The sequence below is a fragment of the Notothenia rossii genome (assembly GCF_949606895.1).
Source record: "Notothenia rossii genome assembly, chromosome: 7".
Taxonomy (NCBI): domain Eukaryota; kingdom Metazoa; phylum Chordata; class Actinopteri; order Perciformes; family Nototheniidae; genus Notothenia; species Notothenia rossii.
The window spans coordinates 41,989,486-42,061,574 of record NC_136905.1 but is presented as its reverse complement, the minus strand read 5'-3'; the positions used below and the strand labels follow the sequence as shown (position 1 = coordinate 42,061,574).

Sequence of the window (72,089 nt, the reverse complement as noted above, 5' to 3'; positions counted from 1 at the left end):
GAACGATTGTGATTGAAAAGCCTATAGGAGGCTGGTAAACATTGCAAAGAGGGATTCGTATTCCTTAATATTATTCATAAACTTAACCACGTTGTAGCCTGAGAAGGCTAAACCATATCAGGAATACATTTATTAACTGCATTATCTCATTTAGCTGTAGCTTCTATAAGCAAACCCTGCGGTCGTGGGTCGGCTGCTTTCCAGCGAGCCACAGCCCACACGCTGAATCTACCCAAAAAAAACACTGGATATATCTTATCTGCATTTATTCATTTATTTATTCATGTTTTATTCCTACATTTATTTATGCTTGTATCTATTTATACTTATGACATTTTCCGACCTCTATATAAGTGAGGGTCTGAGCTCTTTTAATTCCATCGTGTCACCAGCGGACCCGGGTACAGGAGGGGTAATATGGTTCTTGTTATACATCCATGGGTATTATGAGCGTTGTGGCTCAACGGTTCAAATGAATCGCTTCCCGAAGCAGTCACGTGGTATCGACAGGCAGCGAGGTTCGATTGTCATCGATGACGTCACTGGCCCAAAATGATACAAGCCTCGATACATGCTTCACAAAAAGACTGGGGATTACTCGACACACGCTCCGAAGCCTTGGCGCAATACGTAACATCACTACTAGCAGGTTCAGCGCACAGCAGGCTCGCCTCCTTTCCCTGCACCTCACCGCTAAAACAGGTAAGAAAAGAAAAGAAAGAAAAGAGAGAAAGGAAAGAAGGAGAAAAGAAGAAGAAAGAGAAAAGCAAAAGAAGAGAAGAACGAAGAAGAAGAGAGAGAAAGAGAAGAAGAAAAAGGAGAGAGGAAAAAAGAGAGAATATCGTTGCTAGTTGAGGGTTAAGGTGAGTTCCAGGCAGTGTCGGGTGTAACGCGTTACAGCATGGAGTTATGCAGTTTGGGTAACTACTACCTGTCACAATGCTCAGTAAGTACCGCAGTTTCAAGCTTCACACAGCCACGGATGCTGCCCATCCGTGGTTTTTGGGGGTTTCTTTCAGGGAGAAAGAGATGTTCATGTAAGATGATAGAAGACAGTCTAATCACCCAACCAGCACATCAGCATCTACGTCTCACCGTGGCGTTATTAAACTGCTAATTAAGCTAGTCCTATACCAGGGCTCGATAGTAACGGTTGCCATTGGCAACCATTTGGAAAATCTCAACCACTTCTTGGACTTTGGTTGCCAGTTTTTAACATAAGAAATAAGGACAGCAAAACGTGCACCCCAAAATAGATAAATGTTCATATTCGTTTTTAAGAGTGATATTTAATTGTTGTGACCAGTCGGAACCTCATACTTAAATTGCACGTGCATTGGCGTGATTACAGAGCCAGAAAGCGATGTATGTTTACTCGCGTGCGCGGTGCGCCGTGTGTTTGTTTTACAACAAAATGGTGAAGCAAAAATAAGTTGCTTGACTGTGATAAAAGTTCAGCCAACACCTCAACTTCTCCAATGAATGTTCAAATTGATTCAACTGATGGAGCGTAAGGTAAAACCCGAACGAAAAACAAAGAGGAATGTTTTCTATTCAATTCCGGTAAAAGTTCCTTCAAAATAAGAGTCCCGATCTTATTACTACAAAATAAAAGTGCAAAACGAAACTTTACCACAGAAAATGGTTGCATTAAATTATAATCACTCTATAAAAAGGTAACACATTTTAAATATAGTTAGACATATTAAAGGTAATTTACAGCATCAATAATTAATATCAAATGTTTAACTATGAATGGTTTTCATTTATTTAACATTAGAAATGTATTAGTCTGGCCAATCCAAGACTTCATGCTGAAGGGCCAATGGGTCTATGGTGGGGGTCAGCACAAAGGTCAAGAAAACCCACATTGAAAGGGAGACAACGGATGATCAAGAAACTGGTGACTTGCTCAATTCATTTGTGAGGGATCTATGAAGACAGGACAACAGCAGCACTACTGGTATTTTGTATACCAGCAATTGAGGGTGGACAAGTTTACTACCACTGAGGTTCAAATAAGTGCGTTAATTACTTATTGTAAAGCATTTGAACATTCCCGTGTCACATGTTCATTATTAAGTGGATGTATAACTGTATAGCATCTTAATTATTTAAAATATAAGGTATCAAAAAGGGCAACCGTATTTTCAGTTGGCAACCAAAAGCGGATGCCTGGTTGCCAGCCTGGCAACCACTTTTAAAAGTTAGTGTTGAGCCCTGCCTATAGCATGGGTCATGTCTCAGCATTTACCTAAGCAAATATTATTTCATTCTGCTCATATTGCACTCATATATTTGGTTCATGCTCACATGGCTTATGTTAAGCAGGGTATGATATTCATGCATCATTGTACTCAAGCTAACAGCCGCATTACATTGTCTACATCTCCCTCTTCGCCGGGCATCGGCTCGTGCCGGCTATCCAAGATCTCTCCAGTTTACCTCTGGTAAACATGCATATAACTGGTGGTGGTGTCTTAAGAGCATTTCAGGGCTCGTTCAGGATAGGTGCAGCAAACCTGCCGCAATCAAGGTAATTGTTCTTCTTCCCTAAAACAACCGCTTCTCATCCTACATTCGTCCGAACGCCAGTGCTGTGCTGGCTATCCAAAGGTCTCTCCAACCTTCAAATTGGTACGTATGCATATAACTGGTGGTGGTTCTTAGCATGTCAGCACGTATATTCGCCCCGCGGCTCATGTTTATCCTTGCATGTCTAACCCTGTACGTCCAGGTTGTAACCTTCGGGTCTGTATAAAATGTGTCCCTGCGACGTCAGGTTGCCCCGTACGTCCGGGATGCCCTGTACGTCCAGGATGCCCCGTTCGTCCGGGATGCCCCGTACGTCCGGGAAGCCCTGTATGTCCAGGACGCCCTGTAGGTCCAGGATGCCCCGTACGTCCGGGATGCCCTGTATGTCCGGGAAGCCCCGTATGTCCGGGACGCCCCGTATGTCCGGGATGCCCCGTACGTCCGGGATGCCCCGTACGTCCGGGAAGCCCTGTATGTCCAGGACGCCCTGTATGTCCAGGATGCCCTGTACGTCCAGGAAGCCCTGTACGTCCAGGGAGGATGCCTAGGAGGCATCAGTATGTCTAAATCCCCACATGTATTAACCTCTCATTTCATCCATAGATTTCCACTGCATCCCACAAGGTAAGATTTCATCACGTTCAGTACTTCATACTTTCACTTCTTTTGGGGGTTCATCGGAAACGGTTCTTCCCTTCCCGAATGACATCCTACAAAACCTGGGCCTAATCGCCAAACACCATTTCATTCACTTGTTATAAACTGTCATCATTATGTTTCATTTATATAATGTGACCCGATAATAAACATGTATTCCATACATCACGTCTCTCCTGATTGAAATGAAGCTCAGCGCAAGTTCAGGCAGGAAGACCTATCACTTTGTATTGCGCGTCATGGCAATACTCGCTCCCTTCACTAAATGATAGGGAGCGCCACTCCTCAGCTAACCTATCACTTCCCTCCGTTCACAAGCCTAATCATCGCACCTGTTAATCCCTCTATATATGCTCTCCCCTTTTCCATCAGCTGTCTTCCAGGTGTCAACGTGCAACCCTCCTCCACCCCTTCGCCTCCTGCTTCCAACTCAGGGCCAAGCCCAACCTTCTCCTTTCCAACCGGACCTAACCACTTATCACCACCACCAGTGTCTAGACCCGGGGGGGTTCATCGGAAACGGTTCTTCCCTTCCCGAATGACATCCTACAAAACCCGGGCCTAATCGCCAAACACCATTTCATTCACTTGTTATAAACTGTCATCATTATGTTTCATTTATATAATGTGACCCGATAATAAACATGTATTCCATACATCACGTCTCTCCTGATTGAATTGCAGTTAATCACATTTAACTCAGCATTGCATGACAGCATCACTTCACAACACAACAAAAGACGATCACAGTACAGTGTAATGTAAAATACAATTACTTTTTAAAAGCATTAGATTTATTAGGTCTCCCTTTTAAAAGATATCGTTGATCTCAATGGGATTTTTACCTGGATAAATGAAGGCTACAAACAAATTAGTAATTTAGAATGTTCCTCAGGAAATTCTAGTACTTACAGCCAACAGGAAGTGCCCAGGTTTCCACACAGGAATACAGATGACGTCTCTGATGGAAGCATCATTCTATAAAAAAGAAAAGTTTAAAACAAAACTTGAATAGTCCGGAAAAAATATATTTTCTGACGAAACCAGTAGAGCATGCAATACTTACAGGTAAAGTTGAGAGTGGGTTGCATAAAGCTGGGTGTCACCATGTTGGCACAACAAATTTATAAGAAGGAAAAGAGTGTGTTATACCTTTGATTGAGCAATTCTTTCGATAAGCTCAAAACAGGCGTTTCCTATCTGCAAAAGAGACGGAAAAAGGGTTGATTTTGTTAGCTTTAACTACATGAGCAATTAGCTGTCAACAAAATAACATAAACTGTTAACTCACGGACCACTATTGCGGTAAGCATGTTGTAACTTCCGGTTGTTGTTGTCATCTCCGGGTATCCCGTGTGCCTATTCTGTTGCTGATAGCTTATTATCTTAAACTTAATCGATCGTTTTAAAACTCTTGATCACGGCAACTGCCTGACGTTGTAATCACACGTTACTACAGCTTAAGCACTCACAACTCTTCTTCTCTTAGCGACAGTAACTCCACAGTTGCCTACACTCTTTTCGGGTTTGCTAACAGTAGCTACTTTAGCTTGATAGCTAGCCATGGCTCTTTCCCCACCCTCGGGTGCTATTTCCTGCTTTAACTGTCTCATGTTTGGTTACTTCCCTACCTCCTTTACTGGTACCGATCAAGCGGCAAACTCTGGGGAAGAGCCGGGACGCCAATGCGGAAGTGCCTCAAACTGCAGTTCATCTAGTGGCCAGTAGGAGCAGTCTGCAGAAGGGACCAATTTCCATAGACCCCAATGTTAAAATGCCCAACTTTAGAGCAGAATTAAACATGTTTACATCGTGGTTCAAAAAACCATATTCTCTGTAGAGTTAGATCCCCCCTTCATGAATATGGATTGGGGGGGTGAATTTTTTCTCAAGTCATCTGTTTAATTAATATTAAGCCTTAAAGCTTTTGCATAAATTAGGGCGTGGTCACTTTCATGGACATGTACATGCCTCACTGTCAGCTAACAGCAATTTGTCCACTCTGCTAGGCTACAACCATAGAGGCTACAACGTTAGTTAGTTGTAGTTACTGTACTTGACCCTTTAGCTTTAGCCGTGTTCGTGGTGATTGTGCCTTTTAGGGAATATTGTTACAAATACCAGACAATTAAAATGTTGTGCTGTGCGCTTGAATGTACTAACAGAACTTCCAAGAAGTCTAAAATGATAATATTATACATGTCCGGTTCGCAGGTGTTTGTGTGCTTGGTAGCTTAGCTTGTTACTTATTAGCCAGTTAAGGACATAACCCTTTATACTATATACATTTTAGTTTATGATTCAGCCTTGGGTAAGACTTTTATAGTCTATGGCTATGACGCCCATATTGTTAAACGGGAGCAAATGTTAATAGGGGACCCAATTATCCCAGTGGTGGCTGCCAGAGCTAACGGAGCCGCAGGGGGCTAGCTCCAGCCGGCGTCCCGGAGCTAGCCCCCTGCGGCTCCGTTAGGTCCGGGGCCGGGCGGTGGAGTCCGTCTTTTCTTAACGTGTGAATGACAACCATTAAGAATAACAAAACCTAGCTAATTCTCTTGCAGATTGTCTCATTTGATTATGAATGTAACGTTTATATAGGGGAACTACACTGTTAGCAGTAACTTGGTATGCACGTATTTCATGTTAGCTTAGCTTCTTAGCCTGACCTAGCTCTGTTTACTTCCAGTTCGGAGGCAGCAGGTCCCGCCTCGGCTCCGCCTCTTTGCCCTTATTTGGAGCAGGCGGGATTAGACTCTGACGTCGCTGTCAAGCCGTTAGTGGCCGACTCCGCCAACTAAGGGCTTCTCGGCAACTCTGCAGAATTCTATGGGTGACGTCACGGACACTACGTCCATTTATATATACAGTCTATGGTACCGATACATGCGTTAAATGTAGTATAGTTGTTAGGTTGGAGGCGGGAATCATAGCCATAGAAGCCCGGCTCCGCATCTTAGAAAGTAACTCAGCTACAGTAAAGCCCATGTTAGCCGGTGCGGACCGGCAAAAGGTAGCTCCTCTTAGCCGTCCCCCGGCAACTCCCGAGCAGCAGGGAGATTGGGTGACTGTTCAGAAGGGCATAACACGAAACCCGCAGGTCCCCACCAACCCGTTCACGTATCTAACAGATATTCCCCACTCAGCGAGATACCAGCTGAGAAGCCAACTCTGATTATTGGTAGCTTTATTATGAGACACGTGAATTTAGAGACCGAAGCCTCCACAGTCACATGCATTCCGGGGGCCAGAGCGGGCGGCGTTGAGGCGCATCTTAAACTGGAGGCTAAAAATAAACATAAATACAGTAGGATTGTTATTCACGTCGGTGGTAATGATGTTCGTTTACGCCAATCAGAATGCACCAAACTTAACTTGGCGTCGGTGTGTAGTTATGCTAAAACAATGTCGGACACCGTAATCTTCTCTGGTCCCCTCCCCAATCTGATCAATGAGGACATGTATAGCCGCATGTCATCATTTCAGCGCTGGTTGTCTTGGTGGTGCCCAGCAAACAATGTGGGCTTCGTAAATAATTGGACAGCCTTCTGGGGAAAACCTGGTCTGATTAAGAGAGACGGCATTCATCCTACTTTGGAAGGTGCAAATCTCATTTCGGCAAACATTTCAGGGCTTTGTGGACTTAATCCATGACAAACTGGAGTTGAGAGGAGGCAGAGTCGCAGTCTTACAAGCTTCTCTGCGCTCTCTCCTAGGCAGTCATCCATAGGAATCCTGAACCCAATAAAATACCTAATGTGTGTGTGTCTGCCCAAGGACAATTTAAGGTAAAACCTAATAGAGGTGTCATACATAATAACCTAATAAAAGTAAATGTAACAACTACTACAGTGCAACAAAACAGGAAGATTAAATGTGGTCTCTTAAACATAAGATCTCTAGCATCTAAAGCAATATTGTTAAATGATTTAATATCAGATTATAATATTGATATATGCTGTCTCACTGAAACTTGGTTGAGACATGAAGAATATGTCAGCATAAATGAGGCCACTCCACCCAGCCATATCAATACTCATATTGCCCGAGGCACGGGCCGAGGAGGTGGAGTTGCAACAATCTTTGACTCAGGTTTACTTATCAATGCTAAACAAAAATTAAATTATACCTCCTTTGAAAGCCTCGTTTTTAGTCTTACGCATCCGACCTGGAAAACTTTGCAGCCAATCTTATTTGTTACAGTGTACCGTGCACCAGGTCCTTATTCAGAATTCTTATCAGAATTCTCTGAGTTTTTATCAGCTTTGGTACTTAAAACAGATAAAGTACTTATCGTAGGTGACTTTAATATTCATGTTGACGATGATAAAAATAGCCTTACTGTTGCATTTAACTCTATATTAGATTTGGTTGGTTTCTGTCAGAGTGTAAATAAACCAACCCACTGCTATTCACACTCTCGACCTTGTTCGGACTTATGGTATTGAAATTGAGCAACTATTAGTCGAACCGCATAATCCTGCTTTATCCGACCATTTCTTAGTAACTTTTGAAGTACTGTTACTAGACTACAAAGCATTAGTCAAAAGCTCCTGCAGCAGAAACCTATCTGTTAGTGCTATAGCCACATTTAAGGAAGAGATTCCACCAATAATTAACTCGATAGCATGTCTGCATGTGAGGGAGGAAACTTATACAAAATGTACACCACCCCAAATTGATCATGTTGTTGATAGTGCTACAGATGCGCTGCGAATAAAATTAGACTCTGTTGCTCCTTTGAAAAAGAAGAAAATAAAACAACATAGATTAGCTCAATGGCATAATACCGAAACCTGCAAAAGTCGAGACAACTTGAAAGGATATGGCGTTCCACTAAACTTGAAGAATCTCGTTTAATTTGGCATATTACTGTCAATGAATATAAGAAAGCACTGCGTAAAGCGAGAGCAGCCTACTACTCTTCATTAATAGATGAGAATAAGAATAATGCAAGATTTATTTTCAGCACTGTAGCCAGGCTGACAGAGAGCCACAGCTCGATTGAGCCTTCTATTCCTATAGCACTCAGTATTATTGATTTTATGTGCTTTTTTAACGACAACATTGTTACTCTTAGAAACAAAATTAATGACCTCTTGCCTTTGACCAGTATAGTGTTATCAACAGCTCCCAGAAACGTTAGTTCTAATATTACAATAGATAGTAAACTAGAATGCTTTTCAGCCATAAACCTTGAACAATTAAATTCAATGATTCACTCTTCTGAACCATCAACGTGTACCTTAGACCCGATTCCAACTAAGCTGTTAAAATAAGTTTTTCCATTAATTAGCACTTCTTTATTAAATATTATGAATATGTCTTTATTATCAGGCTATGTTCCACAATCATTCAAAGTAGCAGTGATAAAACCGCTTCTTAAAAAGCACAACCTCGATCCAGAGGTTTTAGCCAACTATAGACCTATTTCTAATCTTCCGTTCCTCTCAAAAATGATTGAGAAAGCAGTCGCAAAACAGCTGTGTGATTACTTAAAAAACTATGATTTATTTGAAGATTTTCAGTCTGGCTTTAGAACACATCATAGCACAGAGACAGCTCTGGTTAAAGTCACAAATGACATTCTAATAGCCTCAGACAAGGGACTTGTCTCTATTCTTGTTTTGCTCGATCTCAGTGCTGCATTTGATACTATCGACCATGATATCCTATTGCAAAGACTAGAACACTTAGTTGGCATACAGGGAACTGCTTTAGGCTGGTTTAGGTCCTATCTATCTGAACGCTCTCAGTTTGTACGTGTCAACGATGAATCTTCCACGCAAACCAAAGTTAGCCATGGAGTGCCACAGGGCTCAGTGCTCGGACCTATTTTGTTCACATTATATATGCTTCCGTTAGGCAATATTATAAGGAATCATTCTGTAAACTTTCATTGTTATGCGGATGATACTCAACTATATTTATCAATCAAGCCTGATGAAATTAATCATCTAAATACAATTCAAGACTGCCTCAAGGACTTAAAAACGTGGATGACCTTAAACTTTTTGATGTTAAACACGACCAAAACTGAAGTTATTGTACTTGGCCCAAAGAATCTACGAAACAAATTATCTAAAGATATACTAACTATGGATGGCATTAATTTGGCCTCCAGTGAGACTGTAAGGAATCTTGCTGCTATATTTGATCAGGATTTATCCTTTAACGCCCACATAAAATCAATTTCAAGGACTGCCTAATTCCATCTACGTAACCTTGCAAAAATCAGGCATATCTTGCCTCAAAACGATGCAGAGAAACTAGTCCATGCATTTGTTACTTCAAGGCTGGATTATTGTAACTCCTTATTATCAGGGTGTACCAAGAAGTCAGTCAAGTCACTTCAGCTGACTCAAAATGCTGCAGCTTGTGTACTAACCAGAGTTAGGAAAAGGGACCACATTACTCCTGTTCTGGCTGCCTTACACTGGCTCCCTATAGAACACAGGATAGAATTTAAAATTCTTCTTCTCGCTTACAAAGCCCTTAATGGGCAGGCGCCATCTTACCTTAAATAACTCATGATACCCTACTGTCCTACTAGGGCATTGCGTTCCAAGAATGCAGGGTTGTTGGTTGTTCCTAGAGTCTCTAAAAGTACAATGGGAGCCAGAGCCTTTTCTTATCAAGCTCCACTTTTGTGGAATCAGCTTCCAGTTTGTGTTCGGACGGCAGACAGCCTATCTGTTTTTAAGAGTGCGCTTAAGACCTTCCTTTTTGATAAAGCTTATAGTTAGGGCTGATTAGATTCAGCCCCTAGTTTTGCTGATATAGGCTTAGTTTTGTCGGGGGACATCTTACTTCTTACTTCTCTCTGTCTATACCTGTGTACTCTCATGTTCCGATTAATCCAGCTTCCCCAAATGTCTTTCTTTTTAGTGTCTATATATACGCCGGGATCCGGAGTCATGGATTATCCTGCTGTCCTGTGTCATGGATCGCGAGTCCTGGATTTTGAGTCGTGGCTGTGGTCCTGGATCATAAGTCCTGGATGGATATCCTCGTGGATTCATCTTCCTATTATACCAAGCGACAAGCTCTGGGGAACAGCCGGGACGTCAATACGGAAGTGCAACACACTGCAGTCCATACATGGGCCGCTAGGGACTGACTGCAGAAAGGAGCAATTTCCATAGACCCCCATATTAAAATGCCCAACTTTACAGCAGAAAAAAACATGTTTCTACCCATGGATGCAATAAATATTATTATCGATATAGTTAGATTCCAGCTTCATGATTATGAATCTGTGAGTGAATTGTTTTCTAACACGACCCTTTTATTTATATTAGGTCTTAAAGTTTTTGCATAAATTAGGGCGTGGTCACATTGAGTGAGGGCTCTGTGAAGTGACTGCTGCTGTTAGCTTCTTGTCTCTCTGCTAGCTGCTCCGTGAACCGACAGGCACTCTGCCTGTTCAGCTCATCCAGGGAACACAATTTGCCCCCGGCCGTGTTTGTTTGTTCTTCATGCTTATATGTCGGACTATTGTGACTCGCTCTGCGGTTGAAACAGACGGTGCATGAATGTGGTTTTGCGATAAGTGAAATTCGAGTACTTATTTATGTGTTAATGATTTTAATCAGCTACGTAATCAATGTTAAGGCTTAGGTTAACGTGTAAGCGAGTGCTAGCTACTTCGGTGCTAACGATGCTAATAGTAGCCTCCAAGTTAAAATCATAGACTATATTTATAAAGGTTAAAACGAAATAGACAAGTGTTAAAGAGCATCTTGCAGGTTTTTATTTTTTCTACATTTATGCTTAAACTTGCTTGAAAATTACAATTAAAAAAGTGAATGCAGGATTTGATATGTTTTACGAGACATAAGGGCAGGAATTCAGAGGGAAAGGAGCAATTTTGAGCTCTGCTCTTAAAAACGGCTTTTTTTTAAGGTCATACGTCAAACGCGTCATATTACATCACACAGGGGACACATCTCCGCTCTCTGACCGTGGGTATAGTAGAGTTGCGTTGAGTAGAGCGGTTGTGTTTTAAGGAGCTGGTATTTTTCGGTAGTTTTACATTGTATTTCACCATTTGTAATCATGGTGCAGTATTGTGTTTGTGCAGGTTACACAAATATCAGCCTGTCAGGACATCGAGTCCACAGTAAAAAGGACCGGAGCTAGCGTTCGTTCCTGGGTGCGTTGTGCATCCACCTCCCTGCAGCACATACTCTCCTCAGCTGCTCTCTCTCTCTCCCCTCCGGTACACGGCACCGTAAGACATAATGTGGAGTTCTATTAGGTAACGCTGTGGTGGCTGTACTGCTCCAGCCGTCTCCTTTGTGTTTGTTTGTTTCCCCCTGTCTGTGTTGTTTGTGTGTGCGTGGTGGCTGTCACTCCTGGCTCCCGGCTCAACCTCCACTCACCTGCTGCACTCAGCTGTGCACCCTCCCCGACTACACACCTGCTTTCCATCAAGCCATTTACAACGGCATATCAACGGAGGCTCCACAACCTTTCTCCGCCAGATCGTCAAGTATCAGCCGTATCTCGCGTCTCTCCTCCGGTACACAGCACCGTAGTGTGGAGTTGCATTAGGTAACGCGAGATACGGCTGATACTTGCGCATTAGTTTCTGTTATGGATCAGTATCAACAGTCCTGCCAGTACCGTTACTATATTATCAATGCTACTTTAGTTATAGCCTGATATATGATAGCTAACTTTGCAATGTTGTGATGTGATGTTAGCTAACATTCTGTAGCTAACGCCGGTCACTCACCAAGATAGCTGCCCAGTTCTCCACTGGTTCTCCTCACACCACAGCTCAATTTCTCTCCGAAGGCTGTTATTTCTTCTAATCCTTGGCTGCTCTTGGTCTCTTGGACGCCTAGCAGGCTCATAATTATAAGGTTGCGGTCCGTCATATGCATTCGAATATTCATGTTCAACTTCTTCTGTGTCTTCTGTGTCGAAACTAGCATTGGGATCCATGTTTATTAATACGTTACACCGGCCGCTCTCCCCCTTTTGTCCCCCGTGTTACGTCACACGCGGGAGGTCACGTGCCGAGGCTTTTTAATGCGTAAGTGAACATTTCTTACAAAAACGACGCCAGATGTCACTGTAGTGTATATTTCTGTATATGTTTTTGAAAATCTAGTGTATACATAATTTTCCTACACATTTATTCACAGGTGTCTTTAACCTGGAAGTTGCTCTTTAAGCGTTAAGTGGGATAATACTGTTGAACAAACGGCTTCTGTTTGAGGTTGATAAAATAAGGTCATCCTTGGAACTTAGAGAGATTATTATTATGTAGGTAGGAACTGTAGGCATCGCTAAGGTTAATTTAAATTGGCTATGCTCAAGTATGTAGACAAGCTAATGTCGAAGTAGTGTATGTGAAATCAACCTCACAATAAGATGTGTGTATATTACAATTATTAATGTAATATTTCAAGATGATTACTTAGATACAGACAATATGGTTGGTTGAGCTGGAGTTCATTATTGAGCTTACACGTTAACATCTGAAGAACAAACCCAAACCTTGTTGTTTTTATGAATTGTATTACCAAATTGGTATCAAATAAACAGTAAGCATTGGTAACACAACTTCCAAAGTTACAGTAGAATAAAAAGGACCCTGACTCGGACAATACACAATCCAACATGTTCAACAGAAGATAATCAGTTATATTGTTTGTACACATGGTACTTTACATAATATATATGTTTGTTTAAGGTGTCCAGGTGATGCAGACAGGCTGGACCAGAGAGTGAGAGACAGAACTGGACTCCTCACAGCAGTGAACTTCAGCTCAGGTACAAAGACTCTTTTTTTCATACTGTACAAAGAATCAAGAAAGATATTGGTTTAAATAAATGAAGTATTGACTTTAATACACTGATATATATTCCATTAAACAATATTAAATACTAGATCACCTACATATCAGTGAAGTTGAGGGTTTTTTCCATGCAAAAAGTTACATTTAGATGTTAACAAGTAATGTGATTTTGTCAGCTTTCTAATTTAATGTATTGAAGGTAAAGATATTTAACACATAGTGAGAACTGCTACTATTTATTTCTCAATATTGTCTGTAAACACGTGGTAAAAGTTATTCTTTCAGTGAGACAACAGAGCAAGCTTCTACAGTAGCACTACGTTTTGATAACAGTTCAATATTATTTTGAGAATAACATATATTTCAATGTTGATGAACTTCATACTGTTCATTCATAATCTGATTGTCTTTGTAGCTCACATGTTGAAATAAACAAAAAACATTACAATTACAAAATAATTATATCTACAGCCCCTAAACACACAAACACACCGCTTTCATAAATAACACACTTGTTCTGCAATAATATGTTTTATGTTTCCTGTATTTTTTGTTAGGAAAGGACATGCCTGAAAGACACAACATTTTCTCCTTCTCTGAGGGTCAATAAAAACATCCAAGAGGAAAGTTAAAAAGTGATGCTATGAGATTTTAAGACCAGTACACTAAGAAACTACTTTTATTGTATAAACAGTCAGCTGATCGAATGCACCTATTTCCACATCTACACTCCATCCGCTGATTCTTTCTATTTGCCTCGCTTTATGAGCTTCACATCACTTGTGCCTTGTACCGCAGAGTTTGCAACGTCACAAATAAATGGGGCCAATCTTCAGTCTGATGTGAATGTGTAATCTAATATTCTCAGTAAGAATAATGCACAAAAGGAGTGCAAATAAAATGTATTGAAACGTGAACCAAAAGTTAATCAAACATGTTTTAAATAAAAAGCACATATGGAAAGAAGGTGTAAACCTATTAAATGTATAAGTAAACACATTTACTCAAATAACGTGACAGACTAGGCCTGTGCAGTTGGTATCAGCTTTGCCCAGCATGGGCTCCTCCATCAGGCCTGGACCTCCTCACAGAGGAAAGACCCTCAGTCCTCTCCAAACCAACAGACAGGACGTCCATCACACGGATGTTTCTCCCTGAAGTCTCTGCAGCTCTATGGACACCACGCTGTCTCAATCCGTCCACACTGAATATGAGAGGGGGAAAATGAAAATAATAAATGCTTTAGACAATAAGAAACATAAAGTTGACTGTTGAGTTGCTCAGTTCTTTTAGATTGTCAATACTATTACTGTATAACTAATATATCAGGTTAAGAGGCACATTCAAATAAAGAATGGTGTTTAAATACATGTTGTCTTTTGAATTGTTTGTCTAAAGTCAAGGATCTAGAACTGGTACTTAGTTTCAATGATACAGTCTGGTTATTATGCTGTTTGGAGGAGGCCTCACAGGTAATAACTACCTACCATGAAATGTACCTTAGCTTGACTTAAATGTATTAAACGTATAGTTAAGTGATATCAAAATATAAATAACTAATGTCATGCAAACATATTAATATTTGCTTGATTCCAGTGTTGAATTTAGCCCAATTGCATACAAACGTTAAGGGATTTTAAGATTCTGAAGTATTATGCTAAAAACTCATTGACTTAGATTAGTATTTTTAGTTTTGCTGAATAGTTTCATGTCCGTTTACCTTAGAAAGGTAAAATGCCACGGCAGTGTGTAGATGGGGAGCATGTTAGCTTAGCTTGGTAGCTTCAGCTAGCTCTGGAGCTTGCAGCTCGGTGGCAGCAGGTCCCGCCTCGGCTCCGCCTCTTTGTCCTTATTTGGAGCAGGCTGGAGTAGGCGGGAGTTGAACTCTGACGTCACTGTCGAGCCGTTAGTGGCCGACTCCGCCTACTAAGGGCTTCTCGGCAACTCTGCAGAATCCTATGGGTGACGTCACAGACCCTACGTCCATTTATATATACAGTCTATGTATTATACACACATACATTTCCAAAGATTTGGACTACCTATGTTGCAAATGTATTATCTTTTCAATTTACACACGGCATCTATTGCACGTCTGTCCGTCCTGGGAGAGGGATCCCTCCTCTGTTGCTCTCCCTGAGGTTTCTCCCATTTTCCCCTTTAAACTGTGGGGTTTTCTCCGGAAGTTTTTCCTTGTAAGATGTGAGGGTCTAAGGACAGAGGGTGTCGTATTGTCATACTGATATTCTTTACAAACTGTGAAGTCCACTGAGGCAAATGTAAGATTTGTGATATTGGGCTATATAAATAAACATTGATTGATTGATTGATTGATTGATTGATTGATTGATTGATTCCATTTAATTGGTTAAGCCAAGGGTCCAAAAGTCACCACGTGTCAGGCAACTATTTTCTGTTCTGGCAATCAACTCTGCCTCTGGCCTCTCGATATCCAAGACATTGGTGAGCTTATATTTTGTAAAGAAATAAAAAATAATCAAAATTATTTAAACATTCATAAATAACGGTATACTTCCCCAAGGCAATTCATGGGTGGCTGGGTTTCAAGATGAGAAACACAAACCTCTCAAGAATATCAGAGCTACATTTTTGCCTTCAAGAGACGTACTACATACCAGCTGCTCTTGGGCAGGATGAGTTTGCAGTTTCCATGATGCTTGGCATGTTCCTACTTTGTCACATTTGGTGATGTCTTCACAATGTGTTCCACATGAGACATCATCTATCAAGGAGAAATAAAGTGGGCAAAAGCATAGCTAAAACAATGTTATGTTGATTTGACAACCTAATACCTACCTTTGTTTGTATGAAGCCCTTGTTGCTGCACAGAGGTTCCAACTGCTGATAGTTTGAACTGTACAACCTTTTCAGTTTGTGGGTGTCCTGAAGATTTAGGAAATCATAAGTATTACTCACAAGCAATTTTTTTCCAATTACAGCTATAAAACCTAACACTTCTCTTCATATTTACCAAATACTGCTTGTCCAAAGTTGTCCAGAGTGAAATCCTGCAAAAAATGTGACTTATGCCCTCTCTGCAGCTGCTGTTCCAAAAGTTTTGCGTTTATGTTGTTGTTTTTCGGTGATGTATGATGTTTCTCATCAGAAAGATATGTGTTGAAGGTGCCATATTATTAAGGAAGTAGTTGTTTTTGCGCATACTTGAAAAAAGCTGCTCTGCAACCTGGCTATTTAACCAACCCTGAAGTTCTGGGACTAGGTTGATCCTCCTTAGCACTTTCTATGGATCTTTGGTGTTGCCCTCATGGAATTTATCATACAACACATAGTGGTTTGAGGAACCAGTGAGTGGATGTCCATCCTCATCAGGAGTTTTCAACATCTGAGTTATCCATGATAGAGAGACCTTTAGTTTGTTGTTCTGAGCAGCTGTGATGTTATCATGGGTTGATGTGGCCAGTTGATGTGGCTTGAAAGGTAGTGATGCTGGGAAACGGAGGTTTGCATGAGTTGCCAAACCTCGAGCAAAATCATAAATACTGGCATTTGGCAGATGTTTCCATGACAAAAGAAGATCTGTAAAATCTCTTCGAGACTCTGCCCTGAGGTTGAACTTCAAACTGTAGACCACACCATGAGGGCACAGAATCACTGACCACCCACCTTTGAAGGGAATGTGAAAAACAAAGTTATATAGTAAATGTGCAAATATCAAATCTCTAATTGTTTTTATGAACAATGTGTGACCCTTACAAGACGCTCCCCAGATTTTCTGGAATATCTTGTCATATCCATGTCTTGTCTTTATCTCCTCCCTTAGTCTATTGACAAGATCATCCCTTGATCCCTTTGAATCTAAATTGCAGGCCATGCACAGCTTGCGCACAGTCGAAACCTTTTGAAATACAGACAAGAGAATAGGTAGGACAACATGGCATTACACAAATCAAACAAACATACATAAAACAGTTGTTCCTTCTGCTTCTTAAGCTCATCCACAACACGATCCTCTGACACCATGCAGGCTTTGCAGTGCCACAGAGGATTGAAAGATGCATCTACAAAAAACAGGAACAAATGTTACAAAATGTATAGTACTAAAACTTAAATTAAAACAATACTTCATACGGCCAGTCTTTGCACCCTGTTTAAGTGTGAAAACAGCTTATTTCACTATACATTACATTCTACAGCTAACGGCCAGAAACTATAGAAACACTTTTAATCTGCATTATCTCTTCTTTTCAAAGACACCAGTGTCATTGCCAACCACAAATGCAGACCTACCCTTGCTAACCTCTTTACACAAACGTTTAATAAAGCCGAACTGACTAACACTTAGCTAACAACGTAAAAAGACTATATAAATATATATAATTCACATTACACAATTGCCTCTGCATTCGATTATTATTGGTTTTAGAAATAACGTAATTAATAACTAGCTGTGAAAGCAGTTAGCTATGAAAAATAATCGCAAGCAGACATCCAAGTGTACAACTATTGCACAATTTATTAAAGAAATTAGTTCAGTAATAAAAACACATGCTTGTACATCGGCACACACACACACACACACACACACACACACACACACACACACACACACACACACACACACACACACACACACACACACACACACACACACACACACACACACACACACACACACACACAAACACACGGATTGTCTCCATTTATCTCAGTTTCCCAGGACTCGGTAAAGGAGCGCATTAAATTGCCTTTCATCTGCATCAACTTTTTTTTTATTACCGCTGATGATAATGAGACGCATCAGAGAATAGCGGCATAGGTGGCCTATGATAAGCAAATGATATGCTCTGCAAGTATATATATATATTATATCGATAAATGTTGTTTTGTCTGCGAAACAATCAGCGCCGATTCTAGGGTCTATGGGGACCCTAGGCAAAAATTCACTGGGGGCCCCTCGAACCAGCTTTCATCACCATTGTGTTATAAATAATCTGACACCAAAAAAAAAATGGCTAAATGTAAACAGTTTTTTATTTAACAACTTCGCATTTTTGTTATGTGTAAAGTTAGTTATTAGTTAGTAATATGAATATAAAAGACATACAAAAACGAATAAATCACACATATAAATATAAAGAACAATTAAAACCAGAATAGTTTTCCTTTGTAAATCTACGTGAAGTTTTTTCAGTATTCTGCGGAAAGACTATATTTGTTTCTTGTATTGGTCCTCTTGTTACTAGTGCACACTTTTCCCTATCATTTAGGAAATTTGGCCATTGTGCAGGGTCGTCTGATGTGATCAAACCTTTTGTAGTCGTGGTAGTGCTGCTGGAGGTAGGGGTTGACGTGTCATCTTCATGATGAGAAGATGTTGCTGTCCCACTGGAGGCAGATGTTGACGCCCCACTGGAGGCAGATGTTGACGCCTCACTTGAGGCAGATGTTGACGCCCCACTGGAGGCAGATGTTGGCGCCCCACTGGAGGAAGATGTTGACGCCCCACTGGAGGTAGATATTGACGCCCCACTGGAGGTAGATGTTGACTGAACTGCTATGACCAAAAAAGAAACAGGGAATATCATGTTACAAGGAATTTTTGCAGTACGATGCACAGTATAATCAATTAAAAGTGGGATACTTAACTTACCGTCATCACCATTTGGAGGGAGCACCTTATCCTTTTCCGTTGCTGCTGCTGGTGCCAGAAACTTAAGAAAGGATCCTGAGAATAGATAATAAAGTGAAACTTATAGCAGTAACATGTCAACAATTCAAAATGCTTTCACTTTATTTAATTCAAATTCCTCATATTTAGCTTTCAAATGTTATTCTTGGGGATAGCTTCCACTATTTTTCATTGTTTACTATTTCAATTTCATTTGAAAGGGACAATGTAAGTGAACATGGTTCCAATACAGAGGATTGTGATGGAGCCTGCACTATGGCTACTAAGGTTGAAATATACAGTTTTCAGTATCATCATAAAACCACTAGGAGTACACTACAGAGAAGGAAAATACAATAAAATACACTCAACACATAGCACACTAACTTAACAATAAGTTACTTAGAGTACACTTGTCAAAATGTCTTGCATCTAAATTTCCTAATTTCACATTCATAGCTTGATAGTTAGCTCAGTCGGACACAGCTTCATCAGTTAATGTATTATCTTTTCAATTTACACACGGCATCTATTGCACGTCTGTCCGTCCTGGGAGAGGGATCCCTCCTCTGTTGCTCCCCCTGAGGTTTCTCCCATTTTCCCCTTTAAACTGTGGGTTTTCTCTGGAAGTTTTTCCTTGTACGATGTGAGGGTCTAAGGACAGAGGGTGTCGTATTGTCATACTGATATTCTGCAAAAACTGTGAAGTCCACTGAGACAAATGTAACATCTGTGATATTGGGCTATATAAATAAACATTGATTGATTGATTGATTGATTAACTAGCCTACAGAAAAAGTTAGCTGATTTCCCCCTCCAAATTACTCCATTAGTGGTGTCCCATAAACAACGGGTGAAACGTTAATGTAGAAATGGCAGAGACCATGTTTATTTCAGTAACAATGCCAAAAAGATTAATGAAGACATGTTAATACTGTAATTACTAGCTTTTACGTTCTTTCAGCCGGCTAGCTAAGCTAAGCTAACACGTCAACGACAACTGTAATTTCTAGCTTCTACGTTCTTTCAGCCAGCTAGCTAAGCTAAGCTAAGCTAAGCTAATAGGTCAACGGCGTTGTACCGACCCGGCTGCACACACTTGACTCGGTAATGCCACCGCCAGCAGAGCAGATACTGTTCTGCTAGGTTAACTCATGTCATGTTAAACGTCAAAGTAAACTAAATACATAATTTGATTCTAGTGGAAGTTATGTAATTCTAGTTGCTCCAACCCACAGTTAAGGTTAGACTAGCAACATTTAGTTATTTAGTATTTCATCGTTATCTACTCAAATGACTTGCTGTCTTGTTTTTTTCTCTGATCTTCATCTTTTTTCTTCTTCCTTTTTTCGCTTCCAGAAAGATAATTTCTCTTCATTTTTCAGTGCCTTTCCTTGGCCCTTTCTCATTTCTTTAACTCCCCTCCTCGACTCCCCTCCTCGACTCCTATCCTCAAGACTTAGTCCCGCCCACAGGAGACGCGAGCGGAGGAACCGAGGAGGGGAACCGAGGAGAGAGGAGGGGAAGCAGCAGGCGGTTAGAGAAATGAGCACTCCTCTCCTCTGAGCGGTCATTTTAAGGAGACGTCCATTAATGATGACAGGAGGCACAGCAGCCCTCTGTCTGATGGACATATGTGTTCATGACCACTTTTATATTTACTTTGATTCATTCACAGTGCGGTAATGAGACAATAACAGGCTACAGATGTGGACACACACACACACACACACACACACACACACACACACACACACACACACACACACACACACACACACACACACGTGTACACACACACACACACACAAACACACACACATATATATATATATATATATATATATATATGTATATATTTATGTACAATTTCAGAATCAAACAGAGCACTCTCATAATAACGTAACACTATCAGAGACTGGATATATCCCCCCCTCTCCCTTCTCTGGTCACTACAATGAGGAAAATAAATTACGGGCCAAAAGTTTTATTTACAAGTATTAAAAGTAAGCAGAGGACACCAAACCAACTGAGACCCGTCTGTCCGCTGCATCTACGCACACACTGTACCACACACCACTACACCACACACACGCACTTACAGCTCCTAAAACAAGCTACAGCTGTTGTGTATTTTATTATGTGAAGCACTTAATGATTTTAGAAAAATATCGACTCTTTGTTTGTAGATATCTACTAAACTACAGCAAATAAAGAGAGTAGGCCTGTTATACTGAGTGATATATATTATACACACTGCTCTGCTTTCTGCACGGACCTCACAGCTGTTCTCACTGGAAACATCGCGTCGCGATGAAAGCAGTTAATAAAATAATATCCAGGGGATGCATGCAGAGCTGTCATGGGCTGAGATAAGTCCGGCCGTGCGTCACCACTCTTTGAAACATCTCTGTTCCCGGAAATGCATCCACGAAGGAGCCGCGAAGGAGCCGTGGAGGACCCATCAGTGTATCCTCGGTTATAGCTCCTCCAGAGAGCCTCCTCGACGCTCGATCCTCGAAGCAGAGTCCTGCATCGGGTCGGGTGATTCGTGGGGTGGTATTTTTTCAAACGCTTTTTTTCGGGTTCGGTTCTGGGTAAAACAAAGATGATGCGGCTCGGGTCGCGGTGTTGCATAATAAATATATGAAAACAATAATCATTTAGTTTAATGTTTAAATCCTCAGACCTCTCCCCCGCGGGACCGCGCATAATCATAACCTCTGCAGCGCATCAATCTGCTTCTGAGCGCGCCACATTCAAAATGGCTGAGGTGAAGCTCTCTAGCGGAGAATAGAGCATTTTCAAAAACACTTCCTCAAGAGCGAAATCCAACGTCTGGGAGGCTTTTGGTGTAATCCTAGATGGAGAAAATAACCAACATCCCACGCTTTTTGAGACAAATATGCAACTGCGTGTGTTAATAATTGCACGTTTTCACTGCGGGTTCGGGTCGGGTTGCAGATCCTGTGCCGACAGGTCGGGTTGGGTTGCGGAACTAAATGGCAATATGTGCGGGTAGCGGGGCGGGTTCGGTATTGCACGTTGCGGGTGCGGGGTGGGAGCGGGTCTTGAAAATCAGACCCGTGCAGGACTCTGCCTCGAAGTGCATTTAGAGAAATGAGATCGGGTCACTACCGGAGGACCGAGGAGTCAAGGAGGGGGATTTGATGAAATGAGAAAGGGCCCTTGTCATCAGGAGGATTATTTTGTAAACAATCATGCACGTGACCGGAGTGAGCCTGGATAAGGTGGGGCCCCATTAGGGAGGTCTCCTACTGTCTGTCATTGCAAACGTTGTGCATTGCCCCACTCAATCAAATTCAGTTAATCTACAATAATGGGGCCCCCACTATTGTAGATGAAATGAATTTGATGAAGGCTTATGGCAATGTATGATGTCTGTTTAATTGTATTTTCTTATTTGTTGTTCTGAATTTGGTATTAAAAAATAAAAACGACAGTGTCCCTCGGGAGCCCCCTACTGGTCTGGGGCCCCAAGCAGTTGCCTGCCTTGCCTGTCCGCAAGTGGCGGCCCTGGAAACAATACATTTAGACTGCATTCATTGTTTTGGATAGTGCAAACAGGTCACGCACCTTACCTTACTGATTTGCAAAAAACAGCGCCATATAGATAGAAGAGTTACGACATCTCCGTTCACTCCAATGGACCAGTTTTTTTACAGCAATGGCGGATCGTGGAGCTCTCAATAGTTCCCCGGAAGTTAGCTTGCCGCTGACTTGCGGGGCTATCTGCGGCTAGCAGCGCAGCAGAGTTGCAGCATAATAAGCCGTTCGTATTGGACTTTTAAAGGTAAGAAGACGTTTAAAGATTTATATTGCGGATATTATCAGCACATCTGAGTCAAATTAACATGTAGATTTAGGGAACGTTTACAGATAATAGATTAGGCTAGGATTCCGGATAACGTTAGCAACACACATTAAACACGAACAGCCTATTAATCCGTTCCCTTAATGTTATTTCAACCCAACGTTGTGGAATTAGGGAAAAGGGGCTTCTTAACGTGCTTTTATCCGGGGTGGATGGAGTTAAATATTAGTTAAATATAACATTGGGGCGTGTGATTGTAGTGGGTGAAATGAGGATATCCATTTTAGATTTCAAGCTAGTATAATATAGTTCACATTACACAATAATAAGGTAGAGAGCTATTTGTGTGATACATTGCTATTGATATGGATTTAGAGTGCATATTTGAGACTTCCAAACAGTAAACAAAAACGTAACTTGGGTGAGTGTTTTTAGCAGAGCCATATGATGTCCTTGTGATTCTGTTGATTATTACCTGTCTGTATTATGTTGCAGCTCAACTGATTTTGGATTGATGTCAAAGAGAGAGTGAAAACACAAGGTAAGTTTCAAATAGGTCAGCAATTTCCCATCCTATAGGTTGCTAGATGTATCTAACCCTTTCTCCTGTCTCCCTCTCTCAGCAAAAGAACCCCAGGGGGATTCAATGGAGCCTGAAGAACTGCAATGAGACCCTCACCCTGAGTCTGAGTCTCAACTCCCAGAGTTTTGCAAGCCTCTCCCTGTTCCTTATTTTTGATTAAACAGTTGTTAAGCTTCCCAATGGTGTGGTCTTCGTTTTGTGAAAAATATGATTACCTCACATGTTGTTGTTGCTGTTAGTCTTTTGTGATGGTTAAATTGCTCCTGCTGACTTGAGCCAGCCATTCTTTCCTCCTCTCTGTGTCAGTGGGGAAACTTGACATGTGTACTCCTTTCTCTGAGCGCTTGGAGCATCCCCAGGCAGCACAGCAAACCATGGGGGAGACTATATGCCAGGACAACACAGAGGAAAAGGGACAGACAAACTGCATGATATGCTATTCAATGTTTATTGAATTCCATTTATTTACAATGGACGTTCCTAAAACAACACATTTAACATCAACATCATGCTGCGGCTGCTAGTTATTTGACTCAGTTGACAATCATTGATAGGCACCTGTGTCACGATTCTCATGTTATGTCACGTTTATAGTTTTGTAGGTTTGGGTGTTTTTGGTGTTTTCCATGTCATGTTTTCCTTTGGGTTATTGTCTGGTCCTTTTCCCTGTGTTTTTCCTCTTGTCTTTAGTTTCCCTGGTGTGTCTAATGGTCTGATTATGTTCACCTGGGCCCCTTTGTTTTCTCCTCCTTCCTCACCTGTGTCTTGTTGTGTGATTGAGTCTTGTGTGTATTTAAGTTCTGGGTTGTCTGTCTGTCTTGGTCGGATCGTCGTGTTCCCTGACTAGTTCTGCGGTGAGTGTTCTGTTTGTCATTGTATAGAGATATCATAGCCTTGAAATAAAAGGAAGTTTTCAGTTTATATCTGCATTTGGGTCCTGCTTGTTTCACAAACCGTGACAGTACAAACCGACCTGAAATATGGGCCCAGCAGATCCTTTCGAGCAGGAGATATTGGAGTTAACCGTTGCTTTGGCTGTCTGCTCTAGTCGATGGTTGGGAGCGTCCAGGGGTCAGCAGCGAGAGGCTGTTCGGGCTGAGGCACACCAGAGGACAATGGAGAAACCAGGTTTAGTTAAATTCTTACCTGGCTGGATTTTGGACTTCCTTTCAGTGTGTGATTCCCGGCCTGCTAGCCCCAGGCATGCTAGCTCCATGTCTCCCAATTCCCAACCTGGCACCATACGCCTTGGAGGGTTCCGTCTGAAGTCAACCCGTGCTTCTGCCCAAGTTCCTGCTCCTGTCCAGGAGTCATATTCTGGAACTCGTCTGGCTTATGGAGGTCCACGGAGTATTCAGGCGGCTGCTAAGAGGAGGAGTCGCAAGGCCAAGCTAGCAGCTCAAGCCCCAAGAGCCATGGTTCCGCTCCCAGAACCGGACCTTACAGCCATGTTTCCGGCTCCAGAACCGGACCTTACAGCCATGTTTCCGGCTCCAGAACCGGACCTTACAGCCATGGTCCCGGCTTCAGTGCCGGCTCCAGTAACCATGGTCCCGACTCCAGCTCCTCGTCACCTGCTGACTCACCGGCCGACTCCAGCTCCCCGTGTCCTGATGGCTGTCCGTCCGACGCCAGCTCCCCGTGTCTTGTCGGCATACCGGCCGACTCCAGCACCTCGTCTCCGGTTGGCTGTCCGTCCGACACCAGCGCCCCGTTTCCTGATGGCTGTCCGTCCGACGCCAGCTCCCCGTGTCTTGTCGGCATACCGGCCGACTCCAGCACCTCGTCTCCTGTTGGCTGTCCGTCCGATGCCAGCTCCCCGGGTTCTGTTGGCGAACCAACCCACTCAAGTGTCGTTGGAGGTCCCGCAGACTGCTCTTCTGCCGGGGGTCCTGCCAACCCCATGTCCTGTGCCGTTGGAGGTCCCGCAGACTATTCTTCTGCCGGGGGTCCTGCCAACCCCATGTCCTGTGCCGTTGGAGGTCCCGCAGACTACTCTTCTGCCGGGGGTCCTGCCAACCCCATGTCCTGAGCCGTTGGAGGTCCCGCAGACTACTCTTCTGCCGGGGGGTCTGCCAACTCCATGTCGTGTCCCGTTGGAGGTCCCGCCGACTGCTCTTCCGCTGGGGGTCCTGCCAACTCCATGTCCTGTCGCGTTGGGGATTCCGCCGACTGCTCTCCTGCCGGGGGTCCTGCCGGTCCTGTGTCCTCTTCCATGGGGGATCTTGCCGACACCGGCTCCTGACCGGCCTCCGGAGCTGTCTGGTCTTCACCCCTCCTCGGACTCTGCCTTGCCCCCTGGCCGTCCGCCCGAATTCCCCTTTTTGAACTCTGCCTTGCCCCCGGGCCGTCCGCCCGAGACCCGTCCTCCAGACCCCCTCCACCCACACTGCTGGATTTTTGTTTTTTTGGGACGTCTGGAATCCGTCCCTTGAGGGGGGGGTTATGTCACGATTCTCATGTTATGTCACGTTTATAGTTTTGTAGGTTTGGGTGTTTTTGCTGTTTTCCATGTCATGTTTTCCTTTGGGTTATTGTCTGGTCCTTTTCCCTGTGTTTTTCCTCTTGTCATTAGTTTCCCTAGTGTGTCTAATTGTCTGATTATGTTCACCAGGGCCCCTGTGTTTTCTCCTCCTTCCTCACCCTATTTAGGGGCAATGGATGTCCACTTGCGGGAGACGACAGACAGTGGTGCGGTTAGCCAAAGTGACAGACCTAATGTTAGACCTATTTACAGGCAATGGACGTCCACTCTCGGGAGAGAGACCTCCAGCATGTGTCCCTGAAATGGAGACTCTGTTTATTTCACTCATCCAGGACAGAGACCGGGGAAATCTCCTCTCTGTGGCCCCTCCAAGACCCCCAAAGGACGGACCACAGACCTCCAGCATGTGTCCCTGACATGGGCACCTCCATAACCTTGCACACCGTGAGTCCCCGGACTCCCGGACTTAAGCACTCCCCCACGGACTAAACCCAGATGTTCACACCCTACAGAACTTCATGCCCCTGGCCACCCTAAAGGGGGTGGATTTTGCGGTGCTTTACCGTCCGCACATCGGCATACATATTCGGCCTTATTCACGACACCACCACCCCTTCTTTGGAGGATATTCTCATGCTCCTGGTAACCCTTTAAATAGTCTGATACTGTCAGGGCTCATCAACGCACTTTACAAGCCAGTAATAATGTTTAAATGTTCGGGAAAAGTGTTTTTAAACAAATGGAAGAGAGTTGTAGCCTGTCATTTTGCAGGATATCATTTAACATTGAACATCCCCTGGAAATGCACAGAATATGTCCATTTCCAGGAGAGATTCCATGTTAAAGGATATCCTGCAAAATGACAGGCTATAACCCAGGAACAAGTGTTTGAAAGGCGGGGAAAAGTTGTTTAAAATAGTCGGAAAAGTGTTTTTAAACGTATGGAAGAGAGTTGTAGCCTGTCATTTTGCAGGATATAATTTAACATGGAACCTCTCCTGGAAATGCACAGAATATGTCCATTTCCAGGAGAGGTTACATGTTAAATTATATCCTGCAAAATGACAGGCTAAAACACCCAGGGATACGTGTTTGAAAGGCAGGGAAAAGTTGTTTAAAATAGTCTGATACGTCCAGGGCGCATCACCGCATTTTACAAGCCAGGGAAGGTGTCTTAATCATTGGTACACATTGTTTAAATAGTCTGATACCTGGCACTGTATTTGCCCCTGGGAACCTTCAAGGTTACACTAATGTTTTTTTATTTTTTTCATTTAATTATCACACCATTTTTACAAAAACAGTATACAAAATAAACATAATAACAACATGATTACAACATGATTAACAGGGGCCTGGGGGCCATATTAGCCGTCTAACTTGTACAGTGCACCGGGGAAAAAAGGTTGAGTCCACGGCCCCTTTCCCCTCATCAGGAGTATCAATCGGTCCTGAAGAAGAGGTATCGCTGCTCTCCGCCCCTGAGTCCTCTTCGGAGGTAGCTGACGGTGGTAGACCTCCTTCTGATGATGATGATGATGCTGCTGCAGCTGCTGCCGCCGCCCTGAACATGGAGCGGATCTTCAATGCCTCCTTTATTCCAGGCGTATTCGCGTAGAACCGGTCTGCAGTGCTTACGTCGTGGCACATAAACCTAGCCAGAATCGACCTGCTTTCTGGATCTTGGTGATGCTTGATATTGTCAGCCAGGGCAGTGCGCAAGATGGTGAAGGTGACGGCTGTTTCTAGTCCAGCATCAGCCCAAGCCCTCTTCAAGTGAGCGTTCAGGTTCTTGGAAGCCTGCTTCCCCGATGTGAAAAGGAAGAATTCACTCTGAGGACCCGACAAGCCCTCTTTTATCCCCATCCACCGCATGACCCAGCTAAACTCCTTTATTGTAAGCACCAGCTGTGCTTCACCAAATGTCTTGGCAGTCTTGTGATCCTGCACGTGGATGATGTAGCCCTCAGCAGTGCCCCTTCTGTCCGCCTCAAATACCTCCGTGTTGGTCATGTTTGCGTACACACCCGGACGGTGGCCATACAGGAGGCTCCAATGGAGGGTTAGATAGCCATATAGCAGGTACTGGGTGATTGAGGTCGGATTGCTAGCCATCAGGTCAAGGAGATCAGGGATGCGCTTCTCAGCGGCCGCCATGGCGGCGAGAAGCTCCGCCTGGCTCGGCAGACGATCCAGCTTGTCCCTCTTCACCTTAAACTGGTGGAGAGTGACAGACTTTTTCAAATCGTTAATGTTGGCTTTCACCTCTCTGATGATGTGGGTCATATCAGACTGGGTGAGCCTGCACCCCCGGAGCTTTGATGCAGACAAGTACCTCAGGAAATGGTTCACAGTCTTCAGGAACAACAGCGATGTTGTGACTGTCCGGCCCGACTCTGAAATATACTTGCTCCAGCCACGGACCCTCTTTGTGTCTTTTAGAAACAGCCAGTCTGACAGCCGGTCAACACCATGGGCCATGAATACTATGAAGTTCTTTATCCGGCTGACATTGGACATACAATTCTCTTTCCGTTTTACTGTCGGTGCGAGACCCTCACAATGACCTCTGTATGTCTGAATGTACGTCTCCATGCTTTTAGGCAACGTGATTTCACGCATGGTATTCCCCCGTCCCTTCCTAGTGGACCATTGATTTTGGGGAGAGGGCCAGTCCTTAGCCAGATTAGCTTTCAGCTTATTGGAGACAGACGCACGGGTCTTCTGGCATACAGGGGTCTCACTACAGGAGGCTTCTACGGACCGCATGACAGTCTTCATCGGGGTCTTGCTTCCGGAGGCTTCTGGGGACCGCATCACAGACTTGAGAGGGGTCTCACTCGCAGAGGCTTCTATGGACCGCATGACAGTCTTCACCGGGGTCTTGCTTCCGGAGGCTTCTGGGGACCGCATGACAGACTTGAGAGGGGTCTTGCTTCCGGAGGCTTCTGGGGACCGCATGACAGTCTTCACCGGGGTCTTGCTTCCGGAGGCTTCTGGGGACCGCATGACAGTCTTCACCGGGGTCTTGCTTCCGGAGGCTTTGTCGGACCGCATGACAGTCTTCACCGGGGTCTTGCTTCCGGAGGCTTCTGGGGACCGCATGACAGTCTTCACCGAGGTCTTGCTTCCGGAGGCTTTGTCGGACCGCATGACAGTCTTCACCGGGGTCTTGCTTCCGGAGGCTTCTGGGGACCGCATGACAGTCTTCACCGGGGTCTCACTACCGGAGGCTTTGTCTGACCGCATGACAGTCTTCACCGGGGTCTTGCTTCCGGAGGCTTCTGGGGACCGCATCACAGACTTGAGAGGGGTCTCACTCGCAGAGGCTTCTATGGACCGCATGACAGTCTTCACCGGGGTCTTGAGAGGGGTATTGCTGCCGGAGGCTACTGAGTTCATGTCGGGGGTACTTGGGATTGTTACGCCCTTAAATCGTATACATTCTTCGTCTTCCTCAAGCAGAGCAGCAGTGGCATTCTGCTTCCTGGGTTTTAGACCCTGTTTTAGCCTGGAGCGCAGGGTCTTCACCTCATCAATGAGGGCATCCTTCTGAGCCCTCAATGCCACATTGTCCAGCCTCACCTGCATGCAGTCCTCTTCGTCACACTCGGTATGTGGGGAGAAGGGTGGAGGGTGCACCGGGTATTCCTCCTCATTGTCTATATCCAATAATGTAGCCATTCCAATGATGGGATTAGTCTCTCGGAGGTCATGGAGCAACTGCATGGCCACACTATGCTTCAGCCTTGCCATGACCTGATGTGCCTCATCTCGGGAGAACTCAGGGTGGTCACGAGTTACATGACGGTGTAGTTTCTTCCCAGCATACGAACACCCTGTGATGGGACAGGGTTTGGTCCGAACATTTATTCTACAACTGGCCATTTTAAGAATGATGCCTCTTTCCTCCAGGTTCCGCACTGCATATTTGTGCTTAAGGTGCTTATTCAAAGCCAGATAGCGGAGACTGCACACCGGGCATTCGGTCAACATCCTTCCAAAAACACACACAATGAATTCTATTTAAATGGTTTTCTGTTTCTCCGTTTATATGCGTTAGCCAACTGGTGATTGCAACCATGGGTCCGATGCTTCAATGCAGGGAACACGGACCAAGGGGAGGACTTGGGTTACCACCTGGTTAAAATGGTCCCACCTCCGCACCAACGCGGGGCTGGTGATGGGTCCGATACATTGATTGTTTTTTGTTTCATGGTTCTGCCACGAGCTCACAAGACAGTTTTGGGTACAAAAACGTGGGGATAACAGTACCTCCGGGCGCTCCGTCCCGCTCCGGCTTTCGCCGCAGCGGGGGGAGGAGGCATTGAACCTCTCGCACCTGCCCCCGGAGGAGGCAGGGGAGTCAGGTACCCGGAGGCGCACTGTGGACGGCCAGGGCGAGACCGCCACACCGCACTGGAGTCAGAGTTCCGAGTTTTTCGAGCCAGGTCCCGGTGAAATGCAGTACGGAGCACCCGGCAGGAACCTCCAGCAGACCCCCCCCCCGCGCGGTTCCCTCGTCCCTCGGAAGAGGCGGAGAGGTGGGTGTTTTTCATCTGCTGGCGGACTGCCGGGGAGAACGTGCTGCTCGGGAGCCAGGCTCAGAGTTAGTGGCAGTGAGAGCCCGTGCACCTGCCTTTTACAGCAGGCACGCGCTGGTATCGGGGTGGGGAGAGAAGGTAGATGCAGAGGCTGCAGAAACAGCCAGAGCCTTCCCCTCTAACACACCCCTCATTTGGTTCATGAGCACTGGGCAGAGTCCCCTGTCAACTCTCCTTATATTCCTCCGGAGACCAGTTGGGACATGGCAGCATCCCAATTCGCCTGGTAGACCATATCGTTAAATGAGCTCAGTAATGTACTGCACAACATCACATGGGTAAAATGAACTATATAATGCAGTGCAAAATCACGTTTGGTTTATTTCCAAAAAGCCTGGAAAAAACATATCCATCATGTCCTGTAAAATATCATTCTTTGTTTATTTCCATCCTTCAGGCAAATACACATATCTTTGTCCGCTCCAGGATTACCCGTAGTTTGGATGAACCGACCGCCAAGCACCGGAAGCTGGACCCGGGGAGGAGGCCCTCCGATGGCGGGTCAAATTTGATGATACCGCAGCTGGCTGGACACTAGCCGTAGAAGAACACCTGGGCGGGACCAGGCATGTCCCTCTTTGCAGACAAGCATATATGCGCTCCCAGGAGCAGAGTCAAACCCGCAGTTTGGATGAACCGACCGCCAAGCACCGGAAGCTGGACCCGGGGAGGAGGCCCTCCGATGGCGGGTCAAATTTGATGATACCGCAGCTGGCTGGACACTAGCCGTAGAAGAACAGCTGGGCGGGACCAGGCATGTCCCTCTTTGCAGACAAGCATATATGCGCTCCCAGGAGCAGAGTCAAACCCACAGTTTGGATGAACCGACCGCCAGAGCACCGGCACGAAGCCGGGCCGGCGGAGGCCTTCCGATGGCGGGTCACGTTTGCCATTCGATCAATGTCTTTGCAGACAAGCATATATGTGGTTGTTACGCAGGATCAAACAGGTAGTTTGATGAAGTAGGGTCCTGTGCCCGGAGCAAGGCCAATTGCTGAATGCCGCAGCCGACTAAGGCCGCTATGCCACAGTGGAGGATGAGAGAAACAGGTGTTTGTCTTGCATTCCGTGGCGAAGTGGGGGGGTGGAACTTCCACCCCGCTACGGAACCCGTGGTGGGACCCCTGAGTCAGACGGTTCGTCTTGGAAACGCTTCATATCGGTCGGCCTAGGAGGTAAGAGACACGCAGAGTAACGGACACGCAGGGTTACCCCCACGCAGCCCACGCAACACGCTCCAGACTATGTGCATTGTGTCGGGGACCCTCCACAATGATAAGAACCATCATTTAAATGCAAAATCCACCGTTAAAAGTCACTTTTAGGGGCGAAAAACAGCCTCTGTCCACTTCGTTAACAAACTGATAGGCAAATGGACAAAAGTGTTATTAAAGCATTTGCGGGACCCCAGCGAGCTCCAGACTATGTGCATTGTGTCGGGGACCCTCCACAATGATAAGACCCATCATTTAAATGCAAAAACCACCATTAAAAGTCACTTTTAGGGGCGAAAAACAGCCTCTGTCCACTTCGTTAACAAACTGATAGGCAAATGGACAAAAGTGTGATTAAAGCATTTGCGGGACCCCAGCGAGCTCCAGACTATGTGCATTGTGTCGGGGACCCTCCACAATGATAAGACCCATCATTTAAATGCAAAAGCCACCATTAAAAGTCACTTTTAGGGGCAAAAAACAGCCTCTGTCCACTTCGTTAACAAACTGATAGGCAAATGGACAAAAGTGTGATTAAAGCATTTGCGGGACCCCAGCGAGCTCCACACCATGTGCATTGTGTCGGGGACCCTGGAGAATGATAAGACCCATCATTTAAATGCAAAAACCACCATTAAAAGTCACTTTTAGGGGCGAAAAACAGCCTCTGTCCACTTTGTTAACAAACTGATAGGCAAATGGACAAAAGTGTGATTAAAGCATTTGCGGGACCCCAGCGAGCTCCAGACTATGTGCATTGTGTCGGGGACCCTGGAGAATGATAAGACCCATCATTTAAATGCAAAAACCACCATTAAAAGTCAGTTTTAGGGGCAAAAAACAGCCTTTGTCCAATTCGTTAACAAACTGATAGGCAAATGGACAAAAGTGTGATTAAAGCCTATGCGGGACCCCCGCGAGCTCCAGACCATGTGCATTGTGTCGGGGACCCTCCACAATGATAAGACCCATCATTTAAATGCAAAAACCACCATTAAAAGTCACTTTTAGGGGCGAAAAACAGCCTCTGTCCACTTCGTTAACAAACTGATAGGCAAATGGACAAAAGTGTGATTAAAGCATTTGCGGGACCCCAGCGAGCTCCAGACTATGTGCATTGTGTCGGGGACCCTGGAGAATGATAAGACCCATCATTTAAATGCAAAACCCACCATTAAAAGTCACTTTTAGGGGGAAAAAACAGCCTCTGTCCAATTCGTTAACAAACTGATAGGCAAATGGACAAAAGTGTGAATAAAGCCTATGCGGGACCCCCGCGAGCTCCAGATATGTGCATTGTGTCGGGGACCCTCCACAATGATAAGACCCATCATTTAAATGCAAAACCCACCATTAAAAGTCACTTTTAGGGGCAAAAAACAGCCTCTGTCCACTTCGTTAACAAACTGATAGGCAAATGGACAAAAGTGTGATTAAAGCATATGCGGGACCCCAGCGAGCTCCAGACCATGTGCATTGTGTCGGGGACCCTGGAGAATGATAAGACCCATCATTTAAATGCAAAAACCACCATTAAAAGTCACTTTTAGGGGCAAAAAACAGCCTCTGTCCACTTCGTTAACAAACTGATAGGCAAATGGAGAAAAAGGGGGAACACGGCCCAGCCGCTGCTCCGCTGCTCCAGACTATGTGCATTGTGTCGGGGACCCTCCACAATGATAAGACCCATCATTTAAATGCAAAACCCACCATTAAAAGTCACTTTTAGGGGCAAAAAACAGCCTCTGTCAAATTCGTTAACAAACTGATAGGCAAATGGACAAAAGGGGGAACACGGCCCAGCCGCTGCTCCGCTGCTCCAGACTATGTGCATTGTGTCGGGGACCCTCCACAATGATAAGACCCATCATTTAAATGCAAAAACCACCATTAAAAGTCACTTTTAGGGGCAAAAAACAGCCTGTGTCCACTTCGTTAACAAACTGATAGGCAAATGGACAAAAGTGTGATTAAAGCATATGCGGGAACCCCGCGAGCTCCAGACTATGTGCATTGTGTCGGGGACCCTCCACAATGATAAGACCCATCATTTAAATGCAAAACCCACCATTAAAAGTCACTTTTAGGGGCAAAAAACAGCCTCTGTCCACTTCGTTAACAAACTGATAGGCAAATGGACAAAAGTGTGATTAAAGCATATGCGGGACCCCAGCGAGCTCCAGACCATGTGCATTGTGTCGGGGACCCTGGAGAATGATAAGACCCATCATTTAAATGCAAAACCCACCATTAAAAGTCACTTTTAGGGGCGAAAAACAGCCTCTGTCCACTTCGTTAACAAACTGATAGGCAAATGGACAAAAGTGTGATTAAAGCAATTTTCGGGACCCCAGCGAGCTCCAGACTATGTGCATTGTGTCGGGGACCCTCCACAATGTTAAGACCCATCATTTAAAAGCAAAAACCACCATTAAAAGTCACTTTTAGGGGCGAAAAACAGCCTCTGTCCACTTCGTTAACAAACTGATAGGCAAATGGACAAAAGTGGGATTAAAGCATACGGGACCCCCGCGAGCTCCAGACTATGTGCATTGTGTCGGGGACCCTCCACAGTGATAAGACCCATCATTTAAATGCAAAAACCACCATTAAAAGTCACTTTTAGGGGCGAAAAACAGCCTCTGTCCACTTCGTTAACAAACTGATAGGCAAATGGACAAAAGTGTGATTAAAGCATTTGCGGGACCCCAGCGAGCTCCAGACTATGTGCATTGTGTCGGGGACCCTCCACAATGATAAGACCCATCATTTAAATGCAAAAGCCACCATTAAAAGTCACTTTTAGGGGCAAAAAACAGCCTCTGTCCACTTCGTTAACAAACTGATAGGCAAATGGACAAAAGTGTGATTAAAGCATTTGCGGGACCCCAGCGAGCTCCAGACCATGTGCATTGTGTCGGGGACCCTGGAGAATGATAAGACCCATCATTTAAATGCAAAAACCACCATTAAAAGTCACTTTTAGTTGCGAAAAACAGCCTCTGTCCACTTCGTTAACAAACTGATAGGCAAATGGACAAAAGTGTGATTAAAGCATATAGGCAAATGGACAAAAGTGTGATTAAAGCATTTGCGGGACCCCAGCGAGCTCCAGACTATGTGCATTGTGTCGGGGACCCCCGTGAATGATAAGACCCATCATTTAAATGCAAAAACCCCCATTAAAAGTCACTTTTAGGGGGAAAAAACAGCCTCTGTCCACTTCGTTACACTGTAAAAAGAAAATAGTTGGATCAACTTAATTGAATTACTTCAATTGGTAACACATAAATTAATTAAGTTTATTCAAATAAAAATAGCAAGTTAGACTGACCCAATTATTTTAAGTCAGATCGAATTACTAATATGTTAGTTTTCAAATAAACAATTTGCATCAATCAAACTTAAAATGAATGCACAACAAATTAAAATGTCCTTGTTTTCCAACTAAATTTTCTGCTATATCCTAAAGTAAAATACTGCTTCCTTAGAACCCAATATTCTGCCTTGAGGTTAAGAATATTTTTATAGTAACCTTAATGTGAAATGTAAGTTTGCTCAACATAATAAAATATTTTTTTTACAATTAAAAATTTAAGTTGGCTTTCAAAAAAATATCACATTTTCACTGTTTGTGAATACTTTATTATATGAAAGTATAAAACGCAATATGCCGACATCTTCCAACACATTAAATGCATACAGTTTACTTTTTTCTTTAAACACATATGCACAACATGCATTACAGTTTAGACAACAAATGTAGATTTTAGACATTTTGAATTGCCTAACCATTCCTGTAACTGCATGCATTTTTGATGTAGCGGTCAACAAAGGTTGCTCATCCAGGATAGCTTAAAGGACAATTACATTTGAACAAATATGCATTTTAACAATCACAAGACTAATGCATAAAAAGTGCATAACAGTTTGGGCAAGCAAAATCTTTCCCATATAGAACCAGTTTTTACCAGCATAAGCTCGTAGACACAGTAGTAACAAAAAAAATATATAAAAATAAAATAAATAAAAGGCCTTTCTTCAGTTTCGGCAACCGTACAAAAGCGTTTGTAGCGTACTTCTGGCAGCCGCCAGTTTTTGAAAAAAGAAAATCCTGTAAGTTAGTTTCACAATATGACTTACAGGTCGTTTTTTTTACTTCAAAAAAAAAGAAATAAAAGTATAGATGAAAGGCACTAAATTTACGATTTAAAATCGGACACACAACAGTGTGCACAATTGATAACACTTGATAACACATTAACACCTCAGTAAGGTATTTGAGCTCTAAGCTCAACATTTCCCCAGAAAATGAAGGAAACATGTTTGGAGAAAAACTCCTGCACCTCCAAAAACCTGCAACAAAATCAAGTATATCTTGTGGTTTGAAGAATATTTGTCTCTCGATTGTCTCTTTAACCACACAAAGGCAAAAACACCCAAAGAGGCTTCAGTTTCAAGTCTTAACATTGTTCCTCCCTAGGCCATTTTTGGGTCCAGAAAGGGAATCAATTGTGATGCGTGTCATTACTGCGAGCTTTGAAGACTGCCATACAGATTTTGGACTTTGGGGGACATCTTGTGTTGATCAAGCTCCATGATGATTTTCTGGAGCACTTCGAAAGTAAAACGAAGGGGTTTGGGATAAGTTAGGTTAAGTGCATATAGCAAACCTAGAAGCAGGGCACAAGCTGAGGCAACTGAAGTCAGTCCATGCAACACCTTCACGCCCTCGCTGACGATGCCCATGTCTTCAGGTGGCTCCTGCGGTCCTTCCCCGTCCCTTCGAATGACAAACACTGCCACAGTGAGATGCTCCAGGTCCCTTTGAACGTCCTCTGGTCCAGAGTCCTAAAGTACATGACACAAAACATCACTGTCATCACTTTGTACTTTTATTCACGCCTCACATTAAAAAGACAACTGCAAAATCACATCGACTTCATTTCACTGAATAGTGCTATATGGATTGGAGCCTTTTAAAGGCTCAGCCACACATCTCATTATTGGCAAAGCCTGGTATCGTGAAAGGGTCAAAGTGTGTCTTGATGTTTTGCAGGACTCTAGACTAACCTTTTCACCAGTAGCTCTACGCAAGAATCACTACATATATTATAAATACAACATGTAGTCAATCCAACCAGGTTTCAGTAATTATAGTTGACAAAAATGTCTGTATGTTTTACAGGATTAATATGAGATGAGCAGACATGCAAATTGCTGTGGAAACTTACACGATATTCCTTGATCAGGTCATCTGCATCCTCGCCAAGGAAGAAGATGAGGGCTTTCAGGACACACTCCCTTCGAAGATGAATGTCCTCAGTCTAGGACAATAAAATCTTGATTAATTTAATCTTCAAAATCTCTGAAGACAGGTGTCCCTACTCCTAAAACTTAAAGGAATATTTTTAATTTTTAGCACTTTGCAAGGCAACAGAAACCTTCCCTTTAACTGTGCGTGCATTTTTAATGAAGTTAGGGGCATAGGTCGCTCATCCGGGTTATCTTGGCTCTAGCACTGGTAGCTATGGGGAACATGTAGCCTGCCTCCACTTACAGCAAGAAGATAAAACTAAACCAATCACCAAACACTTGTGCTCGTTTATTTACCACATTATGTTGCGCTCGTGATTTTTGGCACGTTGTCATTTTAGAACCACATACATACATACATACATACATACATACATACAGACATACATACATACATACATACATACATACCGGTAGGAAAGAGCACAGCGGGCATACACAAACTCACGCAGATGGGCTTTTCAGTTTGTAAACAAGATGTTGGTGACTATATGGAGCAGAAGAGAGATTGCTGCGTAGATACAGAACTGTATGGATTTGAACCACAGAGGAGAAACTACATGTTTTGGAAGGAGAGCGGGAGAGGAGAGGCTGGTTAACAGCCTGGGGACGAGGAGAGAGTCATTAGCGGTGTCGATGTGGGGCTTGTCCACCTGCCGACAGCAAACCAGTGCCTTTGAGTACACCGGGAGCTGCCATCAATTGGAAGGTTTGATATATCAGGCGAGAGGACAGTACAACAGATTGTGTTAAAACAATCTGTTTATCAATAATCTGTCACTCAACCGGCAGTTATTGAAACTTTCCCACGTATCCACTCAGTACATCAGCCTCAGCCTCTCTCCTCACCAGCTCCCCTTCCAAAACATCTAGGTGCTCCTCTGCTTATTCTGGTTCAAATCTATACAGTTCTGGATCTTCACAGCAACCTCTCTTCTGCTCCTTATAGTCACTGACGTCTTGTTTACATCCCATGCGGTTTCCTACCAGTATGCATTTGGTTATAAAATAACACGTGCCAGAAATAACGAGCATAACATAACTTGGTAAATAAACAGAAGCGTTTAGTGAGTCGTTTAGTTCATCTTCTTGCTGCCAGCGGAGGCACGCTATTGATCCCCTTAGCTACCGGCGCTGGAGCTAAGCTAACCCGGATGATGCATCTTTAATAGATAGGGGTACTGTGACACCCTCTAAGCAACCAAGGAAACTTGTTACTTTTGATGCTCTAGATGTACCTGGTCCAAAATGTCCATGATGTCAGCAGTCTTTCGGCGTGTTGCTCCACCTTTGGCACGGATGACTCTGATTAGCTGACTTGATTGGATGTCTAACTGGGCAAAGAACTTATCCTCAAGAGGAACAGCCATGAGCCTCAGGAACTCTGCATTGATCTAAAACAGATGACAATGAATAAATAAAAAGGACATGCAAATTACCTCACATACAATCTCAGTTTTAACAACGTAAACACTGAAGCCTGCATACACAACAGGCAAAATGTCAATGCAACGAAAAGTTTACTTGAATATGTAAATTCTGTCAATAAACTGTTCAATTTGTGTCATTTCAGTTCCATTGTTACCATACCTCTTTCTGATGGAACAGGGCAGGCCACCTGTCTTTAAAGTCTTCAATGCTGGGTTCTTGGTTGACCACCTCTTGTCGCCTGTAGGCAAACGTGCAAGCCATTTTGTTCGTGATTACCCTTTCATTGTTCCTCATCTTGACATCCGTCAGAAGTTCTATTCTCTCTTTTTCCATGCTGTCCTCAGTTTCTCCAGTAGGGAAGGATGGATAGAAGTTGGCTTCGGATCGTTTTGGCCTCTTCACCTTTTTAGCAGGGAAAGCATCTGACGTTGATTTCGATTTCAGGGAATTTACTGACAGCTCTGGACACCCCTGCACTTTGAGTTGAGTCCGGTAGTTCCCCATTTTGTACTTCAGTCGCTGTTTCCAGCCATAGCAGCCATTGAATGAGCCAGGCTCTTTTAAACAAGGGTGCTTTTTGATTAAGGCCTCTGCAACTGTGCAGAAATGTGCATCCTCCGGGTAGGCCTTATATTGGTAAATTTCTTCAACTACTCTATTCAAGATATCTGATTTCATTCTGGAGCTCAAGGTCAACAACTTGTTTCCAACCTGACACTCAGAATTACCTTTCACTAACTGCAACTCTGTGTCGTAGGAAAATTGAGGAATTGGAAATTCTTCTGGCCACTGCTTGGTTCGAGATGACAGAGACTCGGGGGATGAAAGCAGTATAGTATCGTTTGATGCCAGTGAGACACAGTCATCCGACTCGGGTGAAACAGAAGCAGAGGATGCAGTGGCACTGATCAAGGTTGTTTGCTGGATCACCTTGATTGTCCCCAAATTCTGAAGTTCAGCAGTAGAGTTCAGATTGAAAAAGTCATTGCCAAAATCTTGGTCCATGTACTGCAGTTTCAAGCTGCACTTTAATCCGAATGTACTCCTTATCGTGCCGATAAGGTCATCTAGTGACTCTGGTATGCCATTGGGAAGTGTCAGTTTTTCAATGTTGTTGTCCCCCAAAATCACTTTAAGTCTGGCAGTCGTGGAATGAGCCATGGCAGTCTGAAAAGAGAGCAAAAGCACAATAAGGTGAGGCAAATCACTTTAAAAAATACTTAACTATCCCTTAAGGGCAATCAATAAAAAAACAAAAAACACCCACATGCAGTTAAAAGGTTCTCATAATTCATGTCCTGTAATTTACCTTCTGTAAGTGGACCACCTTTGGCTTGTATTGAGAACAAAATAAAACAACATTACATGGAGAGAGCTCACCCTTTAAACATGGATATATCTTTTCAATGTGACAAGACGCATCCCTCCAATTTTGTAGTCCGCCAGTGGGTATGTATCATGTAGTTCTTGTGGCTCAATAAGTTCCACTTCCTCGACTGGGGATGGTTTGAGATCAAAAGCTCTATAGTGTTCAATATACCATCCAATGAGCTTCTTCACAATGAAGATCAACTTGTCCTGCAGTATCACCATTTGGATGATTTCACTAAACTCTGGCAGTCCTCCCAGTGAGCCTTGGATCAAGATCATTCCACACTTGTAGTTTAGTCCATCATATGTCACGCTTTTGGCCAAGCCCACTGTGTCCATATCTGAAGACTTCCGTCTCAGAGCATTTGAAATGTCCTTGTTAAGAACATCGATGTGTACAGTGGAAACATTTGTCACTTCCAATAGAGGTCTGGTAAAGCTACATGCATGCAAATGATGGGCAATCTGATACTGATGTCTCTCTGAAAGGGAAAGTAGCACGTTTTTGAAGCACCTGATATTCCTGGCAACTCTTTTAAAAAAGCTATGCTTTGCTTCAAAACGCATCGTCCATAGGGAAACTAGTGGACCAAATTGATGGATCAAGTATGGGTAATGTTCTAAGAAATGGTGTTTTGGTTTAAGGGGACAGTCTGGGAAAACCTCTTGGAATCTAATTCGGTGCTCAGAGATCTTAAAATCAAGATATGCAATGGAGTCCTGGGATTGAATGGGACTGACTACTAGATCCACAATGTCCTTCAGGTCTGTTAAGATCTGCCAAGCTGGTTCCTCACAGGGAACTCTCCGCCCAATCAACAAAGGCAAAAATCTGATTAGACTCCAGTTCTCATGCGCATTTCCCCCAACAGTTTTTCTGGACCCAAAACTGAGAGGCACAGGATGAGGTCGATTAGTTTTGTCAGCCCACTTAAAGTTGAAAGATGATATTGCATCATTTAATGTAGATAATGTGGTATACTTTTTTTTAATGAATACACTCAGGCAAAGTGCAAGTTCAAAAGGAACAATACCTTCGAAAAGATCATGCACGATATCGGGAGGAAACCCAGAGGTAACGTCAAAATAGGAGAGGTGCTTTGATAAAATACACTCTGATTTCACACCATAATAATTGGGCAACCCATTTTCCTCAATTGTTCTTAAATGATCGGCATGAATGTCTTTGGTTCTCAAAGGAAAGACGCCGCTTCTAACTTCTTGAGTCTGGATGTCTGCTTTTTCTGCAGTGCAAAATCTGCATACATATGACCCTGAGAAATTCTCAACAAATCCAGCAATACCGTGTGCCCCAAGGTTGTCAGCAACCACACACTGAACTGTGCCTTTTATTGTTCTGCCCAACTTTGACACAAATATCCCTTTCTGTTCCAAAATGACAAGATCGTTAAGAAAAGGTTCTAACACTTTATCATAGCCATAGCACTTCAGATCAGTACTTTTAATTAAAGCTGCCAAATAGATGGAGGACAAAGCAGAGTTACAGCCCGGTGGTAAATTGCCCAGAATCCAATACAAACCACAGATTTTATGCTTCCTTCTGGATGTACCAAGGGGATTACATATTTCAAAATCGTCAATATATAATATCAAGGAAAGGCTTTCCTGTTTAGACAAAAGTCCATTTTCTTTGAACAAGGCACCATCAAAGAAAGATCTGTATATCTGTGCACAAGTTCCCTGTGATTCTTTATCTAAAGTATTCAAATTAACAGCCTGATCTAAGATTGTCTGGCAGTCAAGAATTTGTACCAAAGACTTTAAAATTGAAATATATTGGAATGACTTTCCATTCTTTTGGTCTAGTATATATTCCACTGGTTCCACTACATTAAAGTGTCTCTTATAGTAAGCCTTTCGCCTCCAAGCACTGGAAAGTGGGCCTTTATCTCCAATTGCTTTTTTAACAGGGTTTCTATCACAGAGTGCACTGGCTAGTTTTTTAACCACTGACTGGTCAAACTGGCAACCATTATCTTGTAATACTTGGTTAATAGTCTTTTGAGTGATTGGCAGAGAAAGAGAACCAATCAAATAGTTAAACTCCTGCAGAAGTTCATCTACCGCAGCATTTGACACAAGAAAGATGTTTTCTAACTTAAGAAGGACTGACGCAAGTTTAAGCTCGATATCCTTCTCCAAGTTCTCAGAAACCCCATCGACAAAAGCAGAATCTAAATTGTCATTGCTCTCTATACGTTCCCCATCTGAAATATCACTGGCAAGACTGGCAAAGGATTCTGTAACAGAATTAATACCAGGCTTAAAGATATTCCCCGTCCCAGAATGTTTCCTGTATTTATGGCTTTTGAAGTTCTCATATATATTGGTTTTATATTCGCAGTCTTGGAACACGCATGTAACAGTCTCCTTATTTTTAAGATGATTAAAGATGTGTTGAAAAAATTCCCTCTCAGTGCAGAGTTGATTATGAACACAAATATGGCATGTGAACGTTGATGCAGCTTTGTTGATAGTTTGTTGGGCAGGGTGATTCCTTGATAAATGACTTAGTAGGGCATTCCAAGTCTTGAATCTACATGTACAATTTAAATAGGTACATGGATATGAATGGCCCCGTCCATAGTGCCTATGATTCAGTTTGTAATGCTTGAGCAGCTCAGATCTTCTTCTTAACACAATCCCACAGTCCTTGCATCTCCACATGAAGCGGAAAACTGAAAAAAAAACAAAGAAACTGGCTTTATTGGGAGTTCCTTTGTAGGTTGAATTTTTAAGGAGATAGTGGTGGTGGAGCCAATTGTTTAAACACAACAGTCTGTTAATGTAGCCAGCCCTCTCAGAATAAACCTTAAGGCAGTTTCTCACACCAGGGGCCTCATTTATAGAAGATGGCGCACGCCACTCTAAGCACTTTTGGATTTATAAAAAACAAACTTGACGGGAGAATGTGCAGTTCTCCACGGACACTGATCCAGGCGTACGCACAGAAATTACAAATGGTGACGAAAACGCGAGAAACTAAGTTTTTGTGTAAAATGTATACAAATATCACGTCATGTGTCAAACATAAGTTACTTTGCAAAAACGGATGAATCCATTCTTATGAATAAATAAAAACCCAATACATTTCACAGGGAATGACCAAAAAACAGGACTCAGCGATCATGAATACAAACATATCTTATTGCAAAAGAACAATTGAAATATGTTCTGAAATATTGAAACCATACCTGCATGTTATGGAATTTATTCTCATTAATATTAACATGAACAGCACATTACAAATTACGTTTACAATGATGCAGTTTTCGATGCCTCAGTCAGGCATATAGGTGTGCAGTTTCATATTTTTCACATATTGTGTTCATTTTTATGGCTTCATGTTCGTTTTATATGCGTCTTCAACGTGTACTTTTGTTCTAAAGCACGAACCGTTTTGAAAGTGGCTATACGTTCACAGTGTGTTCTGACAGCATTTGCCACGATCACCTTGAGTGATCATGGCAAATCCTGACCTTGCAGTCAGTGTAAACAAATACTAATTTGGGGTGTTTCACTGACAATTTATGGGCCTTACATGAAACTGCAAAGGTTGCGACACATTTAGAGTTGATTGTAATTTATGAAGTCAAACCAGCGTAGAGTGTCCACGTGTTATATAAATCTGAAATATATTGATGCACAAGAACTTTGGTGTTTCATCCGTATTCCACCTTTTGACTTGAATCATAAGCCCTTTTTTTAAATGAAGCCCCTGGAGTAGCCCCAGTTTCATTTTATAAATCACAATAAACTCGAAATGTGTAGCAGCCTTTGCAAACTTCATGCAACGGCCATAGTGCCCGTAAATAGTCATTGAAATGCTGCAAATTAATATTTATTCACACTGACTGCATAAAAGGTGATTGTTGTAAATGGTATGATAAATATGAAACTGCATTCCTATCTGACTGAGGCATCAAAGACAGCAACAGTGTAAATGTAGTTTGTAATAGCCTACCATTCACCTTAATATAATTGAGAATAAATGCCATAACATGCAGGTATTGTTTAAATATTACAGAACATATTTCAATGGTTATTTGGCAATAACATCTCTGTATTCACGATGCTGAATTGTTTTTTTTTAAAGATTGACGAACAGTGCCTTAAGGGATAGGTTTACAGTTATCAAGTCTGTCTTAAGGGAAATACACACATGCCCATTGGAAGCAATTTGTGGCCATTTGATTGTTTTTTCTGTCAGTACAGGTTGTAAAGTGCTCACTTTCCCAAATAAATTTAAATATAAATCAACTGTTAAAAACTTTATCTTAAGCTAAAGCAAGACTTCAACGGTCTGAATTCATCAAATCCAATGTGGATATCTTCAAAATTATTATTATTTTTTTATCTCTGAGGCTCAGTTTTCATTACAGTCAGTTCACATTCAGGCCTAGATAGGATTTCTTAAATAGTTTTTTCAGATTTAAGCTGCAATGGGTTACTAATTTGTGAGCATTAATACTACATTTTGCAAAACTATGAGTACATTAACAAAACACTGTCCTGTACACGCTGTCACATTAAAGCCAGAAAAAAATCACTGTCTTTAGCACTCTAATTCTGCAGTTTAACTTACCTTTGGGTAGTTTGATGAGTTGTGTCCAGGGCTGATGTAACCACCACCAATCAGGGAAAGAATCATGAAAAGCTAATTAAAAATGCATTAATATTAAGCAGTGTTTCCCACAGACCAGGTAGCAATGTGTGGTGGATTTGTTGGGGGGGGGGGGCGCGATTACCGGCTGGCGGAGTTGTTGGGGGGGGTGGGGGGGGACCATTTAATTTCGAAAATTAAATGGTCAGATATATACTGTTGTGTTAACATTTCATCGATTAAAAATGCGTTAGAACACGTCCATCTCGAAGACGAGTTCGTTCAGAATCAGCTGCTTATCGCAGGTCGACTGACTCGATCTCCTTCTCATACACTTACGTGTTTAATTTGCGTGTGTTTAGACAGATGGGCGCACACACACGCGCACCAAGCATCACCCGCATTCATTCATTCTTTTAAACACTTACTCACGGTAAAACTATTATATATATATATATATCATATATATATATATGGTATAACTAAAGTAAATTGCGCCGGGCAGAAGATAGGGCCCTTCTTCTGTTTGGCGCACATGGCTAATTAGCATACGCGCACAGGACTGTCGGAATGGGAACACGTCGGACTGGCAGCATTACGGGGGCGCGATTACGGGCTGGCGGAGTTACATTTTTTACATGCTCTGCTGCTATTCCTTTTAGGAAGCTGCTATTATTATATCTGCTGCTATTCCTTTTAGGAATTCCTTTTAGGAATAGCAGCAGAGCAGTGTTGTTTAATAAGCGCCGGACTCACCACTGTGCGTTCATGAGAACGACGTGCACCCTCTCTCATCGCCTGTGTCTCACTAAATACGTTAACGGAGACGGCAGTAAAACACCCAAACGTCGTAACAGAACTGCGAGCGCGCAGCACAGTTGCAAACACATGTACGCTTAAATGTATCCGTGCTAATGTGCAAATAAGCAGCTTAACCAGTACACAGTATGACATACGTTAACTTAAGACTACTTTCAGTAACGGTATTACACCACGAGAGCCCCGCGTGCAAATTACTTGCACAAGTTACTCACCTAGCATTTACTCTCACAGTCCGGTAGTGTCCTCTAGCAAAATGCTAAATGAAATGCCACATTACCTTTAGCACACCAGTGGTTTAAACATATGGCTAACACATTTCACAAAATCAGTTAAATGCATCGAACATGTTAAAGTTAGCATGACTTAACTAGCTGGTCCGGTTCAGTTAGTTAACTAAAGTTAACCCTTAAGACGTACATTTGACCCATACAGGCAGAACATTTGTTATCTGACAATTTAAATGTGTAAAACATGACTTTGTCTGCATTAAACTTACCGTTTTTCAGAGTGACCTTGACCGCATGGACGATGAGATTGACGAGGAGAAAAAATGGCAGCTTCAGCTAGAAAAATCTTGCTGGAAAAGACGTTGACGTTCAACGTCTACGTCATGACGTTAGACAGGAAAACCTAATTGAAGCGCTTGCATTTGCATAAGAATAGCAGGTCAATGTAGTAAAGCACAATTTGAAGTTGATATAATACACAAAAGTACAGTGCCGTCGCTAAAGCAGAAATCTGAATCAGATTTATTCAAAAAAGTGCTTTACTTCAACTTTTCCAAAATATACTTTTTAGAGTGTAACAAACTGATAGGCAAATGGACAAAAGTGTGATTAAAGCATTTGCGGGACCCCAGCGAGCTCCAGACCATGTGCATTGTGTCTGGGACCCTGGAGAATGATAAGACCCATCATTTAAATGCAAAAACCACCATTAAAAGTCACTTTTAGGGGCGAAAAACAGCCTCTGTCCACTTCGTTAACAAACTGATAGGCAAATGGACAAAAGTGTGATTAAAGCATTTGCGGGACCCCAGCGAGCTCCAGCCTATGTGCATTGTGTCGGGGACCCTGGAGAATGATAAGACCCATCATTTAAATGCAAAACCCACCATTAAAAGTCACTTTTAGGGGGAAAAAACAGCCTCTGTCCAATTCGTTAACAAACTGATAGGCAAATGGACAAAAGTGTGATTAAAGCATATGCGGGACCCCCGCGAGCTCCAGACTATGTGCATTGTGTCGGGGACCCTCCACAATGATAAGACCCATCATTTAAATGCAAAAACCACCATTAAAAGTCACTTTTAGGGGCGAAAAACAGCCTCTGTCCACTTCGTTAACAAACTGATAGGCAAATGGACAAAAGTGTGATTAAAGCATTTGCGGGACCCCAGCGAGCTCCAGACTATGTGCATTGTGTCGGGGACCCTCCACAATGATAAGACCCATCATTTAAATGCAAAAGCCACCATTAAAAGTCACTTTTAGGGGCAAAAAACAGCCTCTGTCCACTTCGTTAACAAACTGATAGGCAAATGGACAAAAGTGTGATTAAAGCATTTGCGGGACCACAGCGAGCTCCAGACCATGTGCATTGTGTCGGGGACCCTGGAGAATGATAAGACCCATCATTTAAATGCAAAAACCACCATTAAAAGTCACTTGTAGGGGCAAAAAACAGCCTCTGTCCACTTCGTTAACAAACTGATAGGCAAATGGAGAAAAAGGGGGAACACGGCCCCAGCCGCTGCTCCGCTGCTCCAGACTATGTGCATTGTGTCGGGGACCCTCCACAATGATAAGACCCATCATTTAAATGCAAAACCCACCATTAAAAGTCACTTTTAGGGGCAAAAAACAGCCTCTGTCCAATTCGTTAACAAACTGATAGGCAAATGGACAAAAGGGGGAACACGGCCCAGCCGCTGCTCCGCTGCTCCAGACTATGTGCATTGTGTCGGGGACCCTCCACAATGATAAGACCCATCATTTAAATGCAAAAACCACCATTAAAAGTCACTTTTAGGGGCAAAAAACAGCCTCTGTCCAATTCGTTAACAAACTGATAGGCAAATGGACAAAAGTGTGATTAAAGCATTTGCGGGACCCCCGCGAGCTCCAGACTATGTGCATTGTGTCGGGGACCCTCCACAATGATAAGACCCATCATTTAAATGCAAAAACCACCATTAAAAGTCACTTTTAGGGGCAAAAAACAGCCTCTGTCCAATTCGTTAACAAACTGATAGGCAAATGGACAAAAGTGTGATTAAAGCATTTGCGGGACCCCAGCGAGCTCCAGACTATGTGCATTGTGTCGGGGACCCTTCACAATGATAAGACCCATCATTTAAATGCAAAAAATACCATTAAAAGTCACTTTTAGGGGCGAAAAACAGCCTCTGTCCACTTCGTTAACAAACTGATAGGCAAATGGACAAAAGTGTGATTAAAGCATATGCGGGACCCCCGCGAGCTCCAGACTATGTGCATTGTGTCGGGGACCCTCCACAATGATAAGACCCATCATTTAAATGCAAAAACCACCGTTAAAAGTCACTTTTAGGGGGCGAAAAACAGCCTCTGTCCACTTCGTTAACAAACTGATAGGCAAATGGACAAAAGTGTGATTAAAGCATATGCGGGACCCCAGCGAGCTCCAGACTATGTGCATTGTGTCGGGGACCCCCGTGAATGATAAGACCCATCATTTAAATGCAAAAACCCCCATTAAAAGTCACTTTTAGGGGGAAAAAACAGCCTCTGTCCACTTCGTTAACAAACTGATAGGCAAATGGACAAAAGTGTGATTAAAGCATTTGCGGGACCCCAGCGAGCTCCAGACTATGTGCATTGTGTCGGGGACCCTGGAGAATGATAAGACCCATCATTTAAATGCAAAACCCACCATTAAAAGTCACTTTTAGGGGGAAAAAACAGCCTCTGTCCAATTCGTTAACAAACTGATAGGCAAATGGACAAAAGTGTGATTAAAGCATATGCGGGACCCCCGCGAGCTCCAGACTATGTGCATTGTGTCGGGGACCCTGGAGAATGATAAGACCCATCATTTAAATGCAAAAACCACCATTAAAAGTCACTTTTAGGGGCGAAAAACAGCCTCTGTCCACTTCGTTAACAAACTGATAGGCAAATGGACAAAAGTGTGATTAAAGCATTTGCGGGACCCCAGCGAGCTCCAGACCATGTGCATTGTGTCGGGGACCCTGGAGAATGATAAGGACCCATCATTTAAATGCAAAAACCACCATTAAAAGTCACTTGTAGGGGCAAAAAACAGCCTCTGTCCACTTCGTTAACAAACTGATAGGCAAATGGAGAAAAAGGGGGAACACGGCCCAGCCGCTGCTCCGCTGCTCCAGACTATGTGCATTGTGTCGGGGACCCTCCACAATGATAAGACCCATCATTTAAATGCAAAACCCACCATTAAAAGTCACTTTTAGGGGCAAAAAACAGCCTCTGTCCAATTCGTTAACAAACTGATAGGCAAATGGACAAAAGGGGGAACACGGCCCAGCCGCTGCTCCGCTGCTCCAGACTATGTGCATTGTGTCGGGGACCCTCCACAATGATAAGACCCATCATTTAAATGCAAAAACCACCATTAAAAGTCACTTTTAGGGGCAAAAAACAGCCTCTGTCCACTTCGTTAACAAACTGATAGGCAAATGGACAAAAGTGTGATTAAAGCATTTGCGGGACCCCAGCGAGCTCCAGACCATGTGCATTGTGTCGGGGACCCTGGAGAATGATAAGACCCATCATTTAAATGCAAAAACCACCATTAAAAGTCACTTGTAGGGGCAAAAAACAGCCTCTGTCCACTTCGTTAACAAACTGATAGGCAAATGGAGAAAAAGGGGGAACACGGCCCAGCCGCTGCTCCGCTGCTCCAGACTATGTGCATTGTGTCGGGGACCCTCCACAATGATAAGACCCATCATTTAAATGCAAAACCCACCATTAAAAGTCACTTTTAGGGGCAAAAAACAGCCTCTGTCCAATTCGTTAACAAACTGATAGGCAAATGGACAAAAGGGGGAACACGGCCCAGCCGCTGCTCCGCTGCTCCAGACTATGTGCATTGTGTCGGGGACCCTCCACAATGATAAGACCCATCATTTAAATGCAAAAAACACCATTAAAAGTCACTTTTAGGGGCAAAAAACAGCCTCTGTCCAATTCGTTAACAAACTGATAGGCAAATGGACAAAAGTGTGATTAAAGCATTTGCGGGACCCCAGCGAGCTCCAGACTATGTGCATTGTGTCGGGGACCCTTCACAATGATAAGACCCATCATTTAAATGCAAAAACCACCATTAAAAGTCACTTTTAGGGGCGAAAAACAGCCTCTGTCCACTTCGTTAACAAACTGATAGGCAAATGGACAAAAGTGTGATTAAAGCATATGCGGGACCCCCGCGAGCTCCAGACTATGTGCATTGTGTCGGGGACCCTCCACAATGATAAGACCCATCATTTAAATGCAAAACCCACCATTAAAAGTCACTTTTAGGGGCAAAAAACAGCCTCTGTCCACTTCGTTAACAAACTGATAGGCAAATGGACAAAAGTGTGATTAAAGCATTTGCGGGACCCCAGCGAGCTCCAGACCATGTGCATTGTGTCGGGGACCCTGGAGAATGATAAGACCCATCATTTAAATGCAAAAACCACCATTAAAAGTCACTTTTAGGGGCAAAAAACAGCCTCTGTCCACTTCGTTAACAAACTGATAGGCAAATGGAGAAAAAGGGGGAACACGGCCCAGCCGCTGCTCCGCTGCTCCAGGCTATGTGCATTGTGTCGGGGACCCTCCACAATGATAAGACCCATCATTTAAATGCAAAACCCACCATTAAAAGTCACTTTTAGGGGCAAAAAACAGCCTCTGTCAAATTCGTTAACAAACTGATAGGCAAATGGACAAAAGGGGGAACACGGCCCAGCCGCTGCTCCGCTGCTCCAGACTATGTGCATTGTGTCGGGGACCCTCCACAATGATAAGACCCATCATTTAAATGCAAAACCCACCATTAAAAGTCACTTTTAGGGGCAAAAAACAGCCTCTGTCCACTTCGTTAACAAACTGATAGGCAAATTGACAAAAGTGTGATTAAAGCATTTGCGGGACCCCAGCGAGCTCCAGACCATGTGCATTGTGTCGGGAACCTGGAGAATGATAAGACCCATCATTTAAATGCAAAAAACACCATTAAAAGTCACTTTTAGGGGCAAAAAACAGCCTCTGTCCACTTTGTTAACAAACTGATAGGCAAATGGACAAAAGTGTGATTAAAGCATATGCGGGACCCCAGCGAGCTCCAGACCATGTGCATTGTGTCGGGGACCCTGGAGAATGATAAGACCCATCATTTAAATGCAAAACCCACCATTAAAAGTCACTTTTAGGGGCAAAAAACAGCCTCTGTCCACTTCGTTAACAAACTGATAGGCAAATGGACAAAAGTGTGATTAAAGCATTTGCGGGACCCCAGCGAGCTCCAGACCATGTGCATTGTGTCGGGGACCCTGGAGAATGATAAGACCCATCATTTAAATGCAAAAACCACCATTAAAAGTCACTTTTAGGGGCAAAAAACAGCCTCTGTCCACTTCAAACTGATAGGCAAATGGAGAAAAAGGGGGAACACGGCCCAGCCGCTGCTCCGCTGCTCCAGACTATGTGCATTGTGTCGGGGACCCTCCACAATGATAAGACCCATCATTTAAATGCAAAACCCACCATTAAAAGTCACTTTTAGGGGCAAAAAACAGCCTCTGTCAAATTCGTTAACAAACTGATAGGCAAATGGACAAAAGGGGGAACACGGCCCAGCCGCTGCTCCGCTGCTCCAGTCTATGTGCATTGTGTCGGGGACCCTCCACAATGATAAGACCCATCATTAAATGCAAAACCCACCATTAAAAGTCACTTTTAGGGGCAAAAAACAGCCTCTGTCCACTTCGTTAACAAACTGATAGGCAAATTGACAAAAGTGTGATTAAAGCATTTGCGGGACCCCAGCGAGCTCCAGACCATGTGCATTGTGTCGGGGACCCTGGAGAATGATAAGACCCATCATTTAAATGCAAAAAACACCATTAAAAGTCACTTGTAGGGGCAAAAAAACAGCCTCTGTCCACTTCGTTAACAAACTGATAGGCAAATGGAGAAAAAGGGGGAACACGGGCCCAGCCGCTGCTCCGCTGCTCCAGACTATGTGCATTGTGTCGGGGGACCCTCCACAATGATAAGACCCATTTTTTAAATGCAAAACCCACCATTAAAAGTCACTTTTAGGGGCAAAAAACAGCCTCTGTCCAATTCGTTAACAAACTGATAGGCAAATGGACAAAAGGGGGAACACGGCCCAGCCGCTGATCCGCTGCTCCAGAGACTATGTGCATTGTGTCGGGGACCCTCCACAATGATAAGACCCATCATTTAAATGCAAAAGCCACCATTAAAAGTCACTTTTAGGGGCAAAAAACAGCCTCTGTCCACTTCGTTAACAAACTGATAGGCAAATGGACAAAAGTGTGATTAAAGCATTTGCGGGACCCCAGCGAGCTCCAGACCATGTGCATTGTGTCGGGGACCCTGGAGAATGATAAGACCCTTCATTTTAATGCAAAAACCACCATTAAAAGTCACTTTTAGGGGCGAAAAACAGCCTCTGTCCACTTCGTTAACAAACTGATAGGCAAATGGACAAAAGTGGGATTAAAGCATATACGGGACCCCCGCGAGCTCCAGACTATGTGCATTGTGTCGGGGACCCTCCACAATGATAAGACCCATCATTTAAATGCAAAAACCACCGTTAAAAGTCACTTTTAGGGGCGAAAAACAGCCTCTGTCCACTTCGTTAACAAACTGATAGGCAAATGGACAAAAGTGTGATTAAAGCATATGCGGGACCCCAGCGACCTCCAGACTATGTGCATTGTGTCGGGGACCCCCGTGAATGATAAGACCCATCATTTAAATGCAAAAACCCCCATTAAAAGTCACTTTTAGGGGGAAAAAACAGCCTCTGTCCACTTCGTTAACAAACTGATAGGCAAATGGACAAAAGTGTGATTAAAGCATTTGCGGGACCCCAGCGAGCTCCAGACCATGTGCATTGTGTCGGGGACCCTGGAGAATGATAAGATCCATCATTTAAATGCAAAAACCACCATTAAAAGTCACTTTTAGGGGCGAAAAACAGCCTCTGTCCAATTTGTTAACAAACTGATAGGCAAATGGACAAAAGTGTTATTAAAGCATTTGCGGGACCCCAGCGAGCTCCAGACTATGTGCATTGTGTCGGGGACCCTCCACAATGATAAGACCCATCATTTAAATGCAAAAACCACCATTAAAAGTCACTTTTAGGGGCGAAAAACAGCCTCTGTCCACTTCGTTAACAAACTGATAGTCAAATGGACAAAAGTGTGATTAAAGCATTTGCGGGACCCCAGCGAGCTCCAGACTATGTGCATTGTGTCGGGGACCCTCCACAATGATAAGACCCATCATTTAAATGCAAAAGCCACCATTAAAAGTCACTTTTAGGGGCAAAAAACAGCCTCTGTCCACTTTGTTAACAAACTGATAGGCAAATGGACAAAAGTGTGATTAAAGCATATGCGGGACCCCCGCGAGCTCCAGACTATGTGCATTGTGTCGGGGACCCCCGTGAATGATAAGACCCATCATTTAAATGCAAAAAACCCCATTAAAAGTCACTTTTAGGGGGAAAAAACAGCCTCTGTCCACTTCGTTAACAAACTGATAGGCAAATGGACAAAAGTGTGATTAAAGCATTTGCGGGACCCCAGCGAGCTCCAGACCATGTGCATTGTGTCGGGGACCCTGGAGAATGATAAGACCCATCATTTAAATGCAAAAACCACCATTAAAAGTCACTTTTAGGGGCGAAAAACAGCCTCAGTCCAATTTGTTAACAAACTGATAGGCAAATGAACAAAAGTGTGATTAAAGCATAGCCTATGCGGGACCCCCGCGAGCTCCAGACTATGTGCATTGTGTCGGGGACCCTCCAAAATGATAAGACCCATCATTTAAATGCAAAACCCACCATTAAAAGTCACTTTTAGGGGCAAAAAACAGCCTCTGTCCACTTCGTTAACAAACTGATAGGCAAATGGACAAAAGTGTGATTAAAGCATTTGTGGGACCGCAGCGAGCTCCAGACCATGTGCATTGTGTCGGGGACCCTGGAGAATGATAAGACCCATCATTTAAATGCAAAAAACACCATTAAAAGTCACTTTTAGGGGCAAAAAATAGCCTCTGTCCAATTTGTTAACAAACTGATAGGCAAATGGACAAAAGTGTGATTAAAGCATTTGCGGGACCCCAGCGAGCTCCAGACCATGTGCATTGTGTCGGGGACCCTGGAGAATGATAAGACCCATCATTTAAATGCAAAAACCACCATTAAAAGTCACTTGTAGGGGCAAAAAACAGCCTCTGTCCACTCCGTTAACAAACTGATAGGCAAATGGAGAAAAAGGGGGAACACGGCCCAGCCGCTGCTCCGCTGCTCCAGACTATGTGCATTGTGTCGGGGACCCTCCACAATGATAAGACCCATCATTTAAATGCAAAACCCACCATTAAAAGTCACTTTTAGGGGCAAAAAACAGCCTCTGTCCAATTCGTTAACAAACTGATAGGCAAATGGACAAAAGGGGGAACACGGCCCAGCCGCTGCTCCGCTGTTCCAGACTATGTGCATTGTGTCGGGGACCCTCCACAATGATAAGACCCATCATTTAAATGCAAAAACCACCATTAAAAGTCACTTTTAGGGGCGAAAAACAGCCTCTGTCCACTTCGTTAACAAACTGATAGGCAAATGAACAAAAGTGTGATTAAAGCATATGCGGGACCCCCGCGAGCTCCAGACTATGTGCATTGTGTCGGGGACCCTTCACAATGATAAGACCCATCATTTAAATGCAAAAACCACCATTAAAAGTCACTTTTAGGGGCGAAAAACAGCCTCTGTCCACTTCGTTAACAAACTGATAGGCAAATGGACAAAAGTGTGATTAAAGCATATGCGGGACCCCCGCGAGCTCCAGACTATGTGCATTGTGTCGGGGACCCTCCACAATGATAAGACCCATCATTTAAATGCAAAACCCACCATTAAAAGTCACTTTTAGGGGCAAAAAACAGCCTCTGTCCACTTCGTTAACAAACTGATAGGCAAATGGACAAAAGTGTGATTAAAGCATTTGCGGGACCCCAGCGAGCTCCAGACCATGTGCATTGTGTCGGGGACCCTGGAGAATGATAAGACCCATCATTTAAATGCAAAAACCACCATTAAAAGTCACTTTTAGGGGCAAAAAACAGCCTCTGTCCACTTCGTTAACAAACTGATAGGCAAATGGAGAAAAAGGGGGAACACGGCCCAGCCGCTGCTCCGCTGCTCCAGGCTATGTGCATTGTGTCGGGGACCCTCCACAATGATAAGACCCATCATTTAAATGCAAAACCCACCATTAAAAGTCACTTTTAGGGGCAAAAAACAGCCTCTGTAAAATTCGTTAACAAACTGATAGGCAAATGGACAAAAGGGGGAACACGGCCCAGCCGCTGCTCCGCTGCTCCAGACTATGTGCATTGTGTCGGGGACCCTCCACAATGATAAGACCCATCATTTAAATGCAAAACCCACCATTAAAAGTCACTTTTAGGGGCAAAAAACAGCCTCTGTCCACTTCGTTAACAAACTGATAGGCAAATTGACAAAAGTGTGATTAAAGCATTTGCGGGACCCCAGCGAGCTCCAGACCATGTGCATTGTGTCGGGGACCCTGGAGAATGATAAGACCCATCATTTAAATGCAAAAAACACCATTAAAAGTCACTTTTAGGGGCAAAAAACAGCCTCTGTCCACTTTGTTAACAAACTGATAGGCAAATGGACAAAAGTGTGATTAAAGCATATGCGGGACCCCAGCGAGCTCCAGACCATGTGCATTGTGTCGGGGACCCTGGAGAATGATAAGACCCATCATTTAAATGCAAAACCCACCATTAAAAGTCACTTTTAGGGGCAAAAAACAGCCTCTGTCCACTTCGTTAACAAACTGATAGGCAAATGGACAAAAGTGTGATTAAAGCATTTGCGGGACCCCAGCGAGCTCCAGACCATGTGCATTGTGTCGGGGACCCTGGAGAATGATAAGACCCATCATTTAAATGCAAAAACCACCATTAAAAGTCACTTTTAGGGGCAAAAAACAGCCTCTGTCCACTTCGTTAACAAACTGATAGGCAAATGGAGAAAAAGGGGGAACACGGCCCAGCCGCTGCTCCGCTGCTCCAGACTATGTGCATTGTGTCGGGGACCCTCCACAATGATAAGACCCATCATTTAAATGCAAAACCCACCATTAAAAGTCACTTTTAGGGGCAAAAAACAGCCTCTGTCAAATTCGTTAACAAACTGATAGGCAAATGGACAAAAGGGGGAACACGGCCCAGCCGCTGCTCCGCTGCTCCAGTCTATGTGCATTGTGTCGGGGACCCTCCACAATGATAAGACCCATCATTTAAATGCAAAACCCACCATTAAAAGTCACTTTTAGGGGCAAAAAACAGCCTCTGTCCACTTCGTTAACAAACTGATAGGCAAATTGACAAAAGTGTGATTAAAGCATTTGCGGGACCCCAGCGAGCTCCAGACCATGTGCATTGTGTCGGGGACCCTGGAGAATGATAAGACCCATCATTTAAATGCAAAAAACACCATTAAAAGTCACTTGTAGGGGCAAAAAACAGCCTCTGTCCACTTCGTTAACAAACTGATAGGCAAATGGAGAAAAAGGGGGAACACGGCCCAGCCGCTGCTCCGCTGCTCCAGACTATGTGCATTGTGTCGGGGACCCTCCACAATGATAAGACCCATCATTTAAATGCAAAACCCACCATTAAAAGTCACTTTTAGGGGCAAAAAACAGCCTCTGTCCAATTCGTTAACAAACTGATAGGCAAATGGACAAAAGGGGGAACACGGCCCAGCCGCTGCTCCGCTGCTCCAGACTATGTGCATTGTGTTGGGGACCCTCCACAATGATAAGACCCATCATTTAAATGCAAAAACCACCATTAAAAGTCACTTGTAGGGGCGAAAAACAGTCTCTGTCCAATTCGTTAACAAACTGATAGGCAAATGGACAAAAGTGTGATTAAAGCATTTGCGGGACCCCAGCGAGCTCCAGACTATGTGCATTGTGTCGGGGACCCTCCACAATGATAAGACCCATCATTTAAATGCAAAAACCACCGTTAAAAGTCACTTTTAGGGGCGAAAAACAGCCTCTGTCCACTTCGTTAACAAACTGATAGGCAAATGGACAAAAGTGTGATTAAAGCATATGCGGGACCCCAGCGACCTCCAGACTATGTGCATTGTGTCGGGGACCCCCGTGAATGATAAGACCCATCATTTAAATGCAAAAACCCCCATTAAAAGTCACTTTTAGGGGGAAAAAACAGCCTCTGTCCACTTCGTTAACAAACTGATAGGCAAATGGACAAAAGTGTGATTAAAGCATTTGCGGGACCCCAGCGAGCTCCAGACCATGTGCATTGTGTCGGGGACCCTGGAGAATGATAAGATCCATCATTTAAATGCAAAAACCACCATTAAAAGTCACTTTTAGGGGCGAAAAACAGCCTCTGTCCAATTTGTTAACAAACTGATAGGCAAATGGACAAAAGTGTTATTAAAGCATTTGCGGGACCCCAGCGAGCTCCAGACTATGTGCATTGTGTCGGGGACCCTCCACAATGATAAGACCCATCATTTAAATGCAAAAACCACCATTAAAAGTCACTTTTAGGGGCGAAAAACAGCCTCTGTCCACTTCGTTAACAAACTGATAGTCAAATGGACAAAAGTGTGATTAAAGCATTTGCGGGACCCCAGCGAGCTCCAGACTATGTGCATTGTGTCGGGGACCCTCCACAATGATAAGACCCATCATTTAAATGCAAAAGCCACCATTAAAAGTCACTTTTAGGGGCAAAAAACAGCCTCTGTCCACTTCGTTAACAAACTGATAGGCAAATGGACAAAAGTGTGATTAAAGCATTTGCGGGACCCCAGCGAGCTCCAGACCATGTGCATTGTGTCGGGGACCCTGGAGAATGATAAGACCCTTCATTTTAATGCAAAAACCACCATTAAAAGTCACTTTTAGGGGCGAAAAACAGCCTCTGTCCACTTCGTTAACAAACTGATAGGCAAATGGACAAAAGTGGGATTAAAGCATATACGGGACCCCCGCGAGCTCCAGACTATGTGCATTGTGTCGGGGACCCTCCACAATGATAAGACCCATCATTTAAATGCAAAAACCACCGTTAAAAGTCACTTTTAGGGGCGAAAAACAGCCTCTGTCCACTTCGTTAACAAACTGATAGGCAAATGGACAAAAGTGTGATTAAAGCATATGCGGGACCCCAGCGAGCTCCAGACTATGTGCATTGTGTCGGGGACCCTCCACAATGATAAGACCCATCATTTAAATGCAAAAACCACCATTAAAAGTCACTTTTAGGGGCGAAAAACAGCCTCTGTCCACTTCGTTAACAAACTGATAGTCAAATGGACAAAAGTGTGATTAAAGCATTTGCGGGACCCCAGCGAGCTCCAGACTATGTGCATTGTGTCGGGGACCCTCCACAATGATAAGACCCATCATTTAAATGCAAAAGCCACCATTAAAAGTCACTTTTAGGGGCAAAAAACAGCCTCTGTCCACTTCGTTAACAAACTGATAGGCAAATGGACAAAAGTGTGATTAAAGCATATGCGGGACCCCAGCGAGCTCCAGACTATGTGCATTGTGTCGGGGACCCCCGTGAATGATAAGACCCATCATTTAAATGCAAAAAACCCCATTAAAAGTCACTTTTAGGGGGAAAAAACAGCCTCTGTCCACTTCGTTAACAAACTGATAGGCAAATGGACAAAAGTGTGATTAAAGCATTTGCGGGACCCCAGCGAGCTCCAGACCATGTGCATTGTGTCGGGGACCCTGGAGAATGATAAGACCCATCATTTAAATGCAAAAACCACCATTAAAAGTCACTTTTAGGGGCGAAAAACAGCCTCAGTCCAATTTGTTAACAAACTGATAGGCAAATGAACAAAAGTGTGATTAAAGCATAGCCTATGCGGGACCCCCGCGAGCTCCAGACTATGTGCATTGTGTCGGGGACCCTCCACAATGATAAGACCCATCATTTAAATGCAAAACCCACCATTAAAAGTCACTTTTAGGGGCAAAAAACAGCCTCTGTCCACTTCGTTAACAAACTGATAGGCAAATGGACAAAAGTGTGATTAAAGCATTTGTGGGACCGCAGCGAGCTCCAGACCATGTGCATTGTGTCGGGGACCCTGGAGAATGATAAGACCCATCATTTAAATGCAAAAAACACCATTAAAAGTCACTTTTAGGGGCAAAAAACAGCCTCTGTCCAATTTGTTAACAAACTGATAGGCAAATGGACAAAAGTGTGATTAAAGCATTTGCGGGACCCCAGCGAGCTCCAGACTATGTGCATTGTGTCGGGGACCCTCCACAATGATAAGACCCATCATTTAAATGCAAAACCCACCATTAAAAGTCACTTTTAGGGGCAAAAAACAGCCTCTGTACACTTTGTTAACAAACTGATAGGCAAATGGACAAAAGTGTGATTAAAGCATTTGCGGGACCCCAGCGAGCTCCAGACCATGTGCATTGTGTCGGGGACCCTGGAGAATGATAAGACCCATCATTTAAATGCAAAACCCACCATTAAAAGTCACTTTTAGGGGCAAAAAACAGCCTCTGTCCAATTCGTTAACAAACTGATAGGCAAATGGACAAAAGGGGGAACACGGCCCAGCCGCTGCTCCGCTGCTCCAGACTATGTGCATTGTGTCGGGGACCCTCCACAATGATAAGACCCATCATTTAAATGCAAAAACCACCATTAAAAGTCACTTTTAGGGGCGAAAAACAGCCTCTGTCCACTTCGTTAACAAACTGATAGGCAAATGAACAAAAGTGTGATTAAAGCATATGCGGGACCCCCCCGAGCTCCAGACTATGTGCATTGTGTCGGGGACCCTAAGACCCATCATTTAAATGCAAAAACCACCATTAAAAGTCACTTTTAGGGGCGAAAAACAGCCTCTGTCCACTTCGTTAACAAACTGATAGGCAAATGGACAAAAGTGTGATTAAAGCATATGCGGGACCCCCGCGAGCTCCAGACTATGTGCATTGTGTCGGGGACCCTCCACAATGATAAGACCCATCATTTAAATGCAAAACCCACCATTAAAAGTCACTTTTAGGGGCAAAAAACAGCCTCTGTCCACTTCGTTAACAAAGTGATAGGCAAATGGACAAAAGGGGGAACACGGCCCAGCCGCTGCTCCACTGCTCCAGACTATGTGCATTGTGTCGGGGACCCTTCACAATGATAAGACCCATCATTTAAATGCAAAAACCACCATTAAAAGTCACTTTTAGGGGCGAAAAACAGCCTCTGTCCACTTCGTTAACAAACTGATAGGCAAATGGACAAAAGTGTGATTAAAGCATATGCGGGACCCCCGCGAGCTCCAGAATATGTGCATTGTGTCGGGGACCCTCCACAATGATAAGACCCATCATTTAAATGCAAAACCCACCATTAAAAGTCACTTTTAGGGGCAAAAAACAGCCTCTGTCCACTTCGTTAACAAAGTGATAGGCAAATGGACAAAAGCGTGATTAAAGCATATGCGGGACCCCCGCGAGCTCCAGACTATGTGCATTGTGTCGGGGACCCTCCACAATGATAAGACCCATCATTTAAATGCAAAAACCACCATTAAAAGTCACTTTTAGGGGCAAAAAACAGCCTCTGTCCACTTCGTTAACAAACTGATAGGCAAATGGACAAAAGTGTGATTAAAGCATTTGCGGGACCCCAGCGAGCTCCAGACCATGTGCATTGTGTCGGGGACCATGGAGAATGATAAGACCCATCATTTAAATGCAAAAAACACCATTAAAAGTCACTTTTAGGGGCGAAAAACAGCCTCTGTCCACTTCGTTAACAAACTGATAGGCAAATGGACAAAAGTGTGATTAAAGCATTTGCGGGACCCCAGCGAGCTCCAGACTATGTGCATTGTGTCGGGGACCCTCCACAATGATAAGACCCATCATTTAAATGCAAAACCCACCATTAAAAGTCACTTTTAGGGGGAAAAAACAGCCTCTGTCCACTTCGTTAACAAACTGATAGGCAAATGGACAAAAGTGTGATTAAAGCATTTGCGGGACCCCAGCGAGCTCCAGACCATGTGCATTGTGTCGGGGACCCTGGAGAATGATAAGACCCATCATTTAAATGCAAAAACCACCATTAAAAGTCACTTTTAGGGGCGAAAAACAGCCTCTGTCCACTTCGTTAACAAACTGATAGGCAAATGGACAAAAGTGTGATTAAAGCATATGCGGGACCCCCGTGAGCTCCAGACTATGTGCATTGTGTCGGGGACCCTCCACAATGATAAGACCCATCATTTAAATGCAAAACCCACCATTAAAAGTCACTTTTAGGGGCAAAAAACAGCCTCTGTCCACTTCGTTAACAAAGTGATATGCAAATGGACAAAAGTTTGATTAAAGCATATGCGGGACCCCCGCGAGCTCCAGACTATGTGCATTGTGTCGGGGACCCTCCACAATGATAAGACCCATCATTTAAATGCAAAAACCACCATTAAAAGTCACTTTTAGGGGCAAAAAACAGCCTCTGTCCAATTCGTTAACAAACTGATAGGCAAATGGACAAAAGTGTGATTAAAGCATTTGCGGGACCCCAGCGAGCTCCAGACTATGTGCATTGTGTCGGGGACCCTTCACAATGATAAGACCCATCATTTAAATGCAAAAACCACCATTAAAAGTCACTTTTAGGGGCGAAAAACAGCCTCTGTCCACTTCGTTAACAAACTGATAGGCAAATGAACAAAAGTGTGATTAAAGCATATGCGGGACCCCCGCGAGCTCCAGACTATGTGCATTGTGTCGGGGACCCTCCACAATGATAAGACCCATCATTTAAATGCAAAACCCACCATTAAAAGTCACTTTTAGGGGCAAAAAACAGCCTCTGTCCACTTCGTTAACAAACTGATAGGCAAATGGACAAAAGTGTGATTAAAGCATTTGCGGGACCGCAGCGAGCTCCAGACCATGTGCATTGTGTCGGGGACCCTGGAGAATGATAAGACCCATCATTTAAATGCAAAAAACACCATTAAAAGTCACTTTTAGGGGCAAAAAACAGCCTCTGTCCAATTTGTTAACAAACTGATAGGCAAATGGACAAAAGTGTGATTAAAGCATTTGCGGGACCCCAGCGAGCTCCAGACTATGTGCATTGTGTCGGGGACCCTCCACAATGATAAGACCCATCATTTAAATGCAAAACCCACCATTAAAAGTCACTTTTAGGGGCAAAAAACAGCCTCTGTCCACTTTGTTAACAAACTGATAGGCAAATGGACAAAAGTGTGATTAAAGCATTTGCGGGACCCCAGCGAGCTCCAGACTATGCGCATTGTGTCGGGGACCCTCCACAATGATAAGACCCATCATTTAAATGCAAAACCCACCATTAAAGTCACTTTTAGGGGCGAAAAACAGCCTCTGTCCACTTCGTTAACAAACTGATAGGCAAATGGACAAAAGTGTGATTAAAGCAATTTTCGGGACCCCAGCGAGCTCCAGACTATGTGCATTGTGTCGGGGACCCTCCACAATGTTAAGACCCATCATTTAAATGCAAAAACCACCATTAAAAGTCACTTTTAGGGGCGAAAAACAGCCTCTGTCCACTTCGTTAACAAACTGATAGGCAAATGGACAAAAGTGGGATTAAAGCATATGCGGGACCCCCGCGAGCTCCAGACTATGTGCATTGCGTCGGGGACCCTCCACAATGATAAGACCCATCATTTAAATGCAAAAACCACCATTAAAAGTCACTTTTAGGGGCGAAAAACAGCCTCTGTCCACTTCGTTAACAAACTGATAGGCAAATGGACAAAAGTGGGATTATGCGGGACCCCCGCGAGCTCCAGACTATGTGCATTGTGTCGGGGACCCTCCACAATGATACGACCCATCATTTAAATGCAAAATCCACCGTTAAAAGTCACTTTTAGGGGCGAAAAACAGCCTCTGTCCACTTCGTTGACAAACTGATAGGCAAATGGAAAAAAGTGTGATTAAAGCAATTTTCGGGACCCCAGCGAGCTCCAGACTATGTGCATTGTGTCGGAGACCCTCCACAATGATAAGACCCATCATTTAAATGCAAAAACCACCATTAAAAGTCACTTTTAGGGGCGAAAAACAGCCTCTGTCCACTTCGTTAACAAACTGATAGGCAAATGGACAAAAGTGGGATTAAAGCATATGCGGGACCCCCGCGAGCTCCAGACTATGTGCATTGTGTCAGGGAGCCAGGTCAAACCCCTCCATGCACACCGCCAGAACCAGAACCTCACGACCCTGGTGACCTTAAAGGTGTTTGTCTTTGTTTGTTTTTGTATTCCACATAGACAGGCTGGGGTTCAGCACCACGCACAGAGCCTGCCCGCTACCTCCAGGGCGCATCACCACATTTTACAAGCCAGGAAAGGTGCATGGATCCTGGGTAAACATTGATTAAGTGTTTTTAAATGTGTGGAACAGTGTTTTGTCACTTTCAAAACTCTCCTGTCATTGACCGGAGAATTTGGGTCGATGTTGTATTCAATCTGGCCATTAATATTCCTGTGAGACGAAGTAGCCTACGTACATTGACCGGAGTGATCCCATGTTAATTTTGTCCAAATACCGGAACATTCCCTAACCTGCGTCTTGTTGTGTGATTGAGTCTTGTGTGTATTTGAGTTCTGGGTTGTCTGTCTTTCTTGGTCGGATCGTCATGTTCCCTGACTAGTTCTGCGGTGAGTGTTCTGTTTGTCATTGTATAGAGATATCATAGCCTTGAAATAAAGGAAGTTTTCAGTTTATATCTGCATTTGGGTCCTGCTTGTTTCACAAACCGTGACAACCTGTGGGTCTCCTGTCCTTTCTGAAAGTCATAAAGATTACATTAGTACTTTAGATTACTTGTGTCCCCAATTACCAGGGGATTACTGAAACCACCATGAATGAAAGAAATGGTAAAAATGTACAGTATCTAATCTGAATTTTGAAGGATTTCTTCCCATCCCCTCCCTCTAAATATATCAATAAACATTAGGATGTGATGCTCCTGACTACCATACAGGTTTAAGAAGATAATATTTGTTTGAAAGAATTCAAAGAAATAAACAACAGGCTCTTTAACCAAGGCAACGTTAGCCTAACATGTATATGTTAACAGGTTTAAGATAGCTGTTCACACTATGTATATTTTTCAAATTTTTGTAATGCTATTTTATTTCTATTTAAGATGTTTACATTTTCGATAGTTTAATTATAGTCTTTTAACCGTCTAATGTACAATGCCTTGTCTTTTGCTGCTGCAGCTTAAACATTTCCCCAATTGGTATCAATAAAGTACTTCTTATTTTATCTTAATCCTCAAATATTAGCAAATGTTACTTTAAAAAAAAAAAACATTGATGTAACTACATACACATATCGATATGTTGTATAAATATTGCAAATCAAAACCTTTATTGACCACTAATTACCAAAAATTGCATTTCTATCCTGGTATTAATGCATTCAAATCCTGATTCAAATGGCCCGCCACAAACTTCCGGGGAACTATTGAGTCTCCCTGAACCACGTGACGATCAAGCATTTTTTACCTCCGTTGTCGCAACTCTTCTCTCTATATGGCGCTGGCAGAAACCATCAGACGGTGGTCGGTGAAAAAAACTTGTTCGTCAGAATCGTCACTTCCTGTACTGACAGTGGAGGTGTTCCTATGAGGTGTCCTGAGAGTGGAGGTCTGCACCGGAACTGTCCTGAGAGTGGACACCTGCTCTGTTTCTGAAGGGCAGGGCTCCGCTCCCCCCCCCCCCCCCACACACACACCAACGCACACACTCACAATCAGAGACAAGAGCGGAGGAAAGGAGGAGAACAACAAAGTGTAAAAAAGTCAAACAAATCTGCATTATTGCCCCGAGCTCTGCTGTCTGCTCATTTGTGTCCCCCCCCCCAAGTTTCAAATCTGTCTATTATTATTTTTTAACCTCAAGCCGTTATCGTCACGGGAGAAGGACACAAACAGCCTGCCCAGGTGGACGCGCGCAAACGCGACAACGAACGTAGCGTGCGCATTCTAAAAATAGCTCACAGATGGTGAGCAGGTACCGCGGTTTTGAACTACAGTATTGAATTTGACAGAAAACAACAATGAAACGCCAGCAGAAGAATAGTCTAATGAGTTGGGTGAAAAAAAAGACAGGAGATGTGAGTTGGTTTATTCAGTAAATTAGCTCAGGATAATTGGTGTTGATGTGAGGCTAATGCAGTATTTGCTAGCTTGATGCTACCGGCATTTATCGGCAGTGACTCAACAAATTGACAATTAAAATGTATCGTCAGCAATGTATGACAAACAGACTGCTTGTTTAATGTTAGACTCGCACCAATAGCTCAATATCATCAGAACACGATTGCTTTCATATCAGAGATCAGATGAGGTGGAGCTGCCTCCAGCAATAAAGGATGAGGCAGAGAGAGAAGCAGCAGCAGCACAGGGTTGCAGCAGGTATGTTATATGCTGTAGTCAGGTAATTTAAATGTATCAATGAAAGGAACACGTGTAGGCTACATGACAAGAAGGGAATACATTTTGAATAAAAGTAATACAGTAAAGTGTAACACTGTACTTTATTACTTTTTAATGTACAAATACTTTGTTACTGTACGATATCAATACAAATTAAAGCTGCAAGCAGCGTTGAGCGGGTCTTCGACGTTCCGCAGGCTGTTGTCCGCACGTCGACGTGTGTGTCTAGGTATCTTGAGGACTCGGCCGTTGGCAAACGTGGGAAGCTTCAGGCCGATCGGAAAATGTCTTTGAGTTACAGCAGTAACACAAACATTGTGTTTGATGGCGGATGATCTGTCGCCATGGCAACGGCATTTGATGACACCCCATAATATGCTTAGATGTGTTGAGGGCAGCATCGTTATCAAACCTGTGAAGTTGTGGCCAGTTTTGAGCATGTTAACTGGAGTTATGAGAAAATCGTGTTTGACGGCGACCATTTTGTTACCATAGCAACGACATTTGACGAAATCTCAAAACTGACACATACACTGAACAAAAATATAAATGCAACACTTTTGTTTTTGCTCCCATTTTTCATGAGATGAACTCAAAGATGTAAAACATTTTCTAAATACACAAAATAACCATTTCTCTCAAATATTGTTCACAAATCTGAAAAAATCTGTTATAGTGAGCACTTCTCCTTTGCAGAGAAAATCCATCCCACCTCACAGGTGTAGCATATGAAGATGCTGATTAAACAGCATGATTATTGCACAGTTGCGCCTTAGTCTGGCCACAATAAAAGGCCACTCTGAAACGTGCAGTTTTGCTTTATTGGGGGGGTCTGGGGGGGTCCGAAAACCAGTCAGTATATGGTGTGACCACCATTTGCCTCACGCAGTGCAACACATCTCCTTCGCATAGAGTTGATCAGGTTGTTGATTGTGGCCTGTGGAATGTTGGTCCACTCCTCTTCAATGGCTGTGCGAAGTTGCTGGATATTGGCAGGAACTGGAACACGCTGTCGTATACGCCGATCCAGAGCATCCCAAACATGCTCAATGGGTGACATGTTAGGGTTAGGGGTAGGGAATGTTCCGGTTTTTGGACAAAATTAACATGGGATCACTCCGGTCAATGTACGTACTTCGTCTCACTGGAATATTAATGGCCAGATTGAATACAACATCGACCCAAATTCTCCGGTCAATGACAGGAGAGTTTTGAAAGTGACAAAACACTGTTCCACACATTTAAAAACACTTAATCAATGTTTACCCAGGATCCATGCACCTTTCCTGGCTTGTAAAATGTGGTGATGCGCCCTGGAGGTAGCGAGCAGGCTCTGTGCGTGGTGCTGAACCCCAGCCTGTCTATGTGGAATACAAAAACAAACAAAGACAAACACCTTTAAGGTCACCAGGGGCGTGAGGTTCTGGTTCTGGCGGTGGGAATGGAGGGGTTTGACCTGGCCCCCTGACATAATGCACACAGCCTGGAGCAGTGGAGCAGCGGCTGGGCCGTGTTCCCCCTTTTGTCCATTTGCCTATCAGTTTGTTAACGAAATGGACAGAGCCTGTTTTTTCCCCCTAAAAGTGACTTTTAATGATGGTTTTTGCATTTAAATGATGGGTCTTATCATTCATAAGGGTCCCCGACACAATGCACACAGCCTGGAGCAGTGGAGCAGCGGCTGGGCCGTGTTCCCCCTTTTGTCCATTTGCCTATCAGTTTGTTAACGAAATGGACAGAGCCTGTTTTTTCCCCCTAAAAGTGACTTTTAATGGTGGTTTTTGCATTTAAATGATGGGTCTTATCATTCAAAAGGGTCCCCGACGCAATGCACATAGTCTGGAGCTCGCTGGGGTCCTGCATATGCTTTAATCACACTTTTGTCCATTTGCCTATCAGTTTGTTAACGAAATGGACAGAGCCTGCGTTTTACCCCTAAAAGTGACTTTTAATGGTGGCCCTTGCGTTTAAATGATGGGTCTTGTCATTCACAAGGGTCCCCGACACAATGCACACAGCCTGGAGCAGTGGAGCAGCGGCTGGGCCGTGTTCCCCCTTTTGTCCATTTGCCTATCAGTTTGTTAAAGAAATGGACAGAGCCTGTTTTTTCCCCATAAAAGTGACTTTTAATGGTGGTTTTTGCATTTAAATGATGGGTCTTATCATTCACAAGGGTCCCCGACACAATGCACATAGTCTTGAGCTCGCTGGGGACCTGCATATGCTTTAATCACACTTTTTTCCATTTGCCTATCAGTTTGTTAACGAAATGGACAGAGCCTGTTTTTTCCCCCTAAAAGTGACTTTTAATGGTGGCCCTTGCGTTTAAATGATGGGTCTTATCATTCACAAGGGTCCCCGACACAATGCACACAACCTGGAGCAGTGGAGCAGCAGCTGGGCCGTGTTCCCCCTTTTGTCCATTTGCCTATCAATTTGTTAACGAAATGGACAGAGCCTGTTTTTTCCCCCTAAAAGTGACTTTTAATGATGGTTTTTGCATTTAAATGATGGGTCTTATCATTCACAAGGGTCCCCGACACAATGCACATAGTCTGGAGCTCGCTGGGGTCCTGCATATGCTTTAATCACACTTTTGTCCATTTGCCTATCAGTTTGTTAACGAAATGGACAGAGCCTGTTTTTTCCCCCTAAAAGTGACTTTTAATGGTGGTTTTTGCATTTAAATGATGGGTCTTATCGTTCACAAGGGTCCCCGACACAATGCACATAGTCTGGAGCTCGCTGGGGTCCTGCATATGCTTTAATCACACTTTTGTCCATTTGCCTATCAGTGTGTTAACGAAATGGACAGAGCCTGTTTTTTCCCCCTAAAAGTGACTTTTAATCGTGGTTTTTGCGTTTAAATCATGGGTCTTATCATTCACAAGAGTCCCTGACATAATGCACATAGTCTGGAGCTCGCTGGGGTCCTGCATATGCTTTAATCAGGCGTTTTAACACGTTTCCCCACGAAAATGATTTTTAATCATTTTTTCGGGGCTATATAAATCAAATTCCGGTTAATGCAGAGCACAATTGTACCTTTACTATTTTAATGTATTTGCATTATATATCTTTGGGCTATAAAAGCGACATATTTGTATGACTTTGTCAGTTTATGGAGCTTATCCCACGAATCCCGGAGGATCCGGGCCAAATTTGGGAGCTCATAGGCGGCCTGCCATAGGCCCCCACCCGTGGAAAGAAAAGAAAATGAAAGAAAACGGTCAATTATATCTTAAAATAATAAAAAAATGAACTTTTGAAATTACAATGGAGAAGGGGCTCAGAAGAAGGGGCTCCGATGCTCAAGTGTTCGGCGCTTCGGGACGAAGCCCGGAACACTTTTCCCCTCCCCCGTTGCAATGTACAACGGAGAGGGGAATCCAGACTTCCCCTCCTCCGTTGTAAAAAACCGCCTCATGAGGCACTATTCTCGGATACATTTCAACACTTTTAGCCGTTTTTGATGGTTCTCCAAAAAATAACTGACTTTTTCAGAGTGTGGAGGAATGCAAGGGGAGTTGACAGGGGACTCGATCCGCCTCATGAGGCACTATTCTCGGATACATTTCAACACTTTTAGCCATTTTTGATGGTTCTCCAAAAAATAACTCTGACTTTTTCAGAGTGTGGAGGAATGCGAGGGGAGTTGACAGGGGACTCTACCCGCCTTATGGGGCACTATTCTCGGATACATTTCAACACTTTTAGCCATTTTTGATGGTTCTCCAAAAAATAACTCTGACTTTTTCAGAGTGTGGAGGAATGCAAGGGGAGTTGACAGGGGACTCGATCCGCCTCATGAGGCAATATTCTCGGATACATTTCAACACTTTTAGCCATTTTTGATGGTTCTCCAAAAAATAACTCTGACTTTTTCAGAGTGTGGAGGAATGCAAGGGGAGTTGACAGGGGACTCGATCCGCCTCATGAGGCACTATTCTCGGATACATTTCAACACTTTTAGCCATTTTTGATGGTTGTCCAAAAAGTAAAGTGTTATTTTGGGAGTGTGGAGGAATGCAAGGGGAGTTGACAGGGGACTCAATCTGCCTCATGAGGCACTATTCTCGGATACATTTCAACACTTTTAGCCATTTTTGATGGTTCTCCAAAAAATAACTCTGACTTTTTCAGAGTGTGGAGGAATGCGAGGGGAGTAGACAGGGCACTCTACCCGCCTTATGGGGCACTATTCTCGGATACATTTCAACACTTTTAGCCATTTTTGATGGTTCTCCAAAAAGTAAAATGTTACTTTTTGAGTGTGGAGGAATGCGAGGGGAGTTGACAGGGGACTCTACCCGCCTTATGGGGCACTATTCTCGGATACATTTCAACACTTTTAGCCATTTTTGATGGTTCTCCAAAAAGTAAAGTGTTACTTTGGGAGTGTGGAGGAATGCGAGGGGAGTTGACAGGGGACTCTACCCGCCTTATGAGGCACTATTCTCGGATAAATCTTTTCATTTTCACCCATTTTTTATGGAACTCCAAAAAGACAAGTTAGTCTTTTTTTTCCCTTCCTGTTCTGATTTCTCACTGATTGAATGGCAAACGCGACCCGCCATCGGAAGGCCTCCGCCGGCCCGGCCTCGTGCCGGTGCTCTGGCGGTTGGTTCCTCCGAACTGCGGGTTCGACTCTGATGGCCGGGAGGGACGAGGGAAACGTCGGGGGGGTCTGCTGGAGGCTCCTGCTGGAGTCTTGCGTTTCACTGGGACCTGGCTCGAAAAACTCGAAACCCTGACTCCAGTGCGGTGTTGCGGCCATGCGCCTCCGGGTACCAGACTCCCCTGCCTCCTCCGTGTTGCGTGGGCTGCGTAGGGGTAACCCTGCGTGTCCGTTACCCTGCGTGTCTCTTACCTCCCAGGCCGACCAATATGAAGTGTTTCCAAGACGAACCGTCTGACTCAGGGGTCCCACCACGGGTTCCGTAGCGGGGTGAAAGTTCCACCTCCCCACTTCGCCGCGGAATGCAAGACAAACACCTGTTTCTCTCATCCTCCACTGTGGCATAGCGGCCTTAGTCGGCTGCGGCATTCATCAATTGGCCTTGCTCCGGGCACAGGACCCTACTTCATCAAACTACCTGTTTGATCCTGCGTAACAACCACATATATGCTTGTCTGCAAAGACATTGATCGAATGGCAAACGTGACCCGCCATCGGAAGGCCTCCGCCGGCCCGGCCTGGTGCCGGTGCTCTGGCGGTCGGTTCATCCAAACTGCGGGTTTGACTCTGCTCCTGGTGCGGACAAAGTCAGCGGCGAATGCCGGAGCGCATATATGCTTGTCTGCAAAGAGGGACATGCCTGGTCCCGCCCAGGTGTTCTTCTACGGCTAGTGTCCAGCCAGCTGCGGTATCAGCAAATTTGACCCGCCATCGGAGGGCCTCCTCCCCGGGTCCAGCTTCCGGTGCTTGGCGGTCGGTTCATCCAAACTGCGGGTTTGACTCTGCTCCTGGTGCGGACAAAGTCAGCAGCGAATGCCGGAGCGCATATATGCTTGTCTGCAAAGAGGGACATGCCTGGTCCCGCCCAGGTGTTCTTCTACGGCTAGTGTCCAGCCAGCTGCGGTATCAGCAAATTTGACCCGCCATCGGAGGGCCTCCTCCCCGGGTCCAGCTTCCGGTGCTTGGCGGTCGGTTCATCCAAACTGTGGGTTTGACTCTGCTCCTGGGGCTGACAAAGTCAGCGGCGAATGCCGGAGCGCATATATGCTTGTCTGCAAAGAGGGACATGCCTGGTCCCGCCCGGGTGTTCTTCTACGGCTAGTGTCCAGCCAGCTGCGGTATCAGCAAATTTGACCCGCCATCGGAGGGCCTCCTCCCCGGGTCCAGCTTCCGGTGATTGGCGGTCGGTTCATCCAAACTGCGGGTGCTCCTGGAGCGGACAAAGATATGTGTATTTGCCTGAAGGATGGAAATAAACAAAGAATGATATTTTACAGGACATGACGGATATGTGTTTTTCCAGGCTTTTTGGAAATAAACCAAATGTGATATTGCAGGGCATTACGTAGCTCATTTTACCCATGTGATGTTGTGCAGTACATTACTGAGCTCATTTAACGATATGGTGTACCAGGCGAATTGGGATGCTGCCATGTCCCAACTGGTCTCCGGAGGAATATAAGGAGAGTTGACAGGGGACTCTGCCCAGTGCTCATGAACCAAATGAGGGGTGTTTTAGAGGGTAAGGCTCTGGCTGTTTCTGCAGCCTCTGCTTCTACCTTCTCTCCCCACCCCGATACCAGCGCGTGCCTGCTGTAAAAGGCAGGTGCACGGGCTCTCACTGCCACTAACTCTGAGCCTGGCTCCCGAGCAGCACGTTCTCCCCGGCAGTCCGCCAGCAGATGAAAAACACCCACCTCTCCGCCTCTTCCGAGGGACGAGGGAACCGCGCGGGGGGGTCTGCTGGAGGTTCCTGCTGGGTGCTCCGTACTGCGTTTCACCGAGACCTGGCTCGAAAAACTCGGAACTCTGACTCCAGTGCTGTGTGGCGGTCTCGCCCTGGCCGTCCACCGTGCGCCTCTTGGTACCTGACACCTCCGGGGGCAGGTGCGAGGGGTTCAATGCACCAAATGAGGGGTGTGTTAGAGGGGAAGGCTCTGGCTGTTTCTGCAGCCTCTGCTTCTACCTTCTCTCCCCACCCCGATACCAGCGCGTGCCTGCTGTAAAAGGCAGGTGCACGGGCTCTCACTGCCACTAACTCTGAGCCTGGCTCCCGAGCAGCACGTTCTCCCCGGCAGTCCGCCAGCAGATGAAAAACACCCACCTCTCCGCCTCTTCCGAGGGACGAGGGAACCGCGCGGGGGGGTCTGCTGGAGGTTCCTGCCGGGTGCTCCGTACTGCGTTTCACCGGGACCTGGCTCGAAAGACTCGGAACTCTGACTCCAGTGCGGTGTGGCGGTCTCGCCCTGGCCGTCCACCGTGCGCCTCCGGGTACCTGACTCCCCTGCCTCCTCCGGGGGCAGGTGCGAGGGGTTCAATGCCTCCTCCCCCCGCTGCGGCGAAAGCCCGGAGGTACTGTTATCCCCACGTTTTTGTACCCAAAACTGTCTTGTAAGCTCGTGGCAGAACCATGAAACAAAAAACAATCAATGTATCGGACCCATCACCAGCCCCGCGTTGGTGCGGAGGTGGGCCCATTTTAACCAGGTGGTAACCCAAGTCCTCCCCTTGGTCCGTGTTCCCTGCATTGAAGCATCGGACCCATGGTTGCAATCACCAGTTGGCTAACGCATATAAACGGAGAAACAGAAAACCATTTAAATAGAA

At 44.2% G+C, this 72,089-nt stretch overlaps 1 protein-coding gene and 3 long non-coding RNA genes across 4 annotated transcripts; 2 read left to right on the top strand and 2 right to left on the bottom strand.

Moving 5' to 3' along the window:
- Positions 1-22,278: 22,278 nt before the first annotated feature.
- On the top strand, positions 22,279-23,241 carry LOC307047555. Its single transcript, XR_013810485.1, has 3 exons — positions 22,279-22,465; positions 22,982-23,027; positions 23,110-23,241. It is a non-coding gene; the product is annotated as an uncharacterized lncRNA (long non-coding RNA).
- An 11,753-nt stretch (positions 23,242-34,994) lies between these two features.
- On the bottom strand, positions 34,995-38,860 carry LOC307047410 (uncharacterized protein). Its single transcript, XM_079694376.1, has 4 exons — positions 38,279-38,860; positions 37,927-38,082; positions 36,607-36,699; positions 34,995-36,223 (listed from the first exon to the last, which is right to left on the bottom strand). Exons 1-4 carry the CDS (start codon positions 38,795-38,797, stop codon positions 35,900-35,902), a joined length of 1,092 nt encoding a protein of 363 aa, XP_079550502.1. The 5' UTR covers positions 38,798-38,860; the 3' UTR covers positions 34,995-35,899.
- On the top strand, positions 38,464-39,100 carry LOC307047412. Its single transcript, XR_013810410.1, has 2 exons — positions 38,464-38,601; positions 38,877-39,100. It is a non-coding gene; the product is annotated as an uncharacterized lncRNA (long non-coding RNA).
- A 1,916-nt stretch (positions 39,101-41,016) lies between these two features.
- Positions 41,017-45,732, bottom strand: LOC307047411. Its single transcript, XR_013810409.1, has 3 exons — positions 45,433-45,732; positions 44,097-44,127; positions 41,017-42,189 (listed from the first exon to the last, which is right to left on the bottom strand). It is a non-coding gene; the product is annotated as an uncharacterized lncRNA (long non-coding RNA).
- Positions 45,733-72,089: the final 26,357 nt, after the last annotated feature.

Excerpts from the sequence above, each read along its gene's own strand:
- LOC307047410 (XM_079694376.1), bottom strand. The coding sequence starts at position 38,797 with ATGAAATCAGATATCTTGAATAGAGTAGTTGAAGAAATTTACCAATAT. Across the intron at positions 36,700-37,926 it reads TCATGGACATTTTGGACCAG|ACTGAGGACATTCATCTTCG; the intron begins GTACATCTAGAG and ends TTATTGTCCTAG. Across the intron at positions 36,224-36,606 it reads ACCTGATCAAGGAATATCGT|GACTCTGGACCAGAGGACGT; the intron begins GTAAGTTTCCAC and ends CATGTACTTTAG.